A 72,089-nucleotide genomic window follows, 5' to 3' on the forward strand; every position below is an offset into this window, starting at 1 on the left:
ACATTGTGTAATATTGTTATCATCATCATCATCATTATAGTCCCATGATTAGATGTCAGTCATACCTGATTAGTTTTTCTTATTTTCTAACACATTATGTCAGATAAGGAGATAACAAGAGAAAGTCTATATTGTGAATCAGATAATAGATGTTTGCCTCATAGAGATTCAAGTTTAACAACTAAGATTTACTTCTGAGTACAAAATTTGTTACATGCCTGGATATCTGTCATAGTACTTTTAATTTTCACAAGTAAAATCATTTCATAAAATATGCATTTGGGGAAAATAAGATATATCAGACAGGAAATGAGATAGATAGTGATAATCTTCCTGTTTTTTTCTCCTCCTCTCCCATACCTGCTCAGGTATAGAAGAGGAATTATATGTATTGTATTTAATGTGGATATAAACATGATAAATACAACTGGAGAAATAGTAAACAGAGACTTTCATTAATCACAGTGACACTTTATTGTACAATCAATGACTTATTTTGTCTTATCAATTTTCTTTTGTAATGACTGTTATTACATTAGTACTTAGTTATCATTATTAGTTTTAACTGTCCTAATAAGTAATTGAGAAATAACAGGGCATAAATAAATCCACGCATTTTACCAATACTCAGCATGTAACCAGTAGAGTTCTATGATCTACCTTCATTGGCCTGAGGTACGCTATAAGCATTATAAACAGTTTCTGAGAATGTACATCCAAAAATAGGTAAGGGAAGGGGAAAAGTCATTCATTTTAATAAGCAATGAGAGATGTACTTTTATACTTATTTAATTAAAGGAATGTGTATTTGTGTTTGTGTGCATGTGTGTTAGTCACTCTGACCCATCCAACTTTTTGGGACCCCAAGGATTATAGCCCACCAGGCTTCTCTGTCCATGGAATTCTCCAGGCAAGAATACTAGAGTGGGTTTCCATTTCCTTCCCCAAGGGATATTCCCAACCTGGGGATAGAAACCTGGTCCTCCTGCATTACAGGCAGATTCTCTACCATCTGAGCCACCAGGGAAGCTAATTAAAGGAGTAGATATTTGCATTATGAAAAAGAAGTTCAACTACCTGGAAAATGAAATGTCTTCAATTTATGTTTAAGAACATGGGGGAAGGAACTTTTTTCTAATATTTAACATTTTCTAATTACCTACATAGTGAGGAATCACTACAGTACTCTCCATAACTAAGCTTGCTTACATTATGTTCAATTATTAACTCTTTTTGTTTGATAACATTTTAAATGTCAAGAGAATCATTGATTTCTTCATATAGTGGTCCCTTGGTATCCATGCAGGATTAGTCTGAGGACTCTCACGGATACCAAAATTCACTGATGCTCAAGTCCCTTATACGAGACAGTGTAGTATTTTCATATAATCTATGGACACCTTCCCATATCCTTTAAATCACCTATAAATTACTTATAGTAGTGAATAAAATGTAAAGGCTACATAAATAGTTATAAATACAATGTAATGCTTTGTGAATAGTTGCTGGCATGTGGAAAACTCAGGTTTTGTGTTTTGGAACTTTCTGGATATTTTATTTTTTTTAATCTGCGATTGGTTGAATCTGCCAATGAGGAACCCACAGATGCAGAACCCATGGATATGGAAGGCTAACTGTAGTTTCCTTTATCAGCCATCATTTTGACTAGATTCCTACAAAACTAGTTTTGAGAAAGAGAAACCAAAAAAATAAAACAAGGAATATAGGTAGCCAAAGTGTGATCATCAAATATATATTCAACAGTTAAATCTTTCACTGGACAATCTATGCTATAGATTATTCTTCATATTCTTTGGATTGATTTCTGTGATAAAAGATACAATAAAACACTTGATGGTAATTAGAGATAAGCAAGAGAGGCAGCAGTGATGGGAGTAGAATAACTGAATATCTGTGGTTCATTCAAAAACTATTCAGTGAGTATAAAATATGTACCAGGCTCTGTGGAGCTTTAAGGATATATTGTATAAGTCCTTGGTACTCCAGACTATGACTCAAGCATATGTAAGAGTTACATTGCTAAGAGCCAGCTGGAGGAGTAAAGGGTCAAATCTTGAAGGGCTTTTGGGGCTTCCCTGGTGGCTTAGACAGTAAAGAATCTGCTTGCAATGCAGGAGAACTGGGTTTGATTCATGGGTCAGGAAGATCCCCTGGAAAAGGGAATTGCAACCCACTCCAGTATTCTTGCCTGGATAATTCCATGGACAGAGGAGCCTGGAGCGTGACAGTCCATGGAGTTGCAACAGTCAGACACAACTGATTGCTGATCGACTACCACTTAACACTTGAAGGGCTTTTATGCCAGCTAAGGTGTTTATACTAACAGTAATGAGGCACCAAAAAATACTTCTAAAATGGCAAATTTTTGAAAGATTCCTCTAGTGGAAGTATGCAGAAAGAACTGGAGAGAAACAGGACTGGATGCCCTGAGACCAGCTGGCGTAATATAACCTAGAATAGTTTTAGCAGGAATGAGAGGACTATTTGGACCTTTCCCTAGATCACAGGGTGTAGAGTGCCCCCTTACTTTAAAACTGTGATGGCCTTCCACTCTGCATTTCAATCTGTTAAGCATGACTTCCCTGTGTTGTTGTTGTTGTGTTTGTTGTTTAGTAACTAAGTCATGTCCTACTCTTTTCCACCCTCGGGCTATAGCCCACCTAGCTCCTCGGTCCATGGAATTCTCCAGGCAAGAATACTGGCGTGGGTAGCTCCAGGGGATCTTCCTGACCCAGAGATCCAACCTGTGTCTCCTGCCTTGGCAGGAGACAAAGCTATTGTCTTTACCACCGAGCCATCTGAGAAACCCAGCCTTCCTGTAGTTACCCTTCTTCACTTGGTCCTAGAATTCTTTTCATCTGTCTCCAGGATGAAATATAAAATCCATGTTTTTCTAAGTATTTGTTTGCTGCTGAGCATGGGAAGGATGCACAAATAGCAATATGTCAAGGAAAGTCCAGTGGTAGAGAGTCACAAAACCTAGGAGCGCACAACAGGAGATGATTCTAGTTCTATAAAAGCCACGTATTTCCATAACAAGGTGATTTATGTCACAGTTTTTGAAACTGCTAGTTTCTTGTGGCTCACTTAATTTTTGAAAAAGCCAACTCTTTTGAGGTAGACCTGATGCATCAGATTACCTGTCTCACATGTGTCATCTTAGCTGCATGAAGATACTAAAATCAATCAAGTTAATCCATGTCAGACTGTTTTTTTTTTTTTCCTTAAGTTAACTTGATGATGCCCCCAGTCCACAACTATTCAGAAGAGAATCCTGGTTCTGGTGACAAATTACATTAATTCTGGCAAGAGATGATGGTGACCTGAACTAAGGTAGTGAAAATGGGGATGGACAGTGATTTAAAGCGTAACAAAGTAGGGTATTAACTTGAAGATACATTAACTCTATGGTTAAGGAAAAAGCAGTGACTCACTCATACATTCATTTTTCATTCAATAAATATTTACTGGGTGCTGAAATAGGTGGAGATGGCAACGGCGACCCACTCCAGTGTTCTTGCCTGGAAAATCCCCTGGACAGAGGAGCCTGGTAGGCTGCCGTCTGTGGGGTCGCACAGAGTCAGACATGGCTGAAGCGACTTAGCAGCAGCAGCAGCTGAAATAGGAGTGCTTAAATCCTGAGGATAGATCTGTACTGATAAATCAGATATGGTACTTGCCCTCCTGGAGCTTATATTCTAGGTGGGAAAGAGGGAAAAAAGAAAGTGAAGTCGCTTAGTGGTGTCCGACTCTTTGCGACACCATGGACTGTAGCCTACCAGGCTCCTCTGTCCATGGGATTTTCCAGGCAGGAGTACTGGAGTGGGTTGCCATTTCTTTCTCCAGAGAATCTTCCTGACCCAGGGATCGAACCCAGGTATCTCACATTGTAAGCAGGACGCTTTACCCTCTGAGCCACCAGGGAAGTCCTAGGGAAGAGGGACATGCCCTCATCTGAAGGGAGTTGAAAGAAAACAGTAATTAACAATGACAATGAAAAGATATGAATCATTTTCATTGATGGCAGGAGGGAAACTACAAGGATACTGTAAACAAAACTCACTTGGGAAGAGGCTACTTTATAAAGTCAAGTGCAAAAGCTTCAGAGGGGATGTTGTTGGTGCTGGAATCGGAAGAAGAGGAAGGAACTACTCATACAATGAAACAGAGGAAGTGTTCCAGGCAGATTTCTAAGACACTGAAGGAGGAAAGAGCTTGACATAACGGAGGCACAGAGAGGTGGCTACAGAGACTATAATATAGTGAGCAAGGAGATGCAGCCAGGCCATCCTAGAGGAGATCCGTCCTGGGTGTTCATTGAAGGGACTGATGCTAAAGCTGAAACTCCAATACTTTGGCCACCTCATGTGACGAGCTGACTCACTGGAAAAGACTCTGATGCTGGGAAAGGTTGGGGGTGGGAGGAGAAGGGGACGACAGAGAATGAGATGGCTGGATGGCATCCCCAACTCGATGGACATGAGTTTGAGTGAACTCCGGGAGTTGGTGATGGACAGGGAGGCCTGGCGTGCTGTGATTCATGGGGTCGCGGAGAGTCAGACACGACTGAGTGACTGAACTGAATTGAACTGAACTGAACTGAAGGGGTAAAGCAGTGTGGAAGGGTGTCATAAGATCAAGGTGAAAGGAATTGCGTGGATCCTGCTAGTTTTATAGGCCTTGATAAGGACTTCAATATTTTTACAACAGCAGAGCTATTAGAACAAAAATGAAAGAGTATGATTGATCTACTTTTTGAAAAGATTGCTCTGGCATCTATAGGTAGACTGCATTGGAAGGGAGCAGCAGCAGAACCAGAGAGACAAGTTAGAAAGCTCCTGTAGGAGACCAGGAAAGTGACGGAGGTGATGGTGGCGGCAGCAGAGTTGATGTCAAAGCATCCCAGATCCACGTTAGCATTATAATGGAATGCTCTAAGGTGTGGAGGGAAAAGATGAATCAAGAAGAGTTATATTTTTTCCATTTATTGAGAAGACAAAGACTAAAGAGGAAATCAGTGGAAAGCAAGAGTGAAAGTTCTATTTGAGTCATGTAGGTTGAAATTCCGAACAGACACCATCTATGGACGTTAGATGGGAAGATGGTTCTATGAACATGGAGCACAGAGGAGGGTTGGGGCCTAGAGGTAGAAATCAGGTGGTCGGCAACAAACAGAGAATACTTAAAGCCAAAGGGCTGAATGAACCCCAGAGTAGAAATAGAGAAGTGAGGCCAGAGCTGAGCCTCAAAGGATCCCTCTAGTGATTGTTAGAATACTGCAGGAGGGATGAAGGAAATGCCAGTGCCATTGAGAAGGTTGAAAACCTAGAGTGCGTGCTGCCAAAGAAATCAGAGTGGAGGATGTTACCAGAAGGATTTCACAGACAGGAATGTCTAATGCTGGACTCCCCTGGCAGTCCAATGGTTAGGACTCTGCCTTCCAACGCTGGGGACTCAGGTTCAATCCTTATTGGGAAACTAAGGTCCCACAGGCCATGGGGTACAACCAAAAATTTAAAAATAAATAAAAATGCACATATTCTTTTTTTAAAAAATAAAAGAAGGTCAAATGCTGCTGTAAGGTAAAGATGAATGCACAGTGTAGTGAAAGTGTTATTCACTCAGTCATGTCTGACTCTTTTGCGACACCACGGGCTATAGCCTGCTGGGCTCCTCTGTCCATGGAGTTCTCCAGGCAAGAATACTGGAGTGGATTTCCATTCCCTTCTTCAGGGGATGTTCCCGACCCAGGGATCGAACCTGGGTCTACCACACTGCAGGCAGATTCTTCACTGCCTGAGCCACCAGGGAAGCCCAGTGCACAGTAACACTGCTATTGTTTTGTGCAGCTGGGTGAATAATTCCGGCACTTGCCAAGAGGTGAACAAAAGAGGAGGAGCCCGTTTGGGGCATGTGACACTGCTGCCCCCGGGGCCCCGTCTCCACACCTGTCATTTTGTAATGTCTGTACCACTTTGTATGAAGCTCTATTTATTTGGTATAACTAAAAAGTCAGGACTGTTAGATGTCATTTTGTTTGCCTTTCTAAGTTGGGAGGAGACATGCACAGGTGCCTGTGTCACTTGGAAGCTCCTGAATAAAAAGTGATCAGAAAGTTTTAGTTGGTTGGCAGGAGGGAGAGGGAAAAAGAGTGAGCAAGAGAAAGCAGAAAGAAAACTACAATTTATTGAGTATGAACTAGGTAACAGCCACTGCTAAGTGCTTTCTATTTCAATTAAATCACAGAAAGGTAAATACCATAAAAGTTTTACAAAATAAAAAACTAGCACTCAGTGAAATTATTAACTTGATTAATGACGTAATTAATACGTGATAATTGAGGAAACAAGAATTTGCATCAAGCTCTGTCCTGTTCTGTCTTATGTGTGTGTACTCAGTCGTGTCTGACTCTGTGATCTCATGGACTGTAGCCTGCCAAGCTCCTCTGTCCATGAAATTTTCCAGGCAGGAATCCTGGAGTGGGTTTCCCTTTCCTTCTCCAGGGGATCTTCCCAACCCAGGGTTTAAACCCGACTGTCTTGCCTCTCCTGCATTGGCAGGCGGGTTCTTTACCAGCTGAGCCACCAGGCATTGAGCTCTACGTGACTCCAAATCCTGGCTCACTCTTTTCTGTGTTGTTGCCTAGGGTTACTGGTACTTGGAATGACAGAGCCACATAGGAAGTAGGGGATCTGGAAGATTCCCAAGGCAGTATGTGGATATGACTGGGACAGACTTACATGCTGCTGGCTGCCTTCATCCGTAACCTCTCTGGGCATCTTCCCTGAATATCTTCTCACTTCCATCACCTCTAATACCTACCTCTCATCTTGGTACACCCCCTCCCTGAGTGTCACACACCTGCACTGTGTCCCATCACTTCAGACCCTCCCAGTAGACCTGTGCTAGAGTCAGGACTCAGTAATGAGCTAGCTGGGTGATGGTGGCTCAGTTATCTCCATATAGTGAGCTCTCTCTAGCTCATCTGTAAGTAGATAATTATTCCTACCTCATTCTGTTTGAAAATTTATACATAAAACCATCCACTATTCTGACTGTCATACAAAAAGCATGAAATAGAGGTTTGAATGTGAAAATTTCAGAGAAGATGTGGCTAAATTTAATAAGCTAGCTCAAGTTAATATAGGAAGAGAAGAATGAAGACCAATTGGGTCTCTTCCTCTTTTAGGTGACATTTATGTTTTTTTATGTCTTGTGTCTAACTAGATAGAAAATAACCATTTGAGGTCAAGGGTCATGATTTATAATTTATGCTCTTTATCAAAATGCCTGATACTTTATTGTGAAAACAGTGTATCATGATTTATATTGATAAGCAACTTTTGGATAGTCCTTCTTCTCTAAAGTTATTGCATACTTTAGGAAAAAGTGAAGTGAAAGTCGTTCAGTCATGTCTGACTCTTTGCAACCCCATGGACTGTAGTCCTCCAGGCTCCTCTGCCCATGGAATTCTCCAGGCAAGAATACTGAGTGGGTAGCCATTCTCTTCTCCAGGGTATCTTCCTGACCCAGAAATTGAACCTGGGTCTCCTGCACTGCAGGCAGATTCTTTACCATCTGAGCTACCAGAAATACTTTAGGAAAGGAGGATTAAAATTGGTAAACCATGAGTAAACGTAATTGATTGGTGGTACTCTAAAGCCTCCCAGAGACCATGCAATTCATTTCAGGCTGGAAAGTAGCAACAAGAAAGAATTTTCCAATGCCCTGGTCCTTGGCAGAGCTCTTGTGAGGCTCCATGTGATAAGTCATAATCGCTGAAACAATCTCCATTGTTTTGAATGTCTCTGGCATTGATGCAGCTCATGGGCTTCTCTTTTGCCGTCAGGAGGTGTCCTTTAGATGGCTTTCCTTTTAGAACCAACACAGGAAATCTCTTCTAGTGAAGGTTATAATTTTTTAGGGCCATGATTCACATTATCTTCATAATTGCAATAATCTTTGTTAGAATGGGACACTGCATTTTTTTTTGATTATCTGATAAGCTTGAAAAATCATTTTCTTCCTTCTTTTCTGGCTTGATACATGACCTTCTAAAAGGCAGTTCGGTTAATTGCCATGGTGCTCAGCCATACAAAAAAATTAGTGAACTTACCACTGTGCATGTACCAATTCCAAAAATAAGTAAATTGTCCAATATGTACAGTAACTAAATTTATGGGGGAAAAAAATCACCCCTGGACAAATACTAAATTGCTCTCTGGATATTTAGAACCTGTAACTAGCCTGCCTTGAGTTCATGGAAGTGACTGGGATGACTGGAAAGAAACAAAAGCTTCTCATCATTTCAGTAAATAGCAGTTAGAATAGCAAGCAGATGAAAACTGAATATCTTTTAAAGATGATCATATAATTGACAGTCTTGAAATTCATTTACAAATGTTAGTTAACAATTTAAAAAGTCTTTTGGACTCTGTGGGAGAGGGCGAGGGTGGGATGATTTGGGAGAATGACATTGAGACATGTATATTGTCATATGTGAAACAAATTGCCACTCCAGGTTCGATGCATGATACAGGATGATCAGGGCTGGTGTATTGGGATAAACCAGAGGGATGGGATGGGGAGGGGGGGGAGGGGGGTTCAAGATGGGGAACACATGTCCCCCCAGGGCAGATTCATGTCAATGTATGGCAAAACCAATACAATAATGTAAAGTAATTAGCCTCCAATTAAAATGAATAAATTTTTTTTTTTATTTCTAAAAAAGAATTTTATTAAAAAAGCACAAATGCAAAGAAATGAACAGAGGAAAATTTATGCGTCGAACCTGGACTGGTCACTTATGATAACATACATGCTACAATTCCATTCTCTCCAATCATTCCACCTTCACCCTCTCCCACAGAGTCCCAAAGACTGTTCTAAATGCCTATGTCTCTTTTGCAGTCTCTTATACAGGGTTTAGGTTACCATTTTTCTAAATTCCATATATATGCGTTAATATACGGTATTGATGTTCTTCTTTCTGGTAAATTTTAAAAAAAAACTGATAGGTTTAAATTTTGTAATGGTTTGATTTTTAAATGCCAAATCAGAAGGAGAGATTTTTCAACTATATCTGAGATAAATTATCTGTGTGCTACGCAAAGCAGGCAGCAAACAGTATAATTGTGTTCATGAGTGGTTTGAGGATGACAAATAAAATTGAAGAAGACACAAAGCTTGGCATGGTCTCTTATTGTATGTAAGTCTTCCCTTTGCCAAATGGAGATTTACACTTACACAGAGAGAGCCTTTTTTTCAGAAAGAAATACTATTTGAATTTATCTGGAAACTACACTTGCTACATAGGAAATGTTTAGTCTTATTTGTATATTTATTTACCACTATTCCTGTGTAGTTTTTATTCTAATCTAACCATAAACTTTCCAAACAGAACTTCTGTGCTGATTGAAAGTAACGACAGTGTGTTTATTAAACTCAGCAAATCTGTGATTCAAAACGACACCTTACTGAGGGGTCAGGATTTTATATTAAGAAAGAATGTCTGAAAGCGTGGAAGAAATGCTACTCGTTGGGTAAAATTATTCTATTGCTGTGAAAATCAGACATTAATAATTCATTTTTCATAGAATCTGCACTTCTGGGTCTTGGAAAGGCATAATCGTTTGAAAGGCCTACTAGGGTGAGAAGGAGCATAATGTGTCTACCTGAGGTTCACTTTAAAGCTAACTGACCCCTTGTACCAGGGAGCAGAAAGCAACCCTTGAAACATGGTCCAGAATCTCCTACTTAAAATTCAGTTTGCATTAGTGTTGTCTGTAACTTCTAACTTTGGCCTACATGGAATAAAAACAACAAAGCAGAGAAGAGGGCTTGAAGCGTGTCCTTCAGGGACCATGGGAAAGAATAAAGGAAAGATTTTGAAGGCATTCCACCTAGCCATTCTAATTTTTCAACTTTCAAAACCATAAACTATGTCTTGTCTCCTTTGCTGCCCTACAAGTAGGATCATCAGTAACATCTTTCTAAAGTCCATACATATGTGTTAATATCTGATGTTTATCTTTCTCTTTCTGACTTACTTCACTGTGTATAATGGGCTCTAGGTTCATCCAGCTCATTAGAACTGACTCAAATGTGTTCCTTTTTATAGATGAGTAATATTCCATTGTGGAGAAGGCAATGGCAAGCCACTCCAGTACTCTTGCCTAGAAAATCGCATGGACAGAGGAGCCTGGTGGGCTGCAGTCCATGGGGTCACTACTAGCCGGACACGACTGAGCGACTTCACTTTCACTTTTCACTTTCACACATTGGAGAAGGAAATGGCAACCCACTCCAGTGTTCTTGACTGGAGAATCCCAGGGACGGCGGAGCCTGGTCGACTGCTGTCTATGGGGTCGCACAGAGTCGGACACGACTGAAGCGACTTAGCAGCAGCAGCAGCAGCAATATCCCATTGTGTTTATTTACCACAACTTCCTTATTCATTCGTCTGTCAGTGGACATCTAGGTTGCTTCCATGGCCTAGCTATTTTGGACACAGTGGGGGAAGGGATGATATGAGAGAAGAGCATTGAAACACATACATTACCATATGTAAAACAAACAGCCAGTGGGAATTTGATGTGTGATACAGGGAACCCAAAGCCAATGCTCTGTGGAAACCTAGAGGGTGGGACAGGGAGAGAGGGGGCTGGGGGGTTCAAGAGGGAGGGGCCATATGTATACCTAATGCTGATTCATGTTAATGTATGGCAAAACCCATCACAGCATTGTGATTATCTTTTAATTTAAAAATATAAAAAACATAAATGAATTACTATGGTAGATGCTAGGACTCTAATAAAAGATGAGTTAGACCTAGTCCCTGGCCTAGGAAAGTTCACCATCTGGAAGATGGGACCATCACATAAAAGTTTATTATGACCTGGTAGTCTAAGGATGGAGATATGTACAGGGTGTTAGTTGAATCAATAAAGCAGGAAGTTATACCAGTTGGCCCAGGCCAGGAAAAGATGGCACCGGAGCTGCGTCTTAAGCAGTGACTAGGATTTAATCACAACACGTTGGTGTTCTGGAAAAGGATTGGCATTTTGAAAGACAATCCACACAAAGAATGTTTAAGCAAAAACACTGAAAAAAAAAAAAAGCAGCATGGTTTTTGAGGAAACTAAAAGTGCTTTAAGTGCATAAGATGTCAGTTAGGGGAATGAATAGAGATGAGACAGGACATGTAAGTAAGGGCCAGATGCTGCGAATTTTGTAATATTAAGTTGCTTGGGTTTTGTTGTTTAGGAATGGGAAGCTGCTGAATATGAGCACATGAGTGATGTGGTTCCAGCATAGAGGCAAAAATAAGATAACATTTTTGTAAAGATGTACCATTAATATATTAAACACAACTCATATTTTATTATCCTCAGCTTCTCTTGTGCATGCATGCTCAGTCACATCCAACTCTTTGCCACCCCAAGGACTCACCAGGCTCCTCTGTCCATGGGATTCTCCAGGCAAGAATCCTGGAGTGGGTTGCTGTGCCCTCCTCCAGGGATCTTCCCGACCCAGGGATCAAACCGGCGTATCCTGCATTGCAGGTGGATTCTTTATCCCTGAGCCGCCGGGGGAAGCCCAGAGATTGTGATGCCCACCAAATATTCTATTTTTTCCTTGTTGTCTCTCAGGCCCCTTGCCACTGGGGAAGACCAAGTGACTACTTCCATCAAAAAAAAAAAAAAAAAGGACAACTGTGATGCAGGTTGCTTTCCTGATCAGGCAGTGAAAAGCTTACATGGGATTCCCAGGTTCTTTCTTGCTTGTCATGGACGTTGGCAGTGTTAAGGAAGTTAAGCCTTGTGCACCCAGGTCTCTGAGTGGAAACCTGGAGCAGAGTCCCTTACCCTAACATCACTAAATAAATATATGTGTAGCTTAAGTTAAAAAAGCCAGCGTATTCAAATAAAGAGCCTCCTTCTTTTTCATTCCTTACTGTTTTAAACCTTGCCTAGTTTAAGCCTCTGTGTGTGCGTGCATTAAGTCACTTCAGTCTGGTTGTGTCCGAGTCTTTGAGACGCTGTGAACTGTAATCTGCCAGGCTCCTCTTTCCATGGGATTCTCCAGACAAGAATACTGGAGTGGATCGTCATGCCTTCCTCCAGGGGATCTTCCAGGCATAGGGATCGAACCCATGTCTCCTGCATTACAGGCAGATTCTTTGCCACTGCGCCACCAGGGAAGCCCCTAAAAGGACTAAAAGTTGTCCTTTCTTCTGCATTGCAAGCTTTTCCTACAAGGGTAACACTGTTCAGAAAATAAAGACCTAAAATAAAAACAGTTGAGTTCAGTCGCTCAGTTGTGTCCGACTCTTTGCAACCCCATGAACCGCAGCACACCAGGCTGCCCTGTCCATCACCAACTCCCAGAGTTTACTCAAACTCATGTCTATTGAGTCGGTGATGCCATCCAACCATCTCATCCTCTGTTGTTCCCTTCTCCTCCTGCCCTCAATCTTTCCCAGCATCAGGGTCTTTTCAAATGAGTCAACTCTTCACATCAGGTGGCCAAAGTATTGCAGTTTCAGCTTCAACATCAGTCCTTCCAATGAACACCCAGAATTGATCTCCTTTAGGATGGACTGGTTGGATCTCCTTGCAGCCCAACAACTACAAGGCAAAAACAATAATGCCATCACTAAAAAAAAAAAAATTTTAACTATGAAATGTAGTTCTATCTGGGAAAGATTTGGGTCATTGTTTTATCTTACTTTAGTAAGTTTTCCAGTGTTTCTAAACTAAGCCCGTATTATTTTTATAATTTTTAAAAGAAGCTTTTAAAATTTTATTTTAAAAAATGACTTGGAAACTTGCCAGAAATGGATTCCCATGAACACTAAACAGAAATGAAGTATTGAATACTAAAGAGAAGCAGATAAATGTCATCTGATTTTGTAGACTCTAAGCATATATGTGGATTCTTATTTTCAAAGCTATCCCAATATCTGTAATTCTTTCCTCCTCTATTCTTTAGAGAACATGATCAAATACAGTATTATAATATCAAGTTATGATTATTTTATAGTTTGAAATAAAATATTTAAGCCATTTCTTAGTACTAAGGATTGCTTAGATACTGCGCTGCCTAAATCATGTTTGCATGTACTGAAAAGTAAAACATTAGTCCTGTTTATTTGCTTCATTTTGCTTTTCTCCAATAAATTTTCCATATATAGCCTGCAAAAGCATTCCCGTAGAACTGTATATCGGACTAGAAATCTTTGATATTTAAATAGTTTTCTGTTCTGTGAAAGCTAATACTCAAAGATATCCATTACATTTATGATTTTCACCTCAGATGTATCAGTCTAACGTATTTGTTGAATTTTTTAAGCAGTTTTGTTTTTCTAAGTTTTGAAGACATGATGAAAATATTGTGGAAAAATTAAATTAGTATACAGGGTTATGATGAAAAGTTGATTGCTTTTACCTGTTAAGATATCCTAATGAAATCTTTTGCAATTTAATCTCCCCAAACTTAAATTTTCAGGTTTCAATTTGAGTTAATGGCTTACTAAAACTGAAGACAATTTGTGTAGAAGAAAAAATTTAACGTGTGTAGCTCTTAAGGACCTGTAGTTGATTAAAGTAACAGTATCTTTGCTGAAAATACCAAGCATATTTATAGGCAACATGATGAGCATGACATTGTAAGTGTAACTTTGATACAGATTCTTTCTATTCTTCAATTTCATAGATTACCTAAACCTTCAAATACTAACTTTGATTCTTATAGCTGATGAGAGTAGAGAAAAGGCTATGATTTACAAATAAAGTAACACTTTGTCCATTGCACTAATCCGGTTTTTTTTCACACTATTTTGTTCATTTTTTGTTCAATAATATGAAAACAAAACATGTGTCTACTAAAATAGAGCATGTGTTTCAAAATAAATTTATACTTTTTTATATGAGTCTGTTTTTAAAATTAAATTTATTCATTTATTATTTTTGACTGTGCTGGGTCTTTGATGAGGTGAATAGGTTCTTCATTGCTGTACTCGGACTACTGTCTAGTTGAGACACACAGGCTCATTAGTTATGTGCACTGACTTAAGATCCCAAGGCATGTGGGATCCTAATTCCTGGACCAGAGATCAAACCCATGTCCCCTGCATTGGCAGATGGATTCTTAACCACTGGACCACTAGAGAAATTCCCAGAAATTTATGATTTTCAATAAAATTCTACCTTATAATAAGTCAATGCAATAAAGTAGCTTGCTAGTCCAAGTTATCTCTATAAGAAATCTGAAAGTCCTAGACTTGCAGATAAGTCTTATAAAGTCATAGAGAATCTTGGCCAGACCACTTGAATTAAAATACCTTAACAATTGAAACAATGCCATTTGCAGGACTGTGGATGTGCCTCGGAGACTATCATATTAAGTTATCTCTCAGTCGTGTCTCTTTGCAACCCCATGGACTATGGAGTCTGGAATTCTCTAAGCCAGAACACTGGAGTGGGTAGCCATTCCCTTCTCCAGGGGATCTTCCCAGCCCAGAGATCAAACTCCAGTCTCCTGCATTGCAGGCAGATTCTTTACCAGCTGAGCCACAATGGAAGCCCAATTAAGTCAGACAGAAAAAGACAAATATCTTATGATCTCACTTATATGTGAAATCTAAAAAAAAATACAAATTAACTCATTTACAAAACAGAAATAGATGCACAGAGAATGATTTATGGTTACGGGGGGAATAGATTGGGAGTTTGAGATTGACACTGCCATATTTAAAATAGATAACCAACAAGGACCTACTGTATAGCCCAGGAAACTCTGGTCAATATTCTATAATAAGCTAAATGGGAAAAGAATTTGAAAAGGAATAGATCCATGTATATGTGTAACTCAATCACTTTGCTGCACACCTGAAACAAACACAGCATTGTTAACCAATGATGATACTCTAATATAAAATTTTAAAAAAACAAAAACAAGGGAAAGTGGGAAGCAGGGTGTATGAATTCCAGAGTGAGAGTCACATTTATCTAGTCAAGAAATAGTACCTTTTGGTAATTTTTAAAGATGACATTTGTTGATAAAAATTATATATTTTGTTCAAAAATACCTTAATGTGTAAGAAACAAGGATCATATAGCAGGGCTGTCATTGTCACCTCATTATGGTTGATTATCACATCTATGCCTTACCATTGTTAGCCAAAAAAAAAGGTATATGTTTAAAAGATTTCCAAGTCTCTTCATGTCTCTATTTTAAATGATTTATTAGAGGAACATGCACAGCCCGCTGCAGTTCTAGTCAGAGTGCTCTTATACCGTCACTCAGCATTTCATCAAATCTCTGTTGTGGACCAGACGTGGTGTTAGAAACACTGAGCGAGAGGGGAGTAAATGAGGAAGATGCCGGCTGCAAAACCAGTCTCTCTCTCTCTTTTTCTGTAGTTCTCTCTGGTCTTTTCTTTAAGTGTGTATTTTGTATTGGAGTGTAGTTGATTTACAACACTGTTTTAGCTTCAGGTGTACAGCAAAGTGATTCACTTATACATATATATGTATCTATTCTTTTTCAAATTCTTTTCCCATTTAGATCATTCCAGAATATTGAACAGAATTCCCTGTGCTATATATACAGTAGGTCTTTGCTGGTTATCTATTTGAAATACAGTCGTGTGTATATATTAACCACAAACTCTTAATTTATACCTCCCCCCATTATCCTCTTTGGAAACCATAGTTATTTTTTGTCATATGATCCAGCAGTCCCACTCCTGGGCATATATCCAGAGTAAACCATAATTTGAAAAGATGCTTGCACCCCAATGTTCATTGCAGCGCTATTTACAAAATCAGTCTTAAACCTCTGTATAGTCTTCTCCAACCATGCATTCCTGTCTTTCTAGTTTTCTTACTCCATAGATCATGAATTTAGGAGGAGTCAGACTGCCTGATTCAAGTCTACCTTTCTCCATTTATTATCTACATGAGTTTTGCAAACTATGTGACTTCTCTGAACCTCACTAGTAGGATTGTGGTAATAATAACACCTATTCCATATACTGTGTGAGAATTAGATAACACATATAAGTAAATTGCTTAGAACAGTGCTTGGACATGTATGCCATCAAATGTTGGCTATTATCACCATTATTATTGGTAGTGAGATTATTAGTATTATTACCAATATTAATGTCATCAAGACAGACACTTCTAGTTTATCTTAGCCACTTCATGACATCCTCAATTCTACCATCATTTATTTTGTTCTTACCATGTACTGTGTAAACTTCTATATAAACTTTAGAATCATAAAGATCAATAAGACACACTAAGAATCCGTACAACCTGTACCCATATAACCACTTGACCATTTTCTAATGAGGAGTCATCGTTTCATCACTTATTTGTTCTATTATTCAAACTTTCCAAATCAGTTATGGATGGTTTTATTATCCACTTTCATCCTTTGGGCAGACAAGGACTGTAGAAGATTCCCTTACGGAATCATGGTTGCCAGTGGCCTATAAATTATCAGTCTATGTTTCAAAGACTTATAACTTAACTCAAGGTACCTGCAAATTCCCTGCTCCTCTCATTCTCAACAAACAGTTTGGCCTATTTTGTGGAGAAAATGATGGAGAACACAAGATAAAACACTGCCCATTCTCTCTAAGCAAAGGATCACCTATCTATGTCCACTCACATCTTTGGGCTTCCCTGCTGGACCAGTGGGTAAAGAATTCTCCTGCAATGCAAGAGGCACAGACGACGAGAGTTCAATCCTTGGCTGAGGAACATCCACTGGAGTTCATTTCAGATCAGTTGCTCAGTTATGTTCTACTGTGACCCCATGGACTGTAGCACCGCGAGCTTCCCTGTCCATCTTGCTGAAGCTTGCTCAAACTTATATCCATCAAGTTAGTGATGCCATCCAACCATCTCATCCTTGGTCCCTTCTCCTCCCGCCTGCAGTCTTTCCAAGCATCAGGGTCTTTTCCAATGAGTCAGTTCTTTGCATCAGGTGGCCATTCAGCTTCAGCATCAGTCCTTCCAATGAACACCCTGGACTGATCTCCTTTAGGATAGACAGGTTGGATCTCCTTGCAGTCTTCTCCAACACCACAGTTCAAAAGCATCAATTCTTCTGCACTTAACTTTCTTTATGGTCCAACTCTCCCATCCATACATGACAACTGGAAATTGACTATGCCAAAGCCTTTGACTGTGTGGATCACAATGAACTGTGGAAAATTCTGAAAGAGATGGGAATACCAGACCACCTGACCTGTATGCAGGTCAGGAAGCAACAGTTAGAACTGGACATGGAACAACAGACTGGTCCCAAATAGGAAAAGGAGTGTCTCAAGGCTATATATTGTCACCCTGCTTATTTAACTTCTATGCAGAGTACAACATGAGGAACGCTGGGCTGGAAGAAGCACAAGCTGGAATCAAGATTGCCGAGAGAAATATCAATAACCTCAGATATGCAGATGACACCACCCTTACGGCAGAAAGTGAAGAGGAACTAGAGAGCCTCTTGATGAAAGTGAACAGAGGAGAGTGAAAAAGTTGGCTTAAAGCTCAACATTTAGAAAACTAAGATCATGGCATCTGGTCCCATCACTTCATGGCAAATAGATGGGGAAACAGTGGCTGACTTTACTTTTTGGGCTCCAGAATCACTTCAGATGGTGATTGCAGCCATGAAATTAAAACACGCTTACTCCTTAGAAGGAAAGTTATGACCAACCTAGACAGCATATTAAAAAGCAGAGAAATTACTTTGTCTGCAAAGGTCAAGGCTATGGTTTTCCCAGTAATCATGTATGGATGTGAGAGTTGGACTATAAAGAAAGCCGAGTGCTGAAGAATTGATGCTTTTGAACTGTGGTGTTGGATAAGACTCTTGAGAGTCCCTTGGACTGCAAGGAGATCCAACCAGTCCATCCTAAAGGAGATCAGTCCTGGGTATTCATTGAAAGGCCTCATGTTGAAGCTGAAACTCCAATACTTTGGCCACCTGATGTGAAGAACTGACTCATTTGAAAAGACCCTGATGCTGGGAAAGATTGAGGGAAGGAGCTGGGAGCTGGTAATGGACAGGGAGCCCAGCGTGCTCTGGTTCATGGGGTTGCAAAGAGTCGGACACGACTGAGCGACTGAACTGAACTGAACTGGAAAAATCATGGTTTTGACTAGATAGACTTTTGTTGGCAAAGTAATGTCTCTGCTTTTTAATGTGCTGTCTAGATTGGTCATAGATTTTCTTCCAAGGAGCAAGTGTCTTTTAATTTCGTGACTGCAGTCACCATCTGCAGTGATTTTGGAGCCTAAGAAGATAAAGTCTGTCACTGTTTCCACTGTTTCCCCATCTATTTGCCATGAAGTGATGGGACCAGAGGCCATGATCTTTGTTTTTTGAATGTTCTGTTTTAACCCAGCGTTTTCACTCTTCTCTTTCACTTCCATCAAGAAGTTCTTTAGTTTCTCTTTGCTTTCTGCCATAAGGGCAGTGTCATCTGTATATCTGAGGTTATTAATATTTCTCCTGGCAATCTTGATTCCAACTTATGCTTCATCCAGCCTTGCATTTTGCATGATGTACTCTGCATATAAGTTAAATAAGCAGGGTGACAATATATAGCCTTGACATACTCCTTTCCCAATTTTGAACCAGTCCGTTGTTCCATGTCCGGTTCTAACTGTTGCCTCTTGACCTGCATACACATTTCTCAGGAAGCAGGTAAAGTGGTCTGGTATTCCCATCTCTTGAAGAATTTTCCACAGTTTGTTGTGATCCATACAATCAAAGGCTTTGACGTAGTCTTTAAAACAGAAGTAGATGTTTTTTGGAACTCTCTTCCTTTTTCCCCTGGAGTAAGCAATGGCAACCCACTCCAGTACTCTTGCCTGGAAAATTCTGTGGACAGAGGAGCCTGGAAGGCTACAGTTGGGGTGGCAGAGAGTCTGACATGACTGAGCACACTGCACACACACTCGCATCTTTATCTCTTTCCAGTCGTCTCAGAAAGAAAGATAAACCTTCCCCACCAAATGAACACAGTTCTATGAGCTTCAGACGTTAACCTTTCCCACCACTTCCTAGATCTCCTGGAAAAGTATTTCTTTTCTTTTATCTTTAAACAATACATTTCCTATTTCTACCCCTAAAATCCATTCTGTCTAATATTGTTCTAACTTGCTTCTTCCATTTATTCCAAGATACTTGAAGGAAGTTTTAAATGTGCCTTGCCTCTTGTATTCACTTGACCCACTGATCTGGCTTCCCATTAGACATATTTCCCCGAAACTATTCTAATCAACAAGTTCAGTGTGGGGGAGATCAATCGACAGCATTTGGTAGTGCTGATGGCTCGTCCTTGTATTGTTCTGGCTGTAGAACATTGCTCACTGCGGATTTTCATCCTGCAACTTTCATGACCACGTTTCAGTCTCTTCTCTGCTCCTTAGACCAGTGCTTTCCTGGTTCCTCAGGATCCTTTCCGCACTCTGCAGACTCTCCCCACACACTGCGCATAGTACACTTTCCACCTGGACGCACCAAGAGCATTGTCCAGTACTCACTCACATGGTGATACCACATGCAGAGGTGAACTCGGGTCAGTTTTCAATAAAACAAGGCTGCTTTTAGCCTATGTCGGATAGCTCACCTTTTAGAAAAGAAATGTATAGTTGATTCCTCTTCCTTTAAACATACACTCTACTTTAGCTTTTTTCCAAATACCTTGAAGGTAAAGTAATGGTATAAAGAGAGGAGAGGACAAAAAGGCATTTACTATAAGTAAATAGGCAAGGTAAGATTTGAATCACACAGAAGCATTCAGAGTTCAGCGATTTCAAGGCTCCAAATAAATAGCTAATTTTTCCTGGCAAATGAAATCGAATTATTAAATTATCATACCAGAGTCGGGCATTTGTAATGGAAGGGAAAGGAAACCATCTATTTATTTTTCCCCTCAAGGCCATAGTGTATTTGAATGTTTCCTGCTTAATAGCTGCACCTGCTGGTAAGGACAAAGGATGCACTGTAACTTGATTTTGTAAATAACTTACTGCAATAGGCTGAGACTTTGTGCTGTACCTAATGGGCATGTTGCCTCCTTCTCCTCTGATTGCTTTCCTTTTTATATCATTTAAAAAGAAAAAGCTTGTACTGTGGTGTGCACTAGCTTAAATCTGTTTTTGTTACTGCTTGAAATTATTTCTGTTGTCATCTCAACCATTGTCAACCAACTGTTGGGAAGGTTTGGTCTCAGAATTTAGGGTGAGCTTACTAACTGAAGCTTTCAACCTACTCAAATATGCAGTCAACTTTATTATTTGCAGTGTAAAAGAAATGCAGTCATTTCTTTAGCAAAGTTTGTCCAGAAACAAAAGAAGCACAGTTTTTGAAGTGAATAAGAAAAAATAAAAACAGGATAATTTGTGATCAATCTAATTTTAGATAAAGTTTAAATACAACGTCTCACAAATAAACTGGATAGCAATTAGCAATTCTTTGATGTTGGACATAAGAGGAATCCAAGATAGAAACCTTGGGGGAAATCCCTAGAAAATATGAATGACACATAATATTTGTTCTTTTTCTTCTTAAATCACAATTAGGTTTGGGACCTAGAGCCTTGCAAATAGATTTTACATCTTTATGTTACCTTAAGTAACACAGCCAAATATCCTTAGGTTACCATCAGTGAGCTCAGTTTGGGGACCTAAAGAATCTTGTGGGTAATCAAATACACCAAAAAAAGGTCCTTACCAATCTCAAATGATAAAAATACTGTTTAATCTTTCCATTCCTGTGTTCATGTTTAAAACCATGACCATTGCTATTGTGCAATTTTATACCTGTGTTTCAAAAAAAATGACAAATGCTGGTTCTAAACAAAGAAAAATGGATTGGAAAAGCTAAATTAATGTCTCTTTTCTATTGCTTTTTAATCAGTCCCTTAAGCAGAGAGTAAGGGGATTGGTAGAATCCACATATTGCAGACTGTATCACCATGATCTGGATAAAACACAGTTACCATGCCTGCTGGCAGGATTCCAACCCCAGTTACTCAGCACCCAGAGAAAACTCGCTCTATATGTCACAAACTACCATGTGCACTCGTGAGTTTACAGGGCATACATGTGAGTGCATATGTCAAGGGAAAAACAAATTTTAGGAACCACTGCTCTAAGACTAAGTCTTTGCCTTCTGCTCACTTCCTAATAATTTCTTTTCACAATCATGGCTAAATCTAAAAGACACCATCAGGACTTCCCTGCTGGTCCAATGGTTAAGACTTCACCTGCCAATGCAGGAAGCATGGATTCCATCCCTGGTTGGGGAGTTAAATTCCCACATGCCTTGCAGTCAAAAACCCAACACATAAAACAGAAGCAATATTGTAACAATTCAATAAAGACTTTAAAAAATGGTCAACATCAAAAAAATATTTAAAAATAAAAATAAAAGACACCATCATGATTTGTATGCAGCCTCAGCCCTTTTTCCTTCACAGGCCACTTCTTCCATAAAACAAAAGCTTTAGTTATGTTTCATGACTGCATTGGTATAAAGATAAACTATCATTTATGGTAAAGCATGTTTTAATCTAAAAGTTTATTTTTTGTCTTTAATTAAAAAAAAATAAAAGTTTGTGGGTCCTAAAGGTATTGCGAGTTGACTCACTGGAAAAGACTCTGATGCTGGGAAAGGTTGGGGGCGGGAGGAGAAGGGGACGACAGAGAATGAGATGGCTGGATGGCATCACCGACTCTGTGGACATGAGTTTGAGTGAACTCCGGGAGTTGGTGATGGACAGGGAGGCCTGGCGTGCTGTGATTCGTGGGGTCGCGGAGAGTCGGACACGACTGAGTGACTGAACTGAACTGAACTGAACTGAAAGGTATTGTGAGCCCTAATCACTGTGCCTGATGGATAAGAAGGCCTCTGTAGTTATGAATTCAGTGCTTCTGAATGTCAATTTATTGCTATTACTTTGATCTCTTACTTGGATTGAGAACTGCTATTTGAAACTTTCTACTTATGTTACCATTGCCTTACATTATCAAAACCAAATTCACAATTATCCCTAAATTAGGTCTATATCCAATTTAAGTATTTCCACCGTTGGTCTCATATTTTTTCCATCCTTTCAAAAGTAGGAAGTCAACCTTAACTCTGGTTTTTCTCATTTTATTTTATTTTTTGCTGTGTTATATTTTAATTATAGAATAATTGCTTTGAAGTCTCCTATTTTATATCGAGCATTCAATTTAAATGAGCTCTCTGTTCTTCCCTCTGCATAGAGTCTTCACCACCTCTCTTTCCATATCAGCTGAAGTACAGGTTTCTAAAGGGTTAGCATTTCCCACAGCAATTATTCTGTACATTGACCTCTTTCCTGTTATAGTTATGCTATACAAAAATACTGGATCAATTTCCTAAAATACTTATCATGAGATTATTTTTCTTTGCAAAAATCTCTAAAGAAAATATGATGCCACTTTGAAAAGTAAAAACACGAAAATTAAAAATTCATCTAGTGTATGTGGGAATATCATATAATGAAGAACCAGGAATTTATCAATCAAACCCAACTCAAACTATTTTAAGAAAAAAGTATCTGCTGCCACACATTCAAACTTGTCACAAGAATTTACTTAACAGCTCACATATGCCAGCCCATTGCCTATTGTTCCAAGAACACTCTGACAAACAAGTTCTCTCCTTTCACTCACGTGTTTATGCTCTAGTGGAAAGAGACACACAACGCCAAATAGTAGTAAGTTCTGTAAAGGAAATAAAATAGAGATCATCGGCACTGAATGGGAAGTGTAGGGCTCATTTAGACTTAATGATTCTCTCAGTGCCCTCTGTGTGGACAATTCAAATGAGATCTAAATAACAAAAAGTGATGGCTAGAGGGAAGCTTTGTGAATATCTAGGGGAAGGAAAGCATAGAAGGAGGGAACCAGAAATACAAAGTCCCTGAGACAGGAAGAAGTTTAGCATGACAGAGAATCAGAAAGATCAGAGATCTTGTGTCTACTCTGGGCCCTTGTCCTGAAGTTGGGTATTAGGATTGATCACCAGTGCCACATGACAGAGAACTAGGGCCCTTGATTAACAGTTCTGTCAGAACCACTCGCAGTGGGGAGAGTCTTTCCAGAAGGAAAGATTGCAGAAAAAGGAAAAGAACAGATATCCCCTGCTCTTTTTTAAAAATAATTTAATCAGAGCCAGTGAACTCTGGGTTCGGTGTTATAAATATGAAAAAGAAGTTCAGTCTTTATAGATTTTCCATTAGTATCTCTGTATTTTCACTGATACTCTGGTAAAGAGTTGAAAGTTATTCCTCCTGAGAATTTGAACATTAATCATTATATTAATAGGGCTTCCCAGGTGGCGCTAGTGGTAAAGAGCTCACGTGGCAATGCCAGAGACATAAGTGATTTGGGTTCGATCCCTGGGTCGGAAAGATCCTCTAGAGGAGGGCATGGCAACCCACTCTGGTATTCTTGCCTGGAGAATCCAATTGAGAGAGTAGCCTGGCAGGCTACAGTCCATAGGTCGCAAAGAGTCAGGCATGACTGAAGTGACTTAGCACACATGCATGCATTATATTAATAATCCTGTAGTCTCTTCAGAAAAAGTATACTTTAAATGTTTTATAACTTGTCTTTAGATTCTAATGCTCCTTAGTATACTATGCTGGAGGAACTATTTATAGTCTCATCTTGGAGTTTCCCATTGTGTAGAAAGATGATGTGCTAACACCTCTGTTACTGAGTCAGCCTAGACTTGTAGGTAAGAAAGATAGACAGGCTATCTCTGGCTCTAGAGATAGACAGGATTTATGTCTTGATTCTTTCCCTCAGTCTCTGTGTGGTCTTGGGTCTCTCTGTGCCCTAGTCCTCTCATCCTCAAAATAGGAGAAATAATAGCCCCCCTCACCTCATGATGTTTGTAGTGAAGAGTAAATGGACTGATATGCTTTAAGAACTTAGAACAATACTTGGCACATGCTAAGGACCCAATGGGCTTCCCTGGTGGCTCAGTTGGTAAAGAGTCTGCCTTCAATGCAGGAGACCCAGGTTCAATCCCTTGGTGGGGAAGATCCCCTAGAGAAGGGTATGGCAACCCACTCCAGTATCCTTGCCTGGAAAATTCCGTGGACAGTGGGGCCTGGATGGCTACAGTCCCTGGGGTCACAAAGAGTCAGACATGACTAAGCGACTAATACACACAAAAGGACCCAATAAGTAGTAATCACTGTCATAATTATTACTTATTTGAAAAATGTATCTCCCAAAGAAATGTTGTAAAATACATGAAATTGTTATGAGATGATTAACCTTATAGTGTTCTAATATAGTTTCACTTCTTATAAACCAATAAGAAGAGATTAACTCCCACCATAATACCCAAAATCATTATTGTGAAAAAAGCAAATGATATTTAACTGACTTGAAGCACACAAAAGCAATTCAAATGAAGCTCAAAACTAAGGTATGAATGGGAAGTTCAATACTGCATTTGCTGTCATGTGCCGTAATTTAGTGGAGAAGGAAATGGCAACCCACTCCAGTGTTCTTGCCTGGAGAATCCCAGGGACGGGGGAGCCTGGTGGGCTGCCGTCTATGGGGTCACACAGAGTCGGACACGACTGAAGTGACTTAGCAGCAGCAGCAGCAGCAGCAGCCGTAATTTAGAAAATGACTCCAAAGCTTCTAAACAGAACAACACACACGCACGCACACACACACACACACACACGCACGCACACACACACACGCATGCACACACATGCACACACAAAGACGGGACATGAATGTTACTATTTCTTGACAGTTCAAAGGAGAGAAGTTAAAAATGTGTTATGATGCAATTAAATATATTTTAATTTTAAAAACACTCCAAGTTGTCAATTCTACCACAATACCAGGTGTTTTGGTCTCTTTTACGAGTTTATTGGGATTCCTTTTTATCGAAAAATAGCACTTTAAGATTGTATGTGGCACACCAATAATACCTTGACCATATTCTTTCAGCACACTGTTAAAATATTTAACCAATAGCCCAATAAAGGGCTTCCCTGGTAGCTCAGCTGGTAAAGTCTCCGCCTGCAATGTGGGAGACCTGGGTTCGAGCCCTGGATTGGGAAGATCTCCTGGAGAAGGGAGCAGCTATCCACTCCAGTTTTCTGGCCTGGAGAATTCCATGGACTGTATAGTCCATGGGGTCACAGAGTCAGACACGACTGAGTGACTTTCACTTTCACTTCCAGCCCAACAAGAGAATCTAATTTACCAGTGAAATTTCTTTCCTCAGAAAGTTTTAATATAAACATTTACAGCATTTGACTTATTCTTATAAGAACATAATTTCTTATTTATCCTTTTATCAATTCATTCATTTGTTCCTGTACAGCCTTAAAGCGTATCCATTCATTTGATACAAAATATATCTAGTATGAATAAAGGAGGAAAAGAATGTATGATGGACAATAAAAATAGTTTTTAAGTTGTGAGATCACTGTCTAATTGTTATTTTGATTGCTGTGCAAAAAGAGGAAAGAGCTGAGAGAAAATGAATATTAAGAGTTTACTATGTCAACTGATTTAGATAAATACTATTATATTTCAAACCAGTCAAAAATACTATTAAATATCAAACCAGTCAATCTTAAGGGAGATCAACTCTAAATATTCACTGGAAGGACTGATGCTGAAGCTCCAATATTTTGATCATCTAATGCAAACAAACGGCTCATTGGAAAAGTCCCTGATGCTGGGAAAGATTGAGGGCAGACGGAGAAAAGGGCATCAGAGGATGAGATGGCTGGATGGCAATTACTGATGCATTGAACATGAACTTGGGCAAACTGGGCACAGGGAGGCCTGGCATGCTGCAGTCCATGAGGTCACGAAGAGTAGGACACGACTAGGCAACTGAACAGCAACAACAATATCAAATGATTCAGATAAATACTATTACATTTCACCTCCTGCCCATCAAGTTGTTGTCACTACCCTGATCTTCAAATGAGAAAACTGAGGCTTAAGCAAGACTTATGGCAAAGCCAACAGCTAATATGTGGTTGAACCACTATTCACACCTAGATCGGGATGAAACCAAATCCATTTCTGTCACATCACATTGTGCTGTTTCTTTATAATCAACATTATATGTTAATATTACTATTTTCCTACTGATCTTCACTATCAACATCCTTTACACATACGTGTACATCTTTGCTCAGTCACTTGGTCGTGTCCGTCTCTTTGTGACCCCATAGACTGTAGCCCACCAAGCTCCTCTGTCCACGGGGATTCTGCAAGCAAGAATAGTGAAGTGGGTTGCCATTTCCTCCTCTAGGAAATCTTCCCCACCCAGGGATCAAACCCGAATCTCCTGCAATTCCTGCATTGGAAGGTGGATTCTTTACCACTAAGCCATTTTACACATATACAGGAAACTAAATATGTGTGCAGAATTATTTCTTCTGCATATTTTTGTACTGATTAATTCAATTATGAAAGAAAAAGTTCCTTCATAGTAGTAAAACTTGTCTCATTCTTTTTTATTCCAAATTTAATTTTTACTATTTCTTTCCTACACCCTACTGTCACTCTCTCAACTCTTTTTCTCCAGTTGAATAAGTAAATAAATAGGAAAAAATTAGGTTTACAGTAATGTCTAAGATCTTTGACTTTTTACTAATATTGACAAGGCACAGAATTGAACTTTAAATTTGTGTTTCCAAATAAACATCTAGTTATAAGGACTACATTGAAAGGAAACTAATGAAATTCCAAGGTGCTCTGGGGTGGCTGTTTTATTCTGATCGGTGGTAGATTGCACTATTGACCAAATGTCAGACACCAAGCGATACAATGATTGAATAAAAGTGTATACATAATCGGAGCAGAGAACTTTGCCAAGACCAGCCTTGTTTCCTTTCTCATAATACTAAAGGAAATTCTTTTTTTTTTCCCCTCCTCTCTGAGTGCAAATAATATTTTTTTTCTTTCTGGGCCTCCTTCTCCTTTTATTGGTGCCCCCAGATAAAATAATGTAAGGTGCCTAAGCCAGAGACGCTGATGAAATATTTTCAGCCTAGATATTAATCTGTTATCAGTTCCGTAGGTGTGAAATGTGATGGAGATGACAGAGAATCATGCTCTGCAGGCCTTAAGTAATTTGCACCGAAGATATTTAGATCTATCTTTGGACGCTGCAGATCAGTTATTATGGGAGGGGGAAAAGCCCTTGGGGAGTCTACCTTGAAACATATTTCAAATGCCAGGGGAGTTGCATGAAAATTGGGTAATGAATGAAACTCTGATTGCAGAAAAATCACTTTGGAATGCTACTGCTGCAGCATGCCACTGCTCTGTGTAGACCTTAAATGCTTAACAACATGGACGGAGTTGTGTGGCTTCAGCGATGCATTCTGCTGCTACTTTCTGTCTTTACTCCATCATTCAGTTGGGGATGGATAAATATTTGTCATACAACCTGATGGTTATTTTCTCCCCCTTTAATTGAAAGAAGACCAGAGTGTGTCCATCCTGTGTGAGAACCTGTAGATGGCTGATGCTAAGCTCACCAAAGAAATTTAATCTCCTTTATCCCTATAACTCAGGGCTTCCTAGGTGGCAAAGTGGTAAAGAATCCACCTGCCAGTGCAAGAGATGCAAGAGATGTGGGTTCGATCCCTGAGTCGGGAAGATCCCCTGGAGTAGGAAGTGGCAACCCACTCCAGTATTCTTCCTTGGGAAATTCCATGGACAGACAACCAGGTGGGCTACAGTCCTTGGGATCACAAAGAGTGGGACATGACTAAAGTGACTGAGCACACAGGCATCCCTATATGCATGAATGGAGTGGGTTCCCATGCCCTTCTCCAGAGGATATTCCCGACCCAGGGATTGAACCCAGGTCTCTTGAATCTCCTTCATTGGCAGGCGAGTTTTTTTTGTTTACCACTCGTGCCATCTGGGAAATTCACGCATTTCTTATAACTCTGCATAAATCAAATGTTGCTTCAGTAGGTATGTCTGAAAATTTGTGAACTAAACCAAGTCCTAGGTAAGACCGAGTTTCTCATTCCTGACAATCAAGCTGTGGTCAAGAGACATTAAAGTGCTTCTTTTTGAAAAGCTTCACTGAAATATTCAGAAATGGTTTATTCAGAAGTGGTAATCAGCTTGATCAGAGGGCAGTGCTCTTGTTCCTAGTTTTAATTTAGGAATTTAGCTTGGCACAAAGACCCCCTGGAAGCTTATATCACACAGACCTTCACCATGAATATAGAGTGGGATCAGAAGTCTTTTCTAAGAAAGCTAATTAATTAATTAATTTTTACTTTACACCCCTCCCATCCAGGCTGCCACATAACATCGGGCAGAGTTCCCCATGCTCTACAGTAGATCCTTGTTTGTTATCCATTTTAAATATACCAACCTGTCCATCCCAGAACTATAGCTGATTTACAATGTAGTGTTAGTTTCAGGTGTATAGCAAAGTGACTCATATGTATATGAGATTCTTTCAGATTCTTTTCCATTATATGTTATTACAAAATACTGACTATAATTCCCTGGGCTATACAGTAGGTCCTCATTGTTTGTATGTTTTATAGATAACAGTGTGTATCTGTTATCCCAACTTTTTAATTTATCCCTCTTCTCCTCCACCCCTTTTGGTAACCATAAGATTATTTTCCATGTCTATGAGTCTGTTTCTGTTTTGTAAATAAATTCATATGTATCATTTTTCTAGGGTCCATATGTAAGTGATATTATATGATATTTGTCTTTCTTGGGACCAGATGTCTTAATGTAACCATAGAGATAGCAGAGATAGCATGCTATTTTATGTATATTAAAAATCTGTTGATACAAATGCATAAAATTCTGATGCCTAGAGTGAAATTAAAAGGATATTTAATAATGGAAATGTTCTCACAGAAATACTTAAGTTTACACACTTTAACATCTGTCTGTCCTTGAGTGAAATTGATCATTGTATTCCACTTAAATATGTACATGTTTCCTCAACAGGCCTTCAAAGAATTTTTTAAAAATATTTGTTTACATGACTCATTATATTTTGTAGGGTATAATCTCTACTAGGGCAGGACATGTGTGCTCTCCAGTGTCTGGCACATGATAAATGCCTGATAAGTGTTCACAGAATGAGCACATTAATGAAGAGAAGAAAGAATATATGTGTTAACACAGTCATGTGAGAGAAAACAACTAGTAAAGGGGAAAATTGTCTTTCCCCTTGGCTTATTTACACATATTATAAATGGCAAAAGTGAAAAAGGAAGAAAACAAGAGAGACAGTCTAAAATAATTTGCTGAGAATTAGAGTGGAATAAAAACTGCTGAAAGTAAAATATTGTCTTCTTTCCACCTGACCAAATGGTCATCTACCAGATGATATCAGAATCAAACAGATTTGCTCCAAAGAGATTTACTATGGGGGTATGTGAGCCAGCTGGATGATAAAGAAGTGAATTTCACAATGGAAGCCACTTCTGACCTGAGAAGTTCTCATCTAGGTCACTTCATCCAAATTTTCTTTTTCTTTTTTAAATTAATTTATTTTAATTGGAGGCTAATTACTTTACAATTTTGAGGTGGTTTTTGCCAAAAATCCACATGAATCAGCCAGGGAGCACATGTTTTCCCCATCCAGAAGCTCCCTCCCACCTCGCTTCCCATCCCATCCCCCAACTTCATCCCAATTTTCAAAATGGTGCACAGACAGCTCCCATATCTTTTCAAAGGTCATCATCTTTTCATCGGTAATTGCAAGGTAATTAATTAATTTCCTTACCTGAAATATCTTTCCCAGTTAGACCTAGTATATATATGAATACCTCATGTATTTCAGAGTCATAGGGTACCTCAATGGAAAGAAAACTCCACAACTGAACAATAAATGTTCCAATGTCTCTAAGACCATTGCATTCCAAATCAGCATATAATGTTTTTATTCTTTTATTAGAGTATGAATTGCTTTACAATGTTTTGTTAGTTTCTACTGTGCAACAAAAAGAATCAGCTATATGTATTCATATATCCCCTCCATCTTGGACCTCCCTCCCATCCACCCAGGCCATCACAGAGCACAATATTAATGACAACTTATCAGAGTTCTAAGAAAAAGAAAATTCATCACCAAATGACACACTTTTACAATAAAACGTCAACACCTTTCCGTTGTTTTCTCTTCTCTTTGTTGCTCTGGGCTTAACCATTTCAGACGAATGAAATTTGTAGAAGCTTTTGCTTATAAATGGGCTCCTCCATTTTAAGGCACTCTCTGGAAGTGAGGGCATAGGTACTTTTATACCGGAAAGGAAATTTCTAATTATGAACACAAAAACAATTCTAAGATAGAGAAACACTGCTGACTATGTTCCATCCCCTATATAATCAGACTTGAATGGGTGATCCAGGAATTCATTCTGTTTGTAGCATCCTTACCTCCAGGTTCCCTCATTCCTTTAACCATCTTAGCCCTGACTCCCTGGATCCCTTTCCAATCCTGGCAGTAGTCCGCAGGGACCAGAGAACATCATTACTGGATCTCACCTGGAAGGCAGTGACAGATCCTGACCTTTGCAGAAGTAGACTTAGGTCTTTCATGTGCTTCACAATATGTTCTGTTCTGTTCTGTTCCGTCGCTCAGTCGTGTCCGACTCTTTGCGACCCCATGGACTGTAGCCTACCAGGCTTTTCCGTCCGTGGGATTCTCCAGGCAAGAATACTGGAGTGGGTTACCGTTTCCTTCTCCAGGGGATCTTCCCGACCCAGGGATTGAACCCGGGTCTCCCGCATTGGAGGCAGACGCTTTAACCTCTGAGCCACCAGCATCTGTGAAAAACAAACTTTTTGTTTTGCTATCATGCTCTGCTCAGTCACTCTGTTGTGTCCGACTCTTTGCAACCGATGGATTGCAGCCCACCAGGTTCCTCTGTCCATGGAATTTTCCAGGCAAGAATGCTGGAGTGGGTTGCCAATTCCTCTTCCAGTGGATCTTCCCCACCCAGGGATCAAACACGCATCTCTTGCATGTCCTGCCTTGGCAGGTGAATTCTTTACCACAGCATCACCTGGGAATCCTTGCTATCATAGTATAGTGTAAAGTATTTCATATAAAATAATTTTCATACAATATTATACCAAAAGATGCCTTTCTTACCAGGAGTGAAGAAGGGAAGAAATAAAAGGAGTTAAGGTTGGGTCATCTGGATTTTAGATTTTGTTTTTAAGAAAAAGGCAGTTCTTTAATAATTCAGAATTTGAGGATGTAAGTGGGAGAAACTAGGACGTTTAAATTCCCAGAAAGCAGAATCTAATGTTGATTATTTATGTGCTATCAAGTCACACATTGGGACTTAAAAAAATGCTTCATGTCAATGTGAGTAAAATGACTACAGAGGAGACTATTTTAATTAGTCAATGCAAAAGAGAGGAGGAAGAAGAAAGGAAGAAAGTGGGGGAAAAGAGAAAGAAAAAGTAAAAAAAAAAAAAGAAAGGATAACAACAACTTTCTGAGCAAATATCAGTGAAACACCACCAGAATATTTTGTCTTTCCAGAAAGGAGCTTAGATATTAACTATTCAGTATTTTTTCTGATGTATTTTTTTTCATTATGTCTATAGACTTCTTAATTTTTTAAAGTTTATAAAAGCAAAAGCTAACTCTGGAATGTTTGGAGGATATATATATATATATTATATATAATTTAAAGAAATGTAATGATTCTTTGAAATAAAGTTCCTTGAAACTGAAACTTCAAGAAGCCTATAGCTGTATGTAAAACTCATTGATCGTAAATTAAGATACATCAAGCCCTGGATACATAATTCCCAGGACAAATAATATACAAGAGAATATTTTATGTTTCCTTCTAAATAGGTGATACAGTCTGTGCAGTAGGATAATATTTTGCCTACAAATTGAAGAACTTTTTTTTCTTTACTTCCTGTCTCTCAGTAGCCATCAGAGTGGCTAGAGTTCCATGCTTTCTGCCACAGGAAAGGGAGGATACAGCAAAATGAAGCCAACCAAGTGCAAGTCAGTTCTTAGTTTTGTGTCTCAAAATCCAGGACTTTTGAACAGATGAAAGACTTGGAAGTAAGGAAAACAAAGCCTTCCTAGCTTCCAGCACTACTGGACATCATACACTATTCCAAGAATGGAGAGAAAATGCAGAAAGGGAAAAAGAATCTTGTGGGTTCTTGAAAATAAAAGTCTGCCTTCTTTCCCTGCCCAAAATGAATCCCTGGTAAGAGAAAGATATAAACCAAAAATAATTTGGACTGAGAAAAGAAAGAGAAGTAACTTACAACATCCCCAGTGTCCCCATGCCTGGACTATGGAGGGAGTGATAGAACATTTCATATCATGTTTATAGGCAGAAGAATCTAAGATAGCTTCACCAAGTTCTCTGTAGCCCAGAAGGATCCTTGAGCATTAGAAGGTTTTCTTATTGTTGTTCAGCTACTAAGTCATGTCCAACTCTTTGAGACCCCGTGGACTGCAGCACACCAGGCTTCCCTGTCCTCCACTGTCTCCTGGAATTTGCTCAAGTTCAGTTCATTGAGTCAGTGATGCTGATGCTATCTAACCATCTCATCCTCAGAAGGTTTACTTTGAAACTAAGGGCATAAATGGCCTGCAGACCTGAAAACTATGAAGAGTCACTCTGGGCAATACAAAGAAATTATAGAAATGAGTGAAACTATAAGAGCTCATGAGGGAAGACCAGACCAGAAAGTCACTGTGGAAGGTGCCAGAGTAGATATTGAAGACACCCAGGTGGGATGACGTCTCATACACTGAACTCCATACAATGGTGGCACAAAGCCATTCAGAGCTACTTAGACATAACTGTAAGAAAAAAGAAGCAATTATGGAGTGAAAGGTGAAGAAACCCTGAAATTTCTGTCTTCCTCGAGACATTCCTCAAGACCCTTGAGAGATAAACCTGTGGAAGAGCCTGAAACAGAGCATGACTATCGTGTTCAAGGAAGCACATGGAAAAAACAGAATGACTACCAAGAGATTGGGGGAAGAGAAAGGAAACAATGGTAACATTGTGGATTAATATAAAAATTTGGCTTTTATTCAAAGTTATATGGGAATCTCGCAGACAGCTTTAAGGAGAGTTGATACACAGACTGTCATATGATTTAATACAATTGTTTTGGCTAACATCTTAAGAACAGTCTTAAGGAGGGTAAAAGTAGGGACTTCCCTGGTAGTCCAGTGGTTAAGACTCCACGGTTCCACTCAGGAGACACCATTTTGATCCCTTATCAGGGAACAGACTTCGAAAGCTGCACATGACATGGCCAAAAGAAACCCCAAAAATATAGCAACAGAAAAAGCAGAGTGTGGAAAAAAAAAGAGAAGGGTAGAGGGAGAATCTGGGATATCAAAGAGAAAGCCAAAGAATTGATGCTTTTGAACTGTGGTATTGGAGAAGACTCTTGAGAGTCCCTTGGACTGCAAGGAGATCCAACCAGTCCATTCTAAAGGAGATCAATCCTGAGTGTTCATTGGAAGGACTGATGCTAAAGCTGAAACTGCAATACTTTGGCCACCTCATGCGAAGGGTTGACTCACTAGAAAAGAGTCTGATGCTGGGAGGGATTGGGGGCGGGAGAAGGGGACGACAGAGAATGAGATGGTTGGATGGCATCACTGACTCGATGGACATGAGTTTGAGTGAACTCCGGGAGTTGGTGATGGACAGGGAGGCCTGGCGTGCTGTGATTCATGGGGTCGCAAGGCGTCGGACACGACTGAGTAACTGAACTGAACTGAACTGAATGTAATATTCTAGGTAAGAGATGACACTGGCTTTGATTAAGGTGGTGAGATTAAGGTCAAAATCTGGATCCGTTTTAAAGGTGAAGTGAAGTGAATGTTGCTCAGTTGTGTCCCACTCTTTTTGACCCCATGGACTTTACAGTCCATGCAATTCTCCAGGCCAGAATACTGGAGTGGATAGCCTTTCCCTTCTCCAGGGGATCTTTCCAACCCAGGGATTGAACCCAGGTCTCCTGCATTGCTGAAAGATTATTTACCAGATGAGCCACAAGGGAAGCCCAAGAATACTGGAGTGGGTAGTCTATCCCTTCTCCAGCAGATCTTCCTGACCTTGGGATCAAACCAGGGTCTCCTGAATTGCAAGTGGTTTCTTTACCAACTGAGCTATGAGGGAAGACCCTTTTAAGGGTAGTGCCTTGAAATTTGCTAATATACTGCATGATGGATAGGTAAACATGACTACAAGGTTTTAGGGGTACTGAGTGACTGAACTGAACTGAATTAAAAGTATGGAGCTACCTCCTTTGAAATGGTAAAGGTTGGAGAAAATAGAATAGAGAGTTTTTGTACATTCTGAGTTAAATGATGACTGTTAAATGTGTAAATATAGATTTCAAAAAAGCAGTGGTATATTCAAGACTGGAGTACAGGGGCACAGTTCAGGCTGGAAAGTCATTAGTATATAGATGTTATTTAAAGCTACAATACTTCCCTGGTGGCTCAGATGGTAAAACGTCTGCCTACAAGGCAGGAGACCCAGGTTCAATCTCTGGGTTGGGTGGATCCCCTGGAGAAGGAAATGGCAACCCACTCCAGTACTCTTGCCTGGAAAATCCCATGAATGGAGGATCCTAGTAGGCTACAGTCCATAGGGTTGCATAGAGTCAGACACGACTGAGCAACTTCACTTTCACTGGGTAAGAGCAAGGGAATGAACGCAGATAGAAGGGAGAAGAGGCAGAAGAACTATGCTCCGAGACACTACAATATTATGAAGTTGAAGTGGTAAAGAAGAATAAGAAAAGGAGACTTAAAATGTGCTTCCTGAAATAGTAAAAAAAAAAAAAAAAAAACTAAGAAAAAATTTCCAGGATCCAATTATGTCAAATACTGCTGACTGATCAAGTAAGATGAGGACTGAGAATTTACCACTGTATTTAGCATCTTGGCACTCATTGACTTTGAAAGGGCTTCCCTGATGACTCAGATGGTAAAGAAACTGCCTGCAATGCAGGAGACCTGAGTTTGATCCCTAGGTCAGGAAGATCTGGAGAAGGGAATGGCTACCCACTCCAGTATTCTTGCCTGGAGAACCCACGGACTAAGGAGCCTAGCAGGCTACTACAGTCCATGGGATGGCAAAGAGTCAGACATGACTAAGACATTGAAAAGGACCCCTGGTGGAGTAGTTGAGTTTCAAAAAATGGAATAGATTCTGGAGTAATTAGTACTAGAGGACTGGAGACTATGGGTCTAGGCAACTCTTCTGGTGAAATTTAGCGTAAATGAAAGTAAAGAGAGGGATGGTAGCTGAAAGGTAGGTGGGGCCAAGAAAGAATTTTTTATTTGTTTTTAATGGGCAAGATAACAATGTGGAAAAAAGGCAAGTTAATTGATATAGACGATAAGGAGAATCATTATTGCAGTGATGATGGTCACTAGACAAGTGGTCATGAGATTTGTTGCACAAGAGTAGACTTCTGGGACTTCGGTGGGTCCAGTGGTTAAGATTCTGCACTTCAAATCCAAGGGGTACAGGTTTGATTCCCAGTTGGAGAACTTAAGATCCCACATGCTGTGTTCATTAAAAAAATTTTTTTTCAATTAAAAAAGAAGAAGAGATTTTCCTATCTAGGAGCACTTCATGTAACAGATGAGAAAGCAGAGGATATAGACATAGATGCAGGTAGGTAGGTAAACATGAAGAAGAGAGCATGATGACATTTTTTTTTTTTTGCTCCTGTTCCCTCAGTGAGATAGAAAGCAATGTCATTGGCCAAGTGTAAAAATGGATTGTGTCTACATTTTCGTACAATACTCTTCATGTGCAATTAGAGTAAGTATGGTGAACAGGCTTTCCTTGATTTAGCTCTTAGTGGTTGTGCAAGCAAGTTTTATTTAGCATCAAGACAAATTATGGAGGCCATTCTCTACATCCTAGGAAATTTCATTTAGTCTTTAATTTCACAAATATCAATTGATCTTTGTGCTGTGCTTAGTCACTCAGTCGTGTCTGACTCTTTTCGACCCCATAGAATATAACCCTCCAGGTTCCTCTGTCCATGGGGATTCTCCAGGAAAGAATACTGGAGTGGGTTGCCATGCCCTCCTCCAGGGGATCTTCCCTACCCAAGGATGGAACCCAGGTCTCCCACATTGCAGGTGGATTCTTTACCAACTGAGCTAACAGGGAAGCCTTACTAAAGTTTACTATGATCCTTATAATCCTTACTAAGTTCAAATATCCCATTATTTGAGAAGAAAGTATGAAAACTGAAATGTAGAGAACACTGAGAAATAGTTCCCCGGAGACCCAACTTAGAAGAGAAAAAAAAACCCAAAACTTACTTTTCCCATAGTAACTATCTTTCTAGGAAAAAAAAAAAAAAAAGAAAATTAAGCAAAATAGAATTCTCCATGGCCATAGAAAAGTGGGACTTAAGTATATATCCTTCTGTTAGGAAATTCATTACTTAGCTTGATTTGTTGTTTATTTTTAGTAGCAAATTCTCACCATTAGTGGTTCACAGACAAAGCAACTGCTGGATGAAGATGGACCATGGTATGACCGGGAAAGCATTCTATCTGGATCAGAAGATCAGAAACAGGTCCCAGATGCACAACTGAAATGGCTATGCGTCCTTGGGTGGTTTTATATCTCTAAGTTTCAGGACCTCTGTCTGATAAATGGATCTGGTTGTGTGCATGCTAAGTCGCTTCAGTTGTGTCCGACACTGTGTGACCCTGTAGACTGCAGACTGCCAGGTTCCTCTGTCCGTGGGTTTTCCAGGCGAGAATACTAGAGTGGGTTGCCATGCCCTCCTCCAGGGGATCTTCCCAACCCAGGGACCAAACCCGCTTCTCTTATATTTCCTGCGTTGGCAGGCAAGTTCTTTACCACTCTCGCCACCTGGCTGGTACTAAACCTAATTTCCCTGGATGTACTAAACCTAATTTGTAAGTTTTATGATGTTCAAATAAAGTACTGGCTATAAAATCACCAAGAAAATTATTGTATCATTTTATCATTGTAAACCTGTGTTTCATATTAAAATTCGTTTTTGCTTTTATTTTGTTTCTTTGTGTAGATTGGACCTCCCTGGTGGCTCAGTGGTAAAGAATCCACCTGCCAATACATAGATTCTATCTCTGGATCGGGGAGATCCCTGGAGAAGGAAATGGCAACCCACTCAAGTTTTCTTGCCTGGAAAATTCCATGGACAGAGGAGCCTGGAAGGCTGGAAAAAAGTGGGGGGTTGCAAAAAAGTCAGACATGACTTAGTGACTAAACGACAATAACAATGCATAGGTTATTTCTTACATACTTTTCTTAGTACGATCACATAGTTTTTTTTTGAGAATTATACTACTGTGTAATAGCTACAGGATACATACTTAGATAAAATAGATTTCATGTCTTAAAAGTATTTTATGATTGTGTATATTTGTTCTTGATAACTTACTGGCTGATAAAATTACTGACTTTTTTTCTGTTTTCCTAATATGAACAAACAATATCTTAGTGTCTAGCTGAGACCTTGAAAGTTATGACTCCAACTAGGTACAAGTTCTCATATGGCAATGTTGATTTAATTTATCTACCAGTAGGAACAATAGATTCACTCATTAGGGCTTACCTATTTTAAAAGCAGTTTTTAAACTTTTAAATCCCTACTTAGATGATCTCTGAAAAGTGCCTTCTACACTCTGAGGAAATAAAATGCAGAAATGTTCACATTCATGAGACAATAGCTTTGACTGAATGCTGTAAAATGAAATCTGCTCTTTCAGTTTTTCTTTCAAAAGAAAAATTGCATAAATAATACATTTGGGCCTTGCAATACCAAACAAGCACAATAGCTACTTTACAGCTTTCATCAAAATGAAGGCCATCTTTTTCATTTTATTATGGAACCATTAATACAATATCATCAACTCTGATTGGCTGCAAGATTCCAGAATGAAGGCTTCATGCCAGATGTCAACGGAGGTGCTAATATCACCGGATGCACAGGATGGCACCAGCCCATTGCCTGGTGAGCTGATAAAATATGAAAAGAAATAAAGATAAATCTGAAACTTTTCAAATTTGGGCCCATGGTTTATTTCTTGGGGAAAATCTCAGGCAAGAATTAATTTTATGATACTCCCCAAAGTCACCTGACAATCTTTTAAATGACAAATAATATATGTTGAGATGTGATTTGATCCCTGGGTTAGGAAGATCTCCCAGAGGAGGAAATGGCAACCCATTCCAGGATTCTTGCTTGGGAATATCATAGACAGAGGAGCCTGGTGGGCTACAGTCTGTAGGGTCGCAAAGAATGGGACACCACGACTAAAGAGCAACAACACATATATTACTTTGCTCATTTGGTTTGGGGATGTCTTTGGATACATTTCTGTCCAGATTAGCCTTTTCACTGGTCTGTTAGAGGCATTAAAAACAAACCAAACAAAAAAATAGGTACTATTTGATTGTATCTATTTTCTACCTATTTCAGTCCAAAAAAGAAAGGTGTGTTAGGAGGAGGAATAAAAATAATGTCAAAATTAAGACTTCTCTAATTATTCCTGTATTTAAATTATCCTTGCTTTTGTGGGCTCTGTCCCAAGACAACAGATAATTGAGAGCTACCTATAACTGACATACTAGGGTTCTTTTACTTAAGGCAAATAGAAGCAGCTAAACATTAGTTTTACCCTTTAGGTAAAAAGAGCACATGGCAGATAGCCACAAATAGGGGTCTGAATGGAATTACTAAGTTGGGATAAATACAGCGTGTAGAAGGAATTTAAAGAAAATTCAAAGCAACCCATGGATAACAGCCTTACGTTACATGGATTTAGCACAACGCAATTTAATTTCTTATACAGAGGAATTAAACAAGGTGGTATAACCTGTGATTTCTTGGTATTTTTGTTGATGTTTTCAAAGAAAATTTAGTTTTTCTCTTCTATTAAAGTGATTTTTAAAGTTCTTCTATATAATTAAATCTAAGCTTCATTTTATCCTTAAGACAGAAAAACATTGTAGAATTTATTAAGACATATTTCAGGTCAATGAGAAATAAGTTATAAACTGTCAATTGACTTGACATTGACAAATATGTACTTTGAGCGTTCACTGCAGTTTGGCATTGTAAAGACATTAGGAAAACAGTTTTCCACTGCAAACTGTTATTTGGTAGCTGGGTAGACCTGGCCAAGTCCCTTAACCTCTTGGGCCTCAGTTTTCTGTTCTGTGAAATGGAAATTATTATAGATCTTATTCATGGGGTTCTTGTGAGGTTTAAAGGATCTAATAAATGTAAACTATTCAGAGGAATGTCTGACATATAATAAACATTCAAAAAGGAGTTATTTTTGCTTTCCAACAGCATTTCAAATGATAGCCTGAAAGAAAAGAAAGTGAAAGTCACTCTTTTCGACCTCATGGACTATACAGTTCATGGATTCTCCAGGCCAAAATACTGGAGTGGGTAGCCTGAATTTCCTTTCTCCGGGGGATCTTCCCAACCCAGGAATTGAACCAGGGTCTCCTGCATTGCAGGTGGATTCTTTACCAACTGAGTTATGAGGGAAACCCAAAATGATAGCCTAGAAAGAGTAAATTGAGTGAAAAAATTATCACTTTCTTGTCGTCAGCATTACATCCTGATAAGATTCAAGAAAATCCTATTTAGTTACAAATTACTGCTGCTGAGATCCACTGAATTAGATTTGAGGAATTTAAGATAGAGTCAGCATCAAATATTTGTGTTTGCTTTTTTAACAGGCAAATTAAAACATTGGCAAGTGCCTTTTAATTTAATTTTTAATTCTTATCCCTTTGGAGACTACACATAAAATATTCATTTATCTTCCATTTCAGTTTGGTAATATATTCTTGGCAATTAAGAACTTGATGGACTAGGAGATAAATGTATTTAGGTTAAATGTTAGTGCTTTGTATAAAGCCTGCTTTGCAGGAATTCTATTATGCTTCTCACTCTTTGGAAAGAGATGAAGCAAACCCCTAATTTTTAGAGCTTTGAAAATGGCAATGTGTCCCTACCCTCTTCAATAAAATCATTGACATTAAGAACTCCACCTTAATTTTACTGTTCAAACACAAAATGCTAAGCACTTAAAAGGCTCACAGATTACTGTTCATTCATTGCATTGATATCACTGATTTGGTCAAGATAATTCTAAAGCTCACTAAGATTGGCCTTTGTTGTGAGATACTAGCAATCAAGAACCAGAAGTGGATTTAGCAATTTCCAACATTTGAAGTCTACCATGAGGATAGTCCAATTTTTTTTTTCACTTTATTTCATTTACTAACCCTTCTCTAAAAAAAAACTGACCCTCTCAATCCCTGGGTTGGGAAGATCCCCTGGAGTCGGAAATAGCAACCCACTCCAGTCTTCTTGCCTGAAAAATTCCATGGACAAAGGAGCTGAGTATATATGCACTCTGTTTATATAAAGATACTGTTGTTTTTTAGTCACTAAGTTGTGTCCAACTGTTTGCAACCCCATGGACTATAGTCTGCCAGACTCCTTTGTCCATGGGATTTCCCAAGCAAGACTATCAAGTTCAGTTCAGTTCAGTTCAGTCACTCAGTACTGTCCGACTCTCCGCGACCCCATGAATCACAGCACGCCAGGCCTCCCTGTCCATCACCAACTCCCGGAGTTCACTCAAACTCATGTCCATCGAGTCGGTGATACCATCCAGCCATCTCATTCTCTGTCGTCCCCTTCTCCTCCCGCCCCCAATCCCTCCCAGCATCAGAGTCTTTTGTAGTGAGTCAACTCTTCGCATCAGGTGGCCAAAGTATTGGAGTTTCAGCTTTAGCATCAGTCCTCCCAATGAACACCCGGGACTGATCTCCTCTAGAATGGACTGGTTGGATCTCCTTGCAGTCCAAGGGACTCTCGAGTCTTCTCCAGCACCACAGTTCAAAAGCATCAATTCTTCGGCAATCAGGTTTCTTCACAGTCCAACTCTCACATCCGTACATGACCACTGGAAAAACCATAGCCTTGACTAGACAGACCTTGGTTGGCAAAGTAATGTCTTTGCTTTTTAATATGCTATCTAGGTTGGTCATAACTTTCCTTCCAAGGAGTAAGCATCTTTTAATTTCATGGCTGCAATCAGCATCCGCAGTGATTTTGGAGCCCAAAAAAATAAAGTCTGACACTGCTTCCACCATTTCCCCATCTATTTCCCATGAAGTGATGGGACCAGATGCCATGATCTTTGTTTTCTGAATGTTGAGCTTCAAACCAACCTTTTCACTCTCCTCTTTCACTTTTATCAAGAGGCTTTTTAGACTATTAAAGTGGGTTGCCATTTCCTTCTCCAGGGGATTTCTTCCCAACCCAGGAATTGAACCTGAGTCTCCTGCATCGGCAGGCATGTTCTTTACAACTGAGCCATAAGGGAAGCCTTAATAAGGATAAATGAATCTTAGATTTACATGTATATACAAATAGAGATATATGTATATTTCCAGTAGTAGAATGGCTGCTACTGCTGCTGCTGCTGCTGCTGCTGCTGCTGCTAAGTCACTTCAGTCGTGTCCGACTCTGTGTGACCCCAGAGATGGAAGCCCACCAGGCTCCCCTGTCCCTGGGATTCCCCAGGCAAGAACACCGGAGTGGGTTGCCATTTCCTTCTCCAATGTGTGAAGTAGAATGGCATACAACTAATATTTGCAAAAGTAGCATGTGTTAGATTATATAATTGACATTACCTGTAATTTAACTACCAATATGTCTCCCCTGTTTTACTTTCCTTTCATTATAATTTTATTCATAATAATTTGTTAATTATTATAAATAGTTATTGTCACTGCTGCCGCTGCTAAGTCACTTCAGTCCTGTCCGACTCTGTGCGACCACATAGATGGCAGGCTACCAGGTTCCTTCGTCCCTGGGATTCTCCAGACAAGAACACTGGAATGGGTTGCCATTTCCTTCTCCAATGCATGAAAGTGAAAAGTGAAAGTGAAGCTGCTCAGTCATGACCAACTCTTGGTGACCCCATGGACTGTAGCCCTTCAGGCTCCTCCGTCCATGGGATTTTCCAGGCGAGAGTACTGGAGTGGGTTGCCATTGCCTTCTCCATAAAATGGTTGTTATTATATCTAAATTACAAAAGAAAAAAACTAAGGTAAACTGGTAATATATCAGATTACAAGCCAAGATGTGCTTTTGTTCAAGGTATTTGCCTTTTCTGAGAACTAAATGACTCCTATGTTAAATGAGTAGGTGGTGCTTTGAAATAATTTCAGTAGTTCATGAAACCCAGTGAAAGTTCCCATTTCTCAGGTGTGATTTTGCACAGGGTATCTGAAACATCAGATTCTTTGTCTTGGCTAGAATTGTATCAAGTCATTGGGATCATATCAGTTATCTTATGCTAGCCAGAAAGAGCAATTGATATCTTTATTTCTTTGAGTAAATTTTAGCAATATTTATGACTCAATAGTATGACTTGTAGGAAAATCCAGTGCTTAGGGTTTGGGTCTGAGAAAAGAACAATGGGAAGTTAGAAAAAATCAAAGAAATATTTCTTTGGTGGTAAAATGTTTGAGATTCCTGGAATGGAGTTCTAAGGCTTCTTTTTACTTTGTAAATCCTTATGACCTATTGTTTAAATTTTTTGGTCATATTTTCTCATCCTAATACAACCAATTTTACCTCTTTTGGGTGGTTATACCTCAAGTTATACCTTAACGGTTTCCTGTAAGCTCAGATGGTAAAGAATCTGCCTGCAATGCAGGAGACCAGAGGGGAATGGCTACCCACTCCAATATTCTTGCCTGGAGAATTTCATGGACAGAGGAGCCTGGTGGGCTACTATAGTCCGTGGGGTCACAAAGATTCAGACACAACTGAGCAACTAACATTATACTTCAAGTTAGACACATGAACAAAATTTACCTTCCCTAATACAAGCATATCTGTATGAAGGTATAGCATAAAGTTGTTGTGTATATAAATTAATGATATTAATGTTCATGGGTAGCTCATGAAACTCAAGATGTATGCATTGGAGTATAGATTATCAAGTACATTGGAGGTTTGGCTGAGAAGACTATCATGTAACTAACTTCATATGTTCAGGTGCTCTGCACTGAGTTAACATGCAATTTTTTCTTCAGCTTTATATAAAGCCTCCTCACCTGCAATTTCCATTGTACCTACATGCACAGATTTACTCAATTGGTTTGATTAATATCCATACTTAAGTAATGTAAATCAAAAAAATCTTTGCATAGTCAAGAAACTTAAGGAAAGAAGCTTTGGGGAAAAAATTCATTAAGGTTATTAAAGTAACTAAAATTGGGATGAAATCTAAATGGCCAATGGTGATTTTAAAAAGCTATTGAGTATAACGTTTCTCATCTATTTAAATCAGTGTTTATTTAAAAATGGAAAAATTTCTGTCATGGTGTCAAGTGAAAAAGGAAATGTCCAAATGTTGATTGTGCTATGTAGCAACACAACTATGCAAAAGAAAACCAACAAAAAGTCATGAATCAGGAAAAATACTGGAAAGAAAGACACTAGTGTTAATGATGGCTATCTCTCGGTTTCAGCTATCGGGTAATTTGCTTGTGTTTCCTGCAATTTTTCTCTGGTGAGCTTATATTACTCTCATAATTGAAATTGTATAAACTTTATAAAACAATCCATTGATTTTTAAAAGTGACTAAAATAGTATAACATTTAGTAGTTACATTTTGTCATGTATCAGTGACTGTGTGTGTGTTCTTAGTTGCTCAGTCATGTCCAACTCTCGAGACCCAATGGACTATAGCCTACCAGGTTCCTCTGTCCATGGGATTTTTCAGACAAGAATATTAGAGTGGGTTGTCATTTTCTCTTCCAGGGGATCTTCCCAACCCGGGGATCAAACCCTTTTCCCCTACAGTTCAGGCAGAGTCTTTACCAGTTGAGCCATCAGGGAAACACAGTCTGGCACTAGTTTACATGTTTAATCTTCAACAACCCAATCAGGTAATTTATTCTTAACGTTTTACAGCTGGAAACTTAGAATCAAAGAGATTAAATAACTTGCCCTGACTTATACATGTAGGTTGTGAAACTGGCACTCACAACTTTGGTTTATGTGGCTTTGGTCTGTGTTATACTACTGCTATCAACATGCACAACAGAAATGTTGTCATATTTTAATTTTTTTTAAATATTTAATCACAACAAAAGTATAGATGGTATTACTGACACCCAGGTACCCATCTCTGAGTTCTAATTTTTTTAAAGAATACCACATCATGCTTATTTAAATCAATATTGCCCCATTCAAATATATCAATTGCAATGTGTCACTTTCAGGTGATAATGCCATTTTTATTATTATAGTAAGAATAGCAGTTGAATACTAAGGTAGTAAAATGATAGAACAGGTATAAGGCTAACAAATTATGTACAAAATCTATATGAATAAAGCTATAAAAACTCTGATAAAAGAAATCAAAGAAGACCTAAATAAATGGAAAGATATTCCATGATCATGATCATAGATAAGAAGACTCAATTTTGTCAAGATTTCAGTTCTTTCCAATGTGATCTCTAGATTCAACACAATTCCAGTCAAAATCCCAGTAAGCTATTCTGTAGATATTGAGACACTGATTCTAAAGTTTGTATGGAGAGATAGAAGACCAAAAATAGCCAACATAATATTGACGGAGAAGAATGAAAGTGGACATTACTTACATTACTCCACCACAAGACTTACTAAGAGGCTACAACAATCAAAATAGTGTGGTACTGATGAGAGAATAGACAAAGATACCAATGGAACAGAATAGAAAGCCCAGAAATAAACCAACACATATATTATCAACTGATCTTTGACAAAGGAGCAAAGGCAATATAATGGAAAAATGATGCTGTTTTCAACAAATGATACTGGAGCAACTGGACACCTGCATACACAAAGAAAAATTTTAATCTAAACACAAGCACTGCACACTTTATAACATTTGACTCAAAGTCGGTCATAAACCTTAATCTAAAAACTAAACTGTAAAATTGTAAAAATAAAAAATTCTGCAACCCAGACTTCAGCAATACGTGAACCATGAACTTCCAGATGTTCAAGCTGGATTTAGAAAAGGCAGAGGAACCAGAGATCAAATTGCCAACATCCACTGTATCATCGAAAAAGCAAGAGAGTTCCAGAAAAAACATCTATTTCTGCTTTATTGACTATGCCAAAGCCTTTGACTGTGTGGATCACAATAAACTGTGGAAAATTCTGAAAGAGATGGAAATACCAGACCACCTGACCTGCTTCTTGAGGAACCTGTACATGAAACAACCTGACTGGTTCCAAATAGGAAAAGGAGTACGTCAAGACTGTATATTGTCACCCTGCTTATTTAACTTGTATGCAGAGTACATCATGAGAAACACTGGGCTGGAAGAAGCACAGGCTGGAATCAAGATTGCCGGGAGAAATATCAATAACCTCAGATATGCAGATGACACCACCCTAATGGCAGAAAGTGAAGAGGAATTCAAAAGCCTCTTGATGAAAGTGAAAGAGGAGAGTGAAAAAGTTGGTTTAAAGCTTAACATTCAGAAAACTAAGATCATGGCATCCGGTCCCATCACTTCATGGCAAATAGATGGGGAAACAGTGGAAACAGTGGCTGACTCTATATTTTTGGGCTCCAAAATCACTGCACATGCTGACTGCAGCCATGAATTAAAAGAGGTTTACTCTTTGGAAGGAAAGTTATGACCAACCTAGATAGCATGTTAAAAAGGAGAGACATTACTTTGCCAACCAAGGTCTGTCTAGACAAGGCTATGGTTTTTCCAGTGGTCCTGTGTGGATGTGAGAGTTGGACTATAAAGAAAGTTGAGCGCCGAAGAATTGATGCTTTGGAATTGTGGTGTTGGAGAAGACAGTTGAGAGTCCCTTGGACTGCAAGGAGATCCAACCAGTCCATCCTAAACAAGATCAATCCTGGGTATTCATTGGAAGGACTCATGTTGAAACTGAAACTGCAATACTTTGGCCACCTGATGTGAAGAGCTAACTCATTTGAAAAGACCCTGATGCTGGGAAAGATTGAGGGCAAGAGGAGAATGGGACGACAGAGGATGAGATGGTTGGATGGCAGGTAAACACCGGGAGTTGGTGATGGACAGGGAGGCCTGGCATGCTGCGGGTCATGGGGTTGCAAACAGTCGGACACGACTGAGTGACTGAACTGAACTGAATTCTGACTGGTGTGAGGTGATACGTCGTTGTGGTTTTGATTTGCATTTCTCTAATAATGAGAAATGTTGAGCATCTTTCCATGTGTTTGTTAGCTGTCTGTATGTCTTCTTTGGAGGTATGTCTGTTTAGGTGTTTTCCCACTTTTTGATTGGGGTGTTTGTTTTTGTGGCATTGAGTTGTTTGAGCAGTTTGTATATTTTGGAAATTAATCCTTTTTTAGTTGTTTCATTTGCTATTATTTTCTCCCATTCTGAGGATTGTCTTTTCACCTTGCTTATAGTTTCCTTTGCTGTGCAAAAGCTTTTAAGTTTAATCAGGTCTCTCTTGTTTACTTTTGTCATTATTTCCCTTACTATAAGAGGTGGGTCATAGAGGATCTTGCTTTAATTTATATCATCAAGTGTTCTGCCTATGTTTTCTTCTAAGAGTTTTATAGTTTCTGGTTTTACATTTAGGTCTTCAGTCTGTTTTGAGTTTATCTTTGTGAATGGTGTTAGGAAGTGTTCTTATTTTATTCTTTTACATGTAGCTCTCCAGTTTTTCCAGCACCATTTATTGAGAAGACTGCCTTTGCCCCACTGTATATTCTTGCCTTCTTTGTCAAAAATAAGTTACCCATAGGTGCATGGGTTTATTTTGGGGCTTTCTGTCTTGTTCCATTGGTCTGTATTTCTGTGTTTGTGCTAGTACCATACTGTCTTGATGACTTTAGCTTTGTAGTATAATCTGAAGTCAGGAAGGTTGATTCCTCCAACTCCATTCTTCTTTCTCAAGACTGCTTTGGCTATTCAAGGTCTTTTGTGTTTCCATGTGAACTGTAAAATATTTGTTCCAGTTCTGTGGGAAATGTCATTAGTAATTTGATAGGGACTGCATTGAATCTGTTGATTGCATTTGGTAATATAGTCATTTTCACAATATTGATTCTTCCTACCCAGGAAGATGGAATATCTCTCTGTTTATGTCATCTTTGATTTCTTTCATCAGTGTCTTATAATTTTCTGTGTACAGTTCTTTTGTCTCCTTCAGTATGTTTATTCCTAGATATTTAATTCTTTTTGTTGCAATGGTGAATGGGATTGATTCCTTAATTTCTCTTTCTGATTTTTCATTGTTAGTATATAGAAATGCATGTGATTTCTGTGTACTGATTTTATATCCTGCAACTTTGTTAAATTCACTGATTACCTCTAGTAATTAACTGATACTATCCTTAGGGTTTTCTATGTACAGTATCATGTCATCTGCAAATAGTGAGAGCTATATTTCTTTTCCGATCTGGATTCATTTTATTTCTTTTTCTTCTCTGATTGCTGTTGCTAGGACATTCACAGCTATGTTGAATAATAGTGGTGAAAGTGGACACCCTTGTCTTGTGTCTGATCTGAGGGGGAATGCTTTCAGTTTTTCACCATTGAGAATAATGTTTGCTGTTGACTTATCATATATAGCCTTCACTATGTTGAGGTAGGTTCCTTCTATGCCCATTTTTTGAAGGGTTTTAATCATAAATGGGTGCTGAATTTTGTCAAAGGCTTTTTCTCCACCTACTGAGATTATCATATTGTCTTTATCTTTCAATTTGTTAATATGATGTATCACATTGATTGATTTGCATATATTGAAGAATCCTTGCATTCCTGCAATAAAACAACTTGATCATGGTGTATGAACTTTTGGATGTGCTGCTGAATTCTGTTTGCTAAAATTGTGTTGAGGATTTTTGCATCTATGTTCATCGGTGACATTTGCTTGTAGTTCTCTTTTTCTGTGCTGTCTTTGTCTGGTTTTGGTATCAGGGTGATGCTGGCTTCATAGAATGAGTTTGGAAGCTTTTACTTCCTCTGCAATTTTTTGAAAGAGTTTTAGAAGGATAGGCATTAACTCTTCTCTAAATGTTTGATAGAATGCTCCTGTAAAGCCATCTTGTCCTGGGCTTTTGGTTTTTATTCTTGTTGTGGTTGTGTTTTTTGGAGATTTTTGAGCACAGCTTCAATTACATTGCTTGTAATTGGGTTGCTCATAATTTCTATTTCTTCTTGGTTCAATCTTGGATGATTGAATTTTTCTAAGAATATATCCATTTCTTATGGGTTGTAAAAAACTAACCAATCTGATAACAAGGACCACAGTCTTGTCTAACTCAATGAAACTATGAGCCATGACGTGTAGGGCCACCCAAGACAAGTGGGTCACAGTGAGGAGTTCTGACAAAACATGGTCCACTCGAGAAGAATACCACTTCAGTATTCTTGCCTTGAGAATCCCATGAACAGTATGAAAGGGCCAAAAGATAGGACACTGAAAGAAGAACTTGAATGTTGGTAGGTGCCCCATGAAGATCAGTGGAAAGCTAATTCCAGAGAGAATGAAGAGATGGCACCAAAGAAAAAAAACAACACCCAGTTATGGTTGTGACTGGTGATGGAAGTAAAGTCTGATGCTGTAAAGAGCAATACTGCAGAGGATCCTGGAATGTTAGGTCCATGAATCAAGGCAAACTGGAAGTGGTCAGACAGGAGATGACAAGAGGGAGCCTCAACATTTTAGGAATCAGTGAACTAAAATGGACTGGAATGGGTGAATTTAACTCAGATGACAATTATATCTACTACTGTGGGCAGGAATCCCTTAGAAGAAATGGAGTAGCCATCATAGTCAATGAAAGACTTCATAATGCAGTACTTGAATGCAATTCCAAAAACAACAGAAGGATATCTGTTAGTTTCCAAGGCAAACCATTCAGTATCACAATAATCCAAGTCTATGCCCCAACCAGTAATGCTGAAGAAGCTGAAGTTGAATGGTTCTATGAAGACCTACAAGACCTTCTAGAACTAACACCCAAAAAAGATGTCCTTTTCATTATAGAGGGCTGAAATGCAGAAGTAGGAAGTCAAGAAATACCTGGAGACGGGAAAATTTGACTTTGCAGTACAGTATGAAGCAGGGCAAAGGCTAATAGAGTTTTGCCAAGAGAACGCACTGGTCATAGCAAACAACCTCTTCCAACCACACAAGAGAAGACTCTACACATGGACATCACCATCAAATTCTTCAAGAGATGTTGACCATCATGGTCAACACTGAAATAAGATTGATTATATTCTTTGCAGCCAAAGATGGAGAAGCTGTATAGAGTCAGCAAAAACAAGACTGGGAGCTGACTGTGGCTAAGATCATGAACTCCTTATTGCCAAATTCAGACTTAAATTGAAGAAAGTGGAGAAAACCACTACACCATTCAGGTATGACGTAAATCAAATCCCTTACAATTGTACAGTGGAAGTGACAAATAGATTTAAGGGATTAGATCTGATAGACAGAGATCTGAAGAACTATGGACGGAGATTCATGGCATTGTACAGGAGGCAGTGATCAAGACCATCCCCAAGAAAAAGAAATGCAAAAAGGCAAAATGGCTGTCTGAGGAGGCCTTACAAATAGCTGTGAAAGAAGAGCAGTGAAGAGGAAAGGAGTAAAGGAAAGATATACCCTTTAAAGTGCAGAGTTCCAAAGAATAGCAAGGAGAGGCAAGAAAGCCTTCCTCAGCGATCAGTGCAAAGAAATAGAGGGAAACAATAGAATGGGAAAGACTAGAGATATCTTCAAGAAAATTAGAGATACCAAGGGAACATTTCATGCAAGGATGGGCACAATAAAGTACAGAAATGGTATGGACCTAAGAGAAGCAGACTACGTTAAGAAGAAGTGGTAAGAATACACAGAAGAATTATACAAACAAGACCTTCACAACTCAGATAATGACGATGGTATGATCAATCACGTAGAGCCAGACATCCTGGAATGCAAAGTCAAATGGGCCTTAAGAAGCATCACTATGAACAAAGCTAATGGAAGTGATGGAATAGCAGTTGAGCTATTTCAAATCCTAAAAGATAATGCTGTGAAAGTGCTGCACTCAATATGCCAGCAAATTTGGAAAACTCAGCAGTGGCCACAGGACTGGAAAAGGTCAGTTTTCATTACAATCCCAAAGAAAGGCAATGGTAAATAATGCTCAAACTACTGCCCAATTGCACTCATCTCACACGCTAGAAAGTAATGCTGAAAATTCTCCATGCCAGGCTTCAACAGTACGTGAACCATGAACTTCCAGATGTTCAAGCTGGATTTAGAAAAGGTAGAGGAACCAGAGATCAAATTGCCAACATCCGTTGGATCATCGAAAAAGCAAGAGAGTTCCAGGAAAACATCTACTTCTGCTTTACTGACTATGCCAAAGCTTTTGACTATGGAACTGTGGATAATTCTTCAAGAGATAGGAATATCAGACCACCTGACCTGCCTCTTGAGAAATATGTATTCAAGTCAGGAAGCAACAGTTAGAACTGGACATGGAACAACAGACTGTTTCCAAATCAAGAAAGGAATATATCAAGGCTTATGTTGTTCAGTTCAGGTCAGTCGCTCAGTCATGTCCGACTCTTTGCGACCCCATGAATCACAGCATGCCAGGGTGTTACCCTGCTTATATAACTTATAGGCAGAGTACATCATGACAAACTCTGGGCTGGTTGAAGTGCAAGCTGGAATCAAGATTGCTGGGAGAAATACCAATAACCTCAGATATGCAGATGACACCACCCTTAAGGAGAAAACGATGAATAAAGAGCCTCTTGATAGTGAAAGAGGAGAGTGAAAAAGTCGACTTAAAACTCAACATGATCATGGTCATTGGTCCCATCAATTCATGGCAAATAGATGGGGAAACAGTGGAAACAGTGATAAACCTTATTTTGGGGGGCTCCAAAATAACTTCAGATGGTGACTTCAGCCGTGAAATTAAAAGACACTTGCTCCTTGGAAGAAAAGTTATGACCAATCTATACAGCTTGTTAAAAAGTAGACACATTACTTTCCCACAAAGGTCTGTCTAGCCATAGCTATGGTTTTTCCAGTAGTCACGTATGGATGTGAGAGTTGGACTATAAAGAAATCTGAGCACCAAAGAATTGATGCTTTTGATCTGTGGCATTGGAGAAGACTCTTGAGAGACCCTTGGACAGCAAGGAGATCCAACCAGTCCATCCTAAAGGAACTCTGTGCTGAATATTCATTGGCAGGACTGATGCTGAAGCTGAAACTCCAATACTTTGGCCAGCTCATGAGAAGAACTGACTCATTTGAAAAGACCTTGATGCTGGGAAAGATGGAAGGTGGGAGGAGAAGGGGAGGACAGAGGATGGGATGGTTGGATGGCATCACCGACTCAATGGACATGAGTAAACACCAGGAGTTGGTGATGGACAGAGGGGCCTGGCATGATGCAGTCCATGGGGTCGCACTGAGTCGGACGTGACTGAGTGATGAACTGAACTGAACTGATCTGTTTTAATACTTTATAGTTGTTCATATTAGTCTCTTTTAATCCTTTATTGTTCTGCATTGTCTATTTTAACCTCTGCTTTTTCATTTCTATTTTTGTAGATTTAATTCTTCTCTCTTTTTTCCTTGATAAGTTTGGATAAAGTTTTGTCAATTTTGTTTATCTTCTTAAAGAACTAGCTTTTAGTTTTATTAATCTTTACTATGGTTTCATTCATTTCTTTTTCATTTATTTCTGCTCAGGAATTTATGATTTCTTTCCTTCTGCTAATTTTGGGGGGGTTCTATTCTTATTTTTCCAGTTGTTTGAGATGTAAAGTTAGGTTGTCTATTTGAGGTTTTTTTTATTTCTTGAGGTAGGATTGTATTACTATAAACTTTCCTCTTAGAACTGCCTCTGCTGCATCGCATAGGTTTTGAGTTGTCATGTTTTCATTATCATTTGTTTCTAGAAATTTTTTGATTTCCCTTTTGATTTCTTCAGTAACCTGTTGGCTATTTAGAAATGTGTTGTTTAATATCCATGTGTTTGGGTTTTTACAGTATTTTTTCTTGTAGTTGATATCTACAGTCTCATAGCATTGTGGTTGGAGAAGGTGCTTGGTATGATTTCAGTTTTATTCAATTTATTGAGGTTTGATTTGTAACTCAAGATGTTATCTATCCTGGAGAATGTTCCATGTGCACTTGAGAAGAAGGTGTATTCTTCTGCATTTGGATGAAGTATTCTGAAAATATCAATGAGATCCATCTCACTGATACTAACGTATCATATAAGACTTTTGTTTTCTTATTAATTTTCTGTTTTGATGATCTGTCCATTGGTGTGAGTGGGGAGTTAAAGTCTCCTACTATTATTGTGTTACTGTCAGTTTCTCCTTTTACGTCTGTTAGTGTTTGTCTTATGTATTTAGGTGCCCTTATGTTTGGTGCATGCTGCTGCTGCTGCTAAGTCACTTCAGTCGTGTCCGACTCTGTGTGACCCCATAGACGGCAGCCCATCAGGCTCCCCCGTCCCTGGGATTCTCCAGGCAAGAACACTGGAGTGGGTTGCCATTTCCTTCTCCAATGTGTGAAAGTGAAAAGGGAAAGTGAAGTAGCTCAGTCATGTCTGACTCGTAGCGACCCCATGGACTGCAGCCTACCAGGCTCCTCCATCCATGGGATTTTCTAAGCAAGAGTACTGGAGTGGCTTGCCATTGCCTTCTCCGAATGCCTCTTCTTCTTCTTCTATGTTTGGTGCATAGATGTTTACAATTGTTATGTCTTCCTCTTGGATTGATCCCTTGATCATTAGGTAGTGTCCTTCCTTATCTCTTGTAATCTTATTTATTTTAAAGTCTATATGAGTTTGTCTGATATGAGGATTGCTACTCCAGCTTTCTTTTGCTTCCCATTTGCATGGAATATATTTTTCCATCCTCTCACTTTCAATCTATTTGTGTCTTTAGGTCTGAAGTGGGTTTCTTGTAGACAGCATATATAAGGTTCTTGTTTTTGTATCCATTCAGCCAGTCTGTGTCTTTTGGTTGGAGCATTTAATCCATTTACATTTAGAGTAATTATTGATATATATGTTCCTGTTGCCATTTTCTTAATTGTTTGGGGTTGATTTTGTAGATCTTTTTTCTTCTCTTGTATTTTTTGACTATATAAATCTGTTTAACATTTGTTGTAAAGCTGGTTTGGCGGTACTGAATTCTCTTAACTTTTTCTTGTCTGAAAAGCTTTTTATTTCTCCATCAATTTTGAATGAGATCCTTGCCAGGTACAGTAATCTTGGCTGTAGATTCTTCCCTTGTAATTTAAATGTATCTTGCTATTCCCTTATGCTGAAAGATCAGCTGTTAAGCATTTGGGGTTTCCCTTGTATGTTACTTGTTGCTTCTATCTTGCTGCTTTTAATATTCTTTCTTTGTTTTTAGTCTTTGTTAGTTTGATTATTATGTGTCTTGGTGTGATTTTCCTTAAATAATACAGATTTATCCTGTTGGGGATTCTTTGTGCCTCTTGGACTTGATTGAATATTTCCTTTTCCATGTTGGAGAAAATTTCAACTGTAATCTCTTCAAAAATTTTCCCATATGCTTTCTTTTCCTCTTCTTCTTCTGGAATCCATATAATTCAAATGTTGGTGAATTTGATATTGGTCCAGATGTCTCTGAGACTATCCTAAGTTCTTTTCATTCTTTTTACTTTATTCTGCTCTTCAGAAGTTATTTCCACCATTTTATCTTCCAGCTCACTGATTTGTTCTTCTGCTTCATATATTTTGCTATTGATTCATTCTAAACTATTTTTAATTTCAGTAATTTTGTTGTTTGTCCCTGCATGTTTGTTCTTTAATTCTTCTGTGTCTTTGTTAATTGATTCTTGCATTTTCTCCATTTTGTTTTCAAGGGTTTTGATCATCTTTACTGTCATTATTCTAAATTGTTTCTCAGGTAGCTTGCCTATTTCCTCTGTTATTTGGACTTCTGTGTTTCTAGTTTGTTCTTTAATTTGTGTACTATTTCTCTGCCTTTTCATTATTTCTCTTTTAACTTATTGCTTTTGAGGTCTCCTTTTCCCAGGCTTCAAGGTTGAATTCTTTCTTCTTTGGTTTCTGCCCACCAAAGATGCTTACTCCTTGAAAGGAAAGTTATGACCAACCTAGATAGTATATTAAAAAGCAGAGACATTATTTTGCCAAAAAAGGTCTGTCTAGTCAAGACTATGGTTTTTCCAGCGGTCATGTATGGATGTGAGAGTTGGACTGTGAAGAAACCTGATTTCCGAAGAATTGATGATTTTGAACTGTGGTGCTGGAGAAGACTCTTGAGATTCCCTTGGACTGCAAGGAGATCCAACCAGTCCATTCTAAAGGAGATCAATCCTGCGTGTTCATTGGAAGGACCGATGCTAAAGCTGAAACTCCAGTACTTAGGCCACCTCATGCGACAAGTTGACTCACTAAAGACTCTGATGCTGGCAGGGATTGGGGACAGGAGGAGAAGGGGATGACAGAGAATGAGATGGCTGGATGGCATCACCAACTCGATGGACATGAGCTTGAGTGAACTCCGGGAGTTGGTGATGGACAGGGAGGCCTGGCGTGCTGCGATTCATGGGGTCACAAAGAGTCAGACACGACTGAGCAACTGAACTGAACTGAACTGAAGGTTGGTCCAGTGGTTTGTGTAAGCTTCATATAGGGCGAGATTTGTGCTCAGTTTTTGTTTGTTTTCCCTCTGATGGGCAAGGCTAAGTGAGATCGTAATCCTGTCTGCTAATGATCTGGTTTGTATTTTTGTTTTCTTTGTTATTTAGATGAGGCATCCTGAACAGGGTTCCATGGTGGTTGGGTGGTGCTGAGTCTTATATTCCAGTGGTTTCCTTTATGTGAGTTCTCACTATTTGACACCACCTACTTTGGCTGAAAGTGAAAGAGGAGAGTGAAAATGTTGGCTTGAAGCTCAACATTCAGAAAACAAAGATCATGGCATCGGGTCCCATCACTTCATGGGAAATAGATGGAAGAACAGTGGAAACAGTGTCAGACTTTATTTTTTGGGGCTCCGAATTCACTGCGGATGCTGACTGCAGCCATGAAATTAAAAGACGCTTACTCCTTGGAAGGAAAGTTATGACAAACCTAGATAGTATATTAAAAAGCAGAGACATTACTTTGCCAACAAAGGTCTGTCTAGTCAAGGCTATGGTTTTTCCCATGGTCATGTATGGATGTGAGAGTTGGACTGTGAAGAAAGCTGATCGCCGAAGAATTGATGCTTTTGAACTTTGGTGTTGGAGAAGACTCTTGAGAGTCCCTTGTACTACAAGGAGATCCAACCAGTCCATTCTAAAGGAGATCAATCCTGGGTGTTCGTTGGAAGGACTGATGCTAAAGCTGAAACTGCAATACTTTGGCCACCTCATGCAACGAGCTGACTCATTGGAAAAGTCTCTGATGCTGGGAAAGGTTGGGGGCAGGAGGAGAAGGGGACGAGAGAGAATGAGATGGCTGGATGGCATCACCAACTCTGTGGACATGAGTTTGAGTGAACTCCGGGAGTTGGTGATGGACAGGGAGGCCTGGCGTGCTGTGATTCATGGGGTCGCAAAGAGTCGGACACGACTGAGCGACTGAACTGAACTGAACTGAACTGAGGGTTATTTCTCTGGTAGTTTAGGTTCTTGGAGTCAATGCTCCCACTCCAAAGGCTCAGGGCTTGGTCTCTCAAAAGTCGTCTTCTTCTGTCTTCTTCCAAAAATGCAGTCAAGATCTGTTCAGCCTCGAGATGAGAAAGGCTTCCATTTTGTGAATTTCATATAGTGAACACAGTTTTTGGAGATTTTGGACTTCTCTGCTAGACTTAAAGATTTCTTTTCCTTGTTGTCTAGGGATTCTCCCCTTTCTTGCCCATGGCAAGTGTTCAATGGGGCCAGAAGCTGGTTAAAATCATCTTGATGAGCAATTCAGTTGTCTTCATATTGATAGTAGGTCCTAGTCCCAGGTGGCTATTTTTGACTTGAACTTTAATATGATTAGTGGCTCTTTGCTCCTGAGCCCCTAAACAACTCAGCCAGCATGGACATGTCACCAATCCTGTGATGCTGTGGATTTTGGGACCTGATTGACCACAACTACAGAACAGCCAACTGGAGGAAAAGCTGAAACTACCCTACTCCCTCATAACTCAGTCAGTAAAGAATCTGCCTGCAGTGCAGGAGACCTGGGTTCAATTCCTGGGTTGGGAAGATCCCCTGGAGAAGGAAATGGCAACCCCCTCTAGTATTCTTGCCTGGAGAATCCCATGCCTACAGTCTATAGGGTCACAAGAGTCAGACACGACTTAACAACTAAACTACCACCACCACCACTGTACTCCCACACCGGGGAAATTGCAGCGGTGGGGCTACATGTTTTAAATAATGAAAATCTAAGATACTGACATGACCAAATGTTGACAATGATATAGAGCACCAGGAACTCTCATTTGTTGCTGGTGAGAATGTCAAATGGTACAGCCACTTTGAAAAATGGTTTGGTAGTTTCTTACACTACAGGTATTTGCTTAAAAAGTTGAAAACTTACATCCACCTCAAAACCTGTATGTGGATATTTATGGCAACTTTAACTACCTAAATTTGGAAGCAATCAAAGTGTCTTTCATTAGGTAAATGGGCAAACTGTGCATTCTGACAATGGATTATTATTCAGTATTAAAAAGATATAAACTATCAAGCCTTGAAAAGACATAGAAGCATCCTTTGAATGAATCTTATTGGATGAAAGAAAACAATCTGAAAATTCTGTATGATTCCAACTACATGAAATTCTCCAAAAATAGAGATAGTAAAAAAGATTGGTGGTTTTCAGGGGTTGGGAAAGAGATGGAGAGGGTAGATAGGGGAAGAATTTTCAGGCAGTGATACTATTGTATATGATACTATAATGGTGGATATATGTCTTTAGACATTTGATCAAACCCACGCAATGCACATTAAAAGTGAACCCCACTGTAAACGATGGACTTGGGATGATAATAACCTGTCAATGTAGGTGTATTAATTATAACAAATATACTACTCTGATGTGGGATATTGATCGTGAGGGAGGCTATACATATTTGGGAGACAGGAGTATATGGGAACTTTCCATATTTTCCATCCAGTTTTACTGTAAACCTAAAACTAAAAAAAAAAAAGAAAATCTACCTTTAAAAAACTTGAGCAGCACAGTGTGCTAAGTCACGTTTATCTCACTGATTTTTCATAACAATCAAATTAGTAGGAGCCATTCTTTCCCAATATTATAGAGATCACTGAAACACGAAGGATATTTCTCTCCCAAGATCATTATACTCCAGAATGCATATTTGTAATCATCACACATTCAAAATATTTTTTTTAAATTCCTTATATGTCTATAAAAGGTTTTTCGCAGATCAACAAAAGTGAAATATTCATTCTCTAAGAACAGCATTATTTTCTTTTAGTAATGAGATGCTTTTCAGAGAAAGACCTTATAGTAAAGTCAGAGGATAAAACTGAGTAATGTTAGTATAAATAAAAATAAGTAATGTGTTCCAATGAAATCACCAGCTTGTGCGCCTTAAGCCAAAAATTATCTCTGGACGTTTCATTTTTGCCACCCTAATGCAGGCAGGATTTGTTGTTGTTTAGTTGCTAAGTCATGTCTGACTCTTTTGTGACCCCATGGACTGTAGCTTGCCAGGCTCTTCTGTCCATGGGATTTCCCAGGCAAGAAAACTGGAGTGAGTTGCCATTTCCTTCTCCAGGGGATCTTCCTGACCCAGAGATCAAACCTGTCTTTCCTGCACTGGCAGGCTGATTCTTTACCACTGAGCCACTTGGAAAGCCCGGCAATACAGGCAGGATATAATGCCATATTTCAAGTCACTTGAAACACCATGCCCAGATTCTGATGTGGCATCAGTGAGCCAAAGTTAGGTAGTGACTTGCACTATTAAATGACATAGTTTCTCTTTAATTCTGTAGTCCTCACCATCTCCTGTGGTCTCTCTACAATTGAAACTAAGTGACATCTACTCTTTATTATAGCGTTTGTTCTGTTGTTTTTCATCTGGTAAAACTGAGAGAATTTTTTTCCCATTTTCCTATGGGAAATATAAGACAAGAAGGCCCCATGTCTCCATAAAAAATTGGGCATTCAGGTTCATTTATGAAAATGTCAAATATTTTATGTTTAATACACCTATATATCATGTCTGTGTAAAAGGCTACCACTTAGGGAACTTCCCTGGTGGCCCAGTGGCTAAGATTCTGTGCTCCCAATGCAGGGGGCATAGGTTCAATTCCTGGTCAGAGAACTAGATCCCACATGCTCCAACTAAAATGTTTTGCATGGTCCAACAAAGATAAAAGATGCCACAACTAAGGCCTGGCACAGCCAAAAAATTACAAAAGATTACCACTTAGTTCACTGACAGGAAAAAACAATCAGAGTAATACTGACCCATATATGGAAAAATGTATGTTAATTACATACATCAGTTCAGTTCAGTCACTCAGTCGTGTCTGACTCTTTGTGACCCCATGAATCACAGCACTCCAGGCCTTCCTGTCCATCACCAACTCCTGGAGTTCACTCAAACTCATGTCCATCGAGTCGGTGATGCCATCCAGCCATCTCATTCTCTGTCGTCCCCTTCTCCTCCTGTCCCCAATCCCTCCCAGCATCAGAGTCTTTTCCAGTGAGTCAACTCTTGGCATGAGGTGGCCAAAGTTTTGGCGTTTCAGCTTTAACATCAGTTCTTCCAATGAATACCCAGTACTGATCTCCTTTAGAATGGGCTGGTTGGATCTCCTTGCAGTCCAAGGGACTCTCAAGAGTCTTCTCCAACACCACAGTTCAAAAAACATCAATTCTTCTGCATTCAGCTTTCTTCACAGTCCAGCTCTCACATCCATACATGACCACTGGAAAAACCATAGCCTTGATTAGATGGACCTTGGTTGGCAAAGTAATGTCTCTGCTTCATAAATGTATGTTTAATTAACTGAAAAATACTGATATTTAAACAGAGTTTATTTTTGAAATGCAAATAAAAGATGGGGTTGCCATAAAATACAAATGTGTATTAACTGAAAAACATTGCTGTGGCATCAAAGCCTTTTATAGTTGATAAGTTCATAAAGTATAATCGACAGAGGATAATGGGGTTTTCCTGGTAGCTCAGTTGGTAAAGAACCAGCATGCAATGCAGGAGACCCAGGTTCTATCCCTGGGTAAGAAAGATCCACTGGAGAAAGAAATGGCAACCCTCTCCAGTATTCTTGCCTGGAAAAATCCCATGGATAGAGGAGCCTGGCAGGCTACAGTCCATGAGGTCACAAAGAGTCAGATACAATTTAGCAACTAAACATAGAGAATAGGAGAAATTAAGAGTCCCAAACAGAAACAAGTATTTGCAAATGGAAGTCTAGTTAAAAATACCATTTAGACTGTAAAAGACTTGAGAATTTATAGGACAAAGTAGTGGAAATTTACAGTACTTTTGTGCTCTTTATTATGGTGGTGAAGAATCCACCAGCCAATTCAGGAGATGCAGATTCAACCCCTGGGTTGGGAAGATCTCCTAGAGAAGGAAATGGCAACCCACTCCAGTATTCTTGCCTGGGAAATTCCACAGACAGAGGAGTCTGACGGGCTGCAGTCCATGGGGTCACAAAGAGTCGGACACAACTTAGAGACTGAATAACAATATTGCAGCTGATAAAAGCCTAAGTATAAATAGTAACATTTATTTAGCTATATTACTCATGCTGCACATGAAAACTTTGATCTGAAAAAAATACTTAGGTGCCTGGTGAAATAGTAGGCATACATTCAGAAAATTATTTTGTGAGCAAAATTCTCAAGAGGTGAACGTCATGATTTTGTGGGTGAGCATGAGTAAGGGTTCTTGCAGTTATGTTAAACTTAAATAAAAGACAGCAGTGTCTCATACAAGGACAGAAAGTGTACCTGTGTTCACTGTATCAGTTATGAGGTACCGCTTTGAGCTAAAAATGTTAGCAATTAAGCTCATTATGAACATAGCAAGAAAGAACTTCTCCCTAGATGTGCTTCTGGGGCTTGAACAACTGAAGCTTTGATACCTTGTTTGGTGAAATGGGAGCCCAGTTATTAGACAGCTGTCTACACACAGGTTAGTAACTTTCATATAACATGATGCTGAATTTATGTGTATATATATATATATATATGTATGTATATATGTATCCATACACACACATACCCACATACAAACACATGGGATTGAAAACAATTTCTTGTTCTTGACAGTCAGGCAAATTACCACCTGTCGCCAGTTAAAACTCAATCAAAAACTTGGCTTTTTTAGGCTGATATTTTAAACATCAAGATTGTTTAAATTTCTTTGCAGTAATTTTGCACTAGCTACACAAACGTATGATTTGAGTAACTCATTTTTGGAGTTTTATCTTTGGGAAATCAAAATAACACTGAACATTTGGTTCATTTTCCTATGCTAAGATCGTTCTACAAATGCAGAAAGGATCGCCTGAAATATATTTCCCAAATTTCGCGTTCAAAGACCAAATTCTTAAAAAAAAAACCATAAAAGAGATAGCATGAATGAAGAATTACAAGCAATTTACTACTGAACCAGCATGTGACACAGTTTTTAGAATCCAAATATGGTGACACCAGAAACCAGAATTCTACAAATTATAGAAATTCTTGTGCAAAGATTCTATACATGTTTGGAAGTAGCTATATTTAGGAACATCCGTTTTCCATAGTGAACTGAAGAAAACTGAGCATCATTTAAAGATAACAGATACATTACAACAGAATGCATAACCCCAATGACGACACTAGAACAGAAGAAAAATTGAAACACTTGGGATCCAAACCGAGGAATCATGAATTTAAAAAAAAAAGTTAATCATTAACTTATTGAATACTCTATATATTTGCTTCTATTTTAGCCAAAAATAAAATCATATATCTGTTATATTTATAGAATGTTATATGATAAAGATAAATTTGTATAATTCTGGTGGTTAAATTTTTTCTTTCCATCCAGCTTTGCTCTTTTAAATTGTTTGGCTGGCACAATGCTAAAGAAAAAAAGACAGCCATATTAAAATGAGAGGTTTTATCATAACAAAAAAATATATAGTCTACTAATTTAACTGCTTAGAAGAGGACCACACAAATCTACTTTCGGTGTTGTTCAATCACTGAGTCATGTCTGACTCTTTGCAACCCCATGAACTGCAGCACACCAGGCTTCTGTCCTTCACTCTCTCCCAGAGTTTGCTCAAACTCATGTCCAAACTTATACATAAATTACAAATTTAATGTCTTTATGTCATAGTTATATCCCTAAATTTTTAGAAAATTTTGCTTTTGCTAAAATTATTTTTATCAAGTTATTTTTGCCTTTTGGAAAGGCAAAAATATGTTTTATTTTTAATGTGTTGAAAATGAATTAATATTGATCAGTTCAGCTATTAACAATTATAATGACAAGAGTGATAATGTGTAAGAAGAGTTATAAGTATGTTACTAATGCTGCACAAACAATATTAAACACTAAATATAAAGACACTGAAAACTAGAATTCTACAGAATCCTCTGAAATAGCTACTGTATTATAGCAATTATTGTGTAAAGATTTTATTCATGTTTGAAAATAGAATTTTTTTCATTATGATAAAAAGGTTAGATACACTTCTGAAGGTGGCATTATTGTCTAATTGAAAACATTGAAGATGATGTTTGGCATCAATTGGTCTCAAAATTCATAATTTTATTCTTCTCTTACATTGACCATTAATGTTAACTGTTAACATCTCTATTTAAAATTATAATAACAATACTCTTTTCTCTCTGAAGAGATTGCCATCTTTTCTTTCATATATAAATATTACCTCAATTATCAAGGTTATGATGAATTATATTGTAAAAGGTAGCATTATCCATGTCTGCTGAAGATAAACTAAATTAAATGGACAAATAGATTAGATATAAAAAAGGATATTAAGAGATTATGGAATTACTTCCCTCAAGATCTTTAAAAAGAGTCCAGATATCCATCTGCCTACAATAGTTTAGGTAAAGTTTGCCTGAAGCCAGTGGGATGAAGCAGAAAGATAACCTCTAGAGGTTTCCTTCAACCATATTTTTTCTCAGATTTCACTCTATTGCCCTCAAACTGTGCTGGCATCTTCTCAGTTGTCTGTTGAAGATTCTGGGCGGCATATTTTTTCTTCTTAATATGAGGACAGTATCCCTCCATTTTTAAGTTATGTATTTTTCAATGTTAAGAAAAGGCAGCCATAAGAGAAGTATTTTCAAACTTCAGACATTATGTAAAAAAATTAGAAATTAAATACAGTCATCTGAAAGTGAAAGTGTTAGTCGCTCAGTTGTGTCTGACTCTGCAACCCCATGGACTGTAGCCCGCCAGGCTCCTCTATCCATGGAGTTCTCCAGGGACGAATACTGGAGTGGGTTGCCGTTTCCTTCTCCAGGGGATCTTCTCAATGCTGGGATCGAATCCAGGTCTCCTGCATTGCAGACAGATTCTTTACCTCTGAGCCATCAGGGAAGCCCACAGTCAATCTGCTGCTGCTGCTGCTGCTAAGTCGCTTCAGTCGTGTCCGACTCTGTGCGACCCCATAGATGGCAGCCCATGAGGCTCCGCCATCCTTGCTAGGCAAACATTATTATAAGTCAGAACAGCAAAGTTGTCAAATCATGATATGATTCAGAATTTCAAAGAGAATTTTGAAACTTTTACTGTGTAAATTGAAAAGTATATTTTTAATAAACTGAGATGTCTTCCCTTAATGAGATAAGAATATTATCTTCCCCATCCCCAAAAAACAATTTCTTAGGTGTAAGTATTAAGTGAACTCAGGGTGACCACATGAAGCCATGCAGGTTGGACACCTCCAAAAGTCCAAATTGAGAAGGGAGTTGCCATATATGTAAGCCAGCAAGTTAATGACACCCTTATGGCTAGGGCAGTGCACACCTGCACAAACATTGTGACTGCTTTGGAATGAAAATTAGATCATGGCCTACTCCTTTCATAATTATTTTCATGTTGATTTATTATAAAGAATAAGAGAACACTGGTTTTAACAAGTGCTGGTTATTTAATGTAAGAAGTTGATCAACAGTACAAAATAAAAAAATGCAAAATCTTTTGTTAAAACACCAGAAGTATCTTTGCCCTTTCAAATTTTAGTTATTATGTCTAAGTTGTTTGTCATTCATTCATACATAGTTCTATTCTAAACTGCTTATGACACTGACAATATTTTTAACTGGGTCATGTTCCTAAAATTATGGTATTTTACAAGTATCCTCATAGATTTATTAGCTTCAGAGTTAGGAGGAAAAACCAACATCTCCCATAACAAATGTAAGAATGGCTTATCAGCAGTCCACAACCTTTTTGGCAGCAGGGACCAGTTTCATGCAAGACAGTTTTTCCATTGACCAGTAGGATGGTTTCGGTATGACTCAAGTGAATTACATTCATTATGCACCTTATTTCTATTATTATTCCATCAGCTCCACCTCAGATCATCAGCTGTTAGATCCTGGAGGTTGGAAACCCCCGGCTTACATAATGAATTTTTGCACAAAATATTAATTCATTTATGACAGTTTTCCAGGGTCTGGATTGATATGTTAATTATGTAGGATATTATGGTAATTATTGTTTGGGACTGAGGTTTTCTACAGACAATTCTGTTCACTCAGTTAAAAGTGATGTGTGGAGACTGTGAGAGTGTCTGAGTGAACTACTTAGTAGACGTTAGGGAAACTGAGCAATTCAGTACATTTCTTCTGGCAAAAACTGAAATTTCATGCAGTCCTGGTGATCTAGTGGTAATTACGGGTGTCTTACGTGGCAAATATCTTGTGCGGGTATCATTCAGTGAAGGTTGAGAAGAAAAGGCCATTTTCTAGAGAAAAAGTTATCTCACTTATTTTCCACATATCAGATGCCCAAGTTAACATAATTTTTTTAAAAAATTGCTACCTTCATGTCAGACACCTGGGAAAATGTGTAGGACCCACAACCCAGAGAAAGCATAGTATCATTTTAAATATCTATTACAATTTTCATATATGCTTTTCATTTATCATGGGAAGAAAACATTTGCATTTCATGAAATAAACATATATAATACAATCTACATGCTGTCATTTTATAACTCTAGGTCCCACATGATAAAGAATGGATTAGGTGTTTTACTAGATCATGTGTAGTATTCATTAAAAGTAAAGGAGATCATTTAGCTTCATAAAAGTGCCCTTTACTGAAGTTTATTGATGAAGTAACTGATTATAAATAGATGCCTCCTTAACTGCAATGTTTAAAAAATTATTTTTCGGATTCCAATTTGAAAAAGATAAATTCCATTATACTGTGCATGGCTGTATTTCATTTTAATAAAGACCAAAAAAAAAAAAAGAGCTGCCTGTAACAGTTTATATACAGCTGCAAAAAAGGCTTACATGGCTAGAGCAGCTCACTGCCTTATTTCTCTTTCAATTACACTATAATCGTTTCATGAGAAAAAAAAAAAAGGATCACATCTCTGATCTGATCCAAGAAAAGACCAATTGGCCTTATTTAAGTTTTATGCCTTTTTTCATAAGACATCGAGTTTATTTGTATGACTCATTGCAGCTACTTTACTGTTTTCACATAATGCATGCATCACTTTCTATGAAGAATTCAATAAATTAACAATATATTTGGCTACAACTCAGAGGAGAAAACTCAAGTGTACTGTAACTGTATAAATCACAAGTCCAGTTTAACATGAATTAAATGCATGAAATCCATCAGTGTCTCTGAAATTTTGCCCAAAACATTTGAAAACCAGGAATAAAGCAAATGTGATGTTAGTTTGCATTGTGAAAGATTCCCTTTTCCTTCATGTTTGGGAAAGATAATAAAGCTTGAGTCAAGTTATAAAAATAGTTTACATTTAAGACTTAAAACATGTTTAGTAAAGTTTGAAACTGGCAGGAGACATCACCATTCTCTATTTTTTGCTTCTTCTTTTTAAAGATTTCATTGCAGTACCCGTAAAATGTAAGTATGTGGTAAGAAACATGCATCGTACACATTTCAAAACAGCCTGTATTTGAAAACAATGCTTGGTGGAAGAAATCAGCAAAGACATTGGAAAAATATTAAAATCACTGTGGGAGTGACAACAAAAAATGGAGAGAGACAGTCTGATCCATTATGATACTTTTCAAGTTATTGAGTATATAAATTTCAATCCCCTAGTACAACTGAGGGGGGAAAAAACATGATTATCATATCACTCAAAGCTTCACAACTTTAAATTCAGCTCTGATATAAATTCAGTCTGTATAAAATGACTTTTCATATTTTGTTCTTTAACATAAGTATTAAATTTTGTATGATTAAAAATTTATTTACTGTCGCCCCCTTAATTTAGGTTTTTATTTGCTATTATTACCACTCCTAAGCCAACCGGGTGACACCACTGAGCGACTGAACTGAACTGAACTGAAGCCATCCGGGCAGAAATATCTGTACATTAGAGCAGAGAAGTTTTAAAGCAAAAGGTAACATTAGCCATGGCACATATTTAGACTTTGAAAGCAAACTTTGATAAAATAATAATGTGAAGGGAAATCGTTGTGACCACTTCAGCGCCTCTGCTCCACGTATATTCATTCATAATATTTTATAAGAAAACCGAATTAGGAAAATATGGTTTGACATTGTTGAAATTATCTGTTTTTAGGGTTTACTTAAGAAAATGATTAGCTAGTAATAGCTGGTAGCTGTAAGACCAAAGTGAAGGATTCCTGGCACAACAGAGCCCCACAAGAAAGACATTTTTCACCCCACTGTTATAAAAAAAAAAAAAAAAACTCTATAAATTGTTTCTAAAACAGAAAACCAGAAGGCAGGACAAGCCAGCTTTCTCAGTAAGAGACATTACATGCATGGCCAAAACAGAACCAGACACATGTTGGTAGGAAATAGTTTGGTCCTAACGTTCATCTATTTTTCTGGTGCGATAAAGTCTTCAGTGGCTACAAGTGGTTGACAGTATTTGCAGAAAAGCTTTGGATACAACCAAATGACAGTATTTTCAGAAATTATTCATCACTGGTGTGGAGAAAAGGGATCCCTTCTATTGATTGAATTACCAACACCTTTGAGTACTCTGCTTAAAAATGATGATTATCTTGAAGAAAATGCTGTTAAACTCTAGACATTTTAAATATCTGAAAGACATTTTAAATATCTCTAATATATTTAATATTTCTTAGTTCTGAAAGAGTCTATTCTTCCTTTGATACATGTGCTTGGCGCTCATCAGTGCTAATGGGAATTAACAACAAAATGGACCCTTAATCATTTATCTTACATTATAGAAAGGCATGATTTGTGGACTTGATTAGGGCTGTAACTGAACAAGATATTATGAAGATTTGATTCTCTTCTAACATGTCCATTGCAATAATTCAACTGGAAATGTATTATATCTCCTAGATATTTTATATTGTGATCATTATTTAAACATATGACAAAAATCTCATAAAAACATCAAAGGTATTTCAACACTAGTTATTTACATAGGTAAAGACATGCATTCACAGTTCATTCAACATTCTACCATTACTTGGTATACATCTATTTATAATCTTACTTGTTATTGAAAATGAAGTGTTTATCTGTCCAGAAAACATTGTGTGAAAATTATTTTCACATGTTTTTACAAGGTTTGAAGGTTTCAAGAGATCCATACTTTTAGAAAACCTTACCTTTGTGCAACATACATTTATAAATTTAAGCTAAGAAAAATACTAATCTATATAAAAATACCATAGGCAACACTGAATGTGTATTCCTTGGAGCAAACTGAGATCTGGGAATTATTTGTGAATTTCAGTTATCCTGATACCGATTTTCTGAGCGTACCCAGTTGCTCTGTGTCTTCTTCCTGTCTTTATCTGCACTGCTTTTCTCCAGCCAAATCATGGACAGTTTACTTCCCCAAGACATTTCTGCTCCTACCAAATTACTTTATCTTACAATCCCAAGCTAGAAATCTTTACTATTGCCAGAAATGTTTCTGACTTCGAACGTCTCTCTTGTAGGTATGTTACCACCATTACATTGTGATAGAAATGAATTAGCTAATGAATACAGATGTTAGGGGATCATGAATTTGGTGGTTCAAGTTTCTGGTTAATTTGTTTCTATGCTCATGGAGGGAGTGCTATCTGACATAATTTTACTTAACTTGTATAATTTTAATTTCCTTCAACTGTTCATACCAAAAAAAAAAAGAAGCAATAGTCCAATCTCATACCAAAAAAAAAAAAGAAGCAATAGTCCAATCTATGATTAGATTTGGGAAATTCTGTTGTAATATAACCAAAATAATTATCTAACTGCACGGCACTGGAGTGACTGAAAGGAGATACCCCATGTCTGAGGGCAGAGAAGCCCCAGCAAGACAGTAGGCACTGGAGCAGTGGCTGCATGGTGCTGCAGCAACTTTGAGGAGATATCCCACATCCAAAGGCAAAGGAGAAGCCCCAGCAAGATGGTAGGAGGGGTGAAATCATATTTAGACTCAATACCCGCCAGAGATGCTCAGAGGGCTCAAACATACCTTGTGTGCACCAGGACCCACATACCCCATAAAGACTGAGGCAGAACTGTGTTTGGGTGTCTCCTGAGGAGGTGCGGGTCAGCAATGGGCTGCTTCAGGGGCAGGGGTTCTGGGTGCAGCAGACCTGGGTATGGGAAAAGCCCTCTTGGAGGACGTTGCCATTAACCCACCATACAGCCACCAGAACTTACACAGGACTGGGAAAAACAGACTCTGGGAGGGCACAAACAGAACCTTGTGCACACCAGGACCTGGAAGAAAGGAGCAGTGACCCCACAAGAGACTGACCCAGACTTGCCCATGAATGTCCAGGAGTCTCTGGCAGAGGTGTGAAATGGTGGAGGCCTGCTGCAGGGTTGGGGGCATTGAGTGTAGCAGTGCTTGCATGGGACCTTTTGAAAGAGATCGCCATTATCTTCATTACCTCCACCATAGTTTGGCCTCAGGTCAAATAACCAGGAGGGGACGCAGCTCCACCCTTCAAGAGAAAATTGGTTTAAAGATTTACTGAGCAAGGCCCTGCCCATCATAACAAGACCCAGTTCTCCACTCTTCAGTCTCTCCCATCAAGAAGCTTCTATAAGCCTCTTATCCTTCTCATCAGAGGACAGACAGACCGAAAACCACAATCACAGAAAACTAACCAATCTGACCACATGGATCACAGCCTGGTCTAACTCAAAGAAACTATGAGCCATGCCCTGTAGGGCAACCCAAGACGGATGGGACATGGTGGATAGTGCTGACAAAACGTGGTCCACTGGAGAAGGGAATGGCAAACCACTTCAGTATTCTTGCGTTGAGAACCCATGAACGGTATGAAAAAGCAAAAAGATAAGACACTGAAAGATGAACTCACCAGGTCGATAGGTGCCCCATATGCTACTGAGAAACTAACTCCAGAAAGAATGAAGAGGCAGAGCCAAAGCAAAAATAACACCCAGTTATGGTTGTGACTGGTGATGGAAGCAAGGTCTGATGCTGTAAAGAGCAATATTGCATAGGAACCTGGAATGTTAGGTCCAGAATCAAGGCAAATTGGAAGTGGTCAAACAGGAGATGACAAGAGTGAACATCGGCATTTTAGGATTCAGCGAGCTAAAATGGACTGGAATGGGTGAATTTATCTCAGATGACCATATCTCTACTACTGTGGGAAAAAATCCCTTAGGAGAAATGGAGTAGCCTTCCTAGTCAACAAGAGTACGAAATGCAGTACTTGGATGCAATCTCAAAAACGACAGAATGATCTCTGTTCATTTCCAAGGCAAACCATTCAATATCACAGTAATCCAAGTCTATACTCCGACCAGTAATACTGAAGAAGCTGAAGTTGAACGGTTCTGTGAAGACCTACAAGACCTTCTAGAACTAACACCCAAAAAAGATGTCTTTTTCATTATAGGGGACTGGAATGCAAAAGTAGGAAGTCAAGAAATACCTGGAGTAACAGGCAAATTTGGCCTTGGAGTACAACATGAATCAGTGCAAAGGCGAACAGAGTTTTGCCAAGAGAATGCACTGGTCATAGCAAACACCCTCTTCCAACAACACAAGAGAAGACTCTACATGGACATCACCAGATGGTCAACACCAAAATCAGATTGATTATACACTTTGCAGCCAAAGATGGAGAAGTTCTACACTTATGATGTGAAAGTCAGCAAAAACAAGACCAGGAGCTGACTGTGGCACAGATCATGAAATCCTTCTTGCCAAATTCAGACTTAAATTGAAGAAAGTGGGGAAAACTACTAGCCCATTCAGTTATGACCTAAATCAAATCCCTTACAATTATGCATTGAAGGGGCAAAAATTTTGAGGAATTAGATCTGATAGACAGAGTGCCTGAAGAACTATGACGAAGGTTCATGATATTGTACAGGAGACAGGGATCAAGACCATCCCCAAGAAAAAAGATGCAAAACTTACAAATAGCTGTGAAAAGAAGAGAAGCAAAAGGCAAAGGAAAAAAGAAAAGACACATCCATTTTGGAATGCAGAGTTCCAAAGAATAGCAGGAGAGATAAGAAAGCCTTCCTCGGTGATCAGTGCGAAGAAATAGAGGAGAACAATAGAATGGGAAAGACTAGAGATCTCTTCAAGAAAATTAGAGATACCAAGGGAAATTTTTATGTGAAGATGGGCACAATAAAGGACAGAAGTGGTATGGACCTAACAGAAGCAGAAGATATTAAGAAGAGGTGGCAAGAATACACAGAACTATACAAAAAAGATCTTCATGACCAAGATAATCACAATGGTGTGATCACTCACATAGAGCCAGACATCCTGGAATGCGAATTCAAGTGGGCCTTAGAAAGCATCACTACGAACAAAGCTAGTGGAGGTGATGGAATTCCAGTTGAGCTATTTCAAATCCTGAAAGATGATGCAGTGAAAGTGTTTCACTCAATATGCCAGCAAATTTGGAAAACTCCGCAGTGGCCACAGGACTGAAAAAGGTCAGTTTTCATTCCAATCCCAAAGAAAGGCAATGCTAAGGAATGTTCAAACTACCTCACAAATGCATTCATCTCACACACTAGCAAAGTAATGTTCTCCAAGCCAGGATGGAGAACATCTGGAACCGTGAACTTCCAGATGTTCAAGCTGGTTTTAGAAAAGGCAGAGGAACCAGAGATCAAATTGCCAACATCCGCTGGATCATGGAAAAAGCAAGAGAGTTCCAGGAAAACATCTACTTCTGCTTTATTGACTATGCCAAAGCCTTTGACTCTGTGGATCAAAGCAAATTGTGGAAAATTCTGAAAGAAATGGGAATACCAGACCACCTGACCTGCCTCCTGAGAAATCTATATGCAGGTCAAGAAGCAACAGTCAGAACTGGACATGGAACCACAGACTGGTTCCAAATAGAGAAAGGAGTATGTCAAGGCTGTATATTGTCACCCTGCTTATATAACTTATTTGCAGAATACATCCTGAAAAATCCTGGGCTGAATGAAGCACAAGCTGGAATCAAGATTGCTGGGAGAAATATCAATAACCTCAGATATGCAGATGACACCAACCTTATGGCAGAAATCGAAGAAGAAGTAAAGAGCCTCTTGATGAAAGTGAAAGAGGAGAGTGAAAAATTTGGCTTAAAACTCAACATTCAGAAAACTAGGATCATGGCATTTGGTCCCATCACTTCAAGGGAAATAGATGGGGAAACAGTGGAAAAAGTGGCAGACTTTATTTTGGGGGGCTCCAAAATCACTGCAGATGGTGATTGCAGCCATGAAATTAAAAAAACGCTTGCTCCTTGGAAGAAAAATTATGACCAACCTAGACAGCTTATTAAAAAGCAGAGACATTATCTTGCCGACAGTGGTCTGTCTAGTCAAAGCTATGGTTTTTCCAGTAGTCATGTATGGATGTGAGAGTTGGACTGTAAAGAAAGCTGAGCATAGAAGAATTGATACTTTTGAACTGTGGTATTGGAGAAGACTCTTGAGAGTCCCTTGGACTGCAAGGAGAACCAACCTGTCCATCCTAAAGGAAATCAGTCTTGAATATTCATTGGAAGGACTAATGCTGAAGCTGAAACTCCAGTACTTTGGCCTCCTGATGGATGTAACTCATTTGAAAAGACCCTGATGCTGGGAAAGATTGAAGGTGGGAGGAGAAGGGGACGACAGAGGATGAAATGGTTGGATGGTATTACTGACTCAATGGACATGAATTTGAGTAAACTCTGGGAGTTGGTGATGGACAGGGATGCCTGGTGTGCTGTAGTTCATGGAGTCGCAAAGAGTCAGCGACTGAACTGAATTGAACCAGAAATATGTGTACTAGGTATTATTAACTGCAAATTATTTGTTTGCCTTAGTATAATAGTCAAGAAAGTTAATTTAATCTCTTAAACAAAAATAGTGAATGTTAATAACCAGAAAGAGAATATAAAATTCAGTAGCTTCCTTTTGCAGTGCAATAGCCAGTTAGAAAACTTGAGAAACCTCATCCACAATAGAAACAGAATTTATTGTATAATGAATGTACGTGCAATGAATGTGTGTATCAAAGTAATCTGCAAAATGTGTTAGGAATTTCAAAGAAAATTGAAAGAACATAGAGATTAACCTTTTAGCTAAGTGAGAAAATGGTTTAAAGAAGTATCTCTCCCAAATTTCTTTGTATATCTGAGATGATTCCAATTTTAATTTTGTAGTTTCATT

The sequence above is a fragment of the Moschus berezovskii genome, chromosome 6 (genome assembly GCF_049115385.1).
Source record: "Moschus berezovskii isolate FMDL1 chromosome 6, NW_MosBer_1.0, whole genome shotgun sequence".
Lineage (NCBI taxonomy): Eukaryota > Metazoa > Chordata > Mammalia > Artiodactyla > Moschidae > Moschus > Moschus berezovskii.